The following is a 72,089-nucleotide window of genomic DNA, read 5'->3' on the forward strand; positions in this document are numbered from 1 at the left end:
AAGAAAGTTCTTCACATCTAGTGAGGTCCTGGGTACTAGTATAGCTGGCAGAGATGAAAGTCTTGCTCCAGCAGCAGCTCATCCCCAATGTGCCCTGGTGATAGGTAGAGAGCAGTGCCCTGGAACACTCCACCTCACTGATGGAGGACTCTGGAAAGGTCTGATCTCCCAAGAGTGGTCCAAATGAATTCTTCTTAAATTCCAGGAACAAAGAAAAGGGGGAAGACCCCTTCCTTGAAAAGATTACACGCCAAAGGTTAAAAGCTACCCTGCTTTAAGTTGTACGATCTTTGTTAAGGTAACAAGTAACTTGTGTCTTTTTTTATCATACATTAGATAAATGTTGGGTTAATTAATTGCCCACATTCCAATTTGATGCTAGGTCTATTGTTTGCCATTGTGAGCGTGGAATCACGGAAGTATATATATATATCTCAATAAAAAAAACTTTGTTAAAGGGACATTATGGTTAAATTGCACTAATAAAAACCTATGAAATTCAATGAAAAAACGTTGTTAAAGGGACGTTTTGGTTACAAGTAAACCCGAAAAACCTCAGAAATTCGCCAGTTTTGGTAAGCAAAGCAATCATAACTCGCGCCACCACCGTGCACTGCTAAGACTAACACCCAGGACATCAAAGATGACATCACAAATGTCATTGATGACATCACTGATGACATCACATATCTGGCCCACATGTTTTTAGTCACTAAAATATCTAGGCCAGGTGGTTTTGTTTACTGACAGTAAGAATATTAAAATTCAAAAGGTGCTGTATATCTTGACGTTAACCTTTCACAATTCAGAGCGGGCGATATATTTTTTTGGCAACGTTTGGTGAGGATTCATCCAGGGGGAACGAAAAGTGCTCTTCCTATGAGTTTAGCAACTTAACCATAACTACACGACTGCTACCACAGGCTGTGTAATTAAAGGAAAAATCTTTAGTTACAGGGATGTTAAGGTGAGAACTTAACGCAACAAAATCCCTGAACTACTGCTAAAGCCATGTTAACTTCACACCCCCTGCTATGCAGTATATGGCCACAATGATGACATCACAGATGATATCCCTGATGACACCACTGATAACATCACTGGTAACATCACTAATCACATCATCTATGACGTCACTGATGGAATCTCTGATTAGACTGCAAGACTAACCTGCTACGGCCAGTGTCCACGGCCTTTGGCCATGCCCACTGTATAGTTTAACACATTAAGGGACCAGTAGTCATTTGGTACAGCCTTCAGACGTGCCCATTGTATATTTTAACACATTATTACGGAAGCAATCTCTTTCGGAAACATGGTGGAAAAAAAGTTTGTCCACACTCCCAAATCAAATTGACTGCCTCAAAATCAGTAGCAGCTCCCCCACTCCTTACTGTCATCCTTTATTCCCCTGTTCTATCTCTCATTACCCCTATAACACTCGATCTGAATGAAACTGCCACACAGAAAGATTGAGTGTTGTAGGCGAAATGAAAGAGAAAGTAGGGGGTTAAAGGAGGACAGTAAGGAGTGGGCGAGCTGCTACTGATGTTGGGGCAGTCCATCCAAGTAACTTTTGTTTGCACTTTCTTGTGGCTACTTGTTTTTTTTTCAACCCACTGTGTTTTTCCCCAATATCCGAATGGTTCTCTTTTCATGATGAACTTATATTACCTGTCAGTCCCGTAGATCGGGTGCAGGCAGAATGGGATGAGATTGGGTGGTTTTGGATGAAACAGAAGAAGCAACAGTGGTGGCAGAAGTGGCAGTAAGTGGTGCAGAGGTGCTTTTGATTGAAAGATACCGGCATGAAAATTGTGGACCCTGGGCTGTCACCTTGTGATGGACATGATCCCTCCTATTGGGGTTCTCTACAACATCTATTGTGCATCTATGTATTTTTTTATTTTTGAATACATTTAATTGTTTTTTTCAATCCACCATGTTTTTTCCCAATATCCGAATGGTTCTTTTCTCATGTTGAGCTCACATTACCAAGAAGTCCTGCAGATCGGGTGCAGGCAGCATGGGGTGCGATTGGGAGGAAGCAACAGTGGTGTCAAAAATGGAAGTCAGTGGTGCAGAGGTGCTTTTGAGACTCTGGGGAAAAAACAAAATCGTAAAAAAACACAACACAAAAATGACACTGCCCCTAACCTACAACTGGCTGGTTCTCGTAACATCATCATTACTGCTGCCAGTCTCGTCCGACATGCCTCCCACATTATATCCTTACCTATGCATTGGACCCTTACCCTATGTACCGGTGAGTTCTCTACTGCCACTCTTTATTTCCAACCCATTATTTCCCTCTTTTTGAACCTCAGGCACCCTATCCTAGTTTTAGAACCCCAACCCATTGTATTTTCAGCCTTTGTGTTGTCACCCACCCTACTGCATATTGTGTACTTCTATCCACTCAATGTATCCCCACCCAGTCTACTCCCACCCATTTATTTTGTTGATTTATTAGTGCATGTTCTTTTAATGTTTTTTAATCGACCTTGATTTCCTTACCAATGACCCCATAATGACTATGTGTCAAGAGAACAACAGTGTTGTATGCACACATTTTTTATTTATTTATATATGTATTTATTTATTTATTTATGTATATTGCGCCGGTAGCTCTCGAGCTTCGGGGCGCAGAGACAAGAACACAAAGACAAATAGTAAGACAATAAGACATGTAGCACGAGACATTAGAGCTGCATAGGTAGGTGGGCAGGTTGTAGAATAAGATGTGGGTTTTCAGTTGTTTGCGAAAGCGTTGGTAATTGGCTTCCATGCTTAACTGGCCAGGGAGTTTGTTCCAAAGGCCTGCTGCGGTTATAGGGAAGGATTTACCTGCCCCGTTTTTAAGTCTGAAAGGAGCTACTGCAATCAGACCTTGTTCGGCTGATCTTCGCTCTCTCATGGGTTTGTAAGGAATGATTTTAGTTTTCAGGTATGCAGGTGCTTTGCCAAAAATACATCTATGCGTGAGCGTGAGGGAATTAAATTGGACTCTCTCTTCAATTTTTAGCCAGTGAAGTTCCTTCCTGGCTTCACTGATGTGCTGATTCCAGTTTTTATTAGATCCTAGAATTAGGGCATTGCTATAGTCTAGGCGAGATAAGATGGTAGCTCTTGCGACCGTGGCGCTATTTTCCCAGATAAGTAGGGTCTTATGGCTTTTAGTAGGCGAAGGTGGTATGAGCACAATTTTTTAAAGGAAAGGGTTTGAGCATCTGATCCCAGGGATGCTTCTAGCATCATCCCCAAGGTTTTAACCTTGTTTAGGACCTTAATTTGGGAATTTTTGATGGTGAAGGTGTTGTATGCAGGATGGCGCTTAGATCTGACAAGATTGGAGCCAAAGACCATAAACTCTGTTTTTTTGCCGTTTAGGCACATCCAATTTTGGTCCATCCATTGCTCTACTGCGTTGTAAACTAGGCTTAGCTTTTTGTTGTCCTTTTGATGTCTCCACTTAGTTCAATTACCAGCTGAGTGTTGTCAGCGTAATTGGTAAAGAACGCGTTGATGTTGTCAAGGACTATGCAGAGAAAGCTAAGGAAAAGGTTAAACAGGAGTGGGGACATGCTGGCATGTGGGACTCCACAGGTGATTTCTTTTTATATTGAGAATAGGTTTCCCCAATCAACTATAGATGTTCTGTTTTGTAGGAAAGACATGATCCAGCTTGTTGCTTCATCGGAGCTGTTTGTTGTTTTGTTAGCGCTGTCTTGAGTAGGTTGTGATCTAATAGGTCGAAAGCAGCGCTCAGGTCCAAGAGAACGAGCAATCCGGCTTTCCCCTGATCAATGATGTTGAGCATCTTGGTCTGTAGATCCAGCATAGCTGTTTCTGTGCTATGCGCTGGTCGAAAACCAGACTGTTGGTGGTGGAGGAGGTCTGAACTTTCTACGTGTTCTTGGAGCTGTGTGGTGGCAATCTTGTCCATTATTTTAAGTATACAGTTGCAATTGGTTATGAGCCCCTTTGGTCTAGATTCGTTTTTTAACAAGGGGGGTGACTGTTACCCTTTTTATACTTTTAGGCATGATTTGATCATGGAAATATGAGTTTATATAGCATATAGCATATGATGCACTACATATGAAATATAAGGGTCAAAATAAGGTGACTATTTAATTGTGTTACATAAAATGTGTTTTCCAACTAATGATGTTTTCTTTTTTTTACAGATGGACGGATGCTACTGTAGCTCATGTTTTCTACATCCATTGAACCTACCCGCAGCCTCTCTACCCCAGCCACTAACCATACTTCCCCGTGTTATCTTCATTCACTTTACATTACCCGACTAGCCCCACCCACTTACCCTCATGTTGTACCACCATTGTACCACCATTGCACTCTACTGTCTCTTCCCTCATTCATACACCTTGCCCATACCCTCTCTACCCTATTCACCCTATCTGTCATGATGCCTACCTCCAAGGTGCCAGACAAGACGCAGCTACCCCAGAGGCAGACATCATGTCTTCAAGGGAAGTCACAACAGCCTCAAGTAGGGGCTCTTTGGACTCAGTCCTGGCACCTTTGGCGCCAGGCTCATATCGGGCCACAGTCCTGGTGCCACAGGCGCCAGGCTCATAAAAGGGGACTTTGTGTTAAAGGTGCTTAGTGTTAACTTACCTGATGCAGACCATGATGCAACATCCAGGCCTTTTGAGGGCTGAATGGGACTACTTTATCTTTGGAACTACTTAACCACACAGGTGTGGTCAGGGGAGGAATACATACCTGAGAGGAAGGATACATACCTGGAACTCCTTTGAAGGCTATTTAAGCCACGCCCAAGCAGCAACTCACGCTTCGCGTTGTTCTGAATCTAGCAGCTGGACACTCACCGTGTTTGCTCCTGCATTCTGTCTTCTGCCACTCCTGCCAGCATCCTGGAACACCTGCAAAGAGAGAAGAGAAGAGAAAAGGGTAAAGAAGAGTCCTTACCTGCTAAATCCGCATTCCGGAGACATCTCGCCGACGGTCCTAAAAAGGAAGACATCCATTTAAAAGCACATTGCATCGATCGCTGCCGCGCCGCATCTCACTCACCTGTACAAGGTACCACCACGTTCTACGGTGACATCTGGACTCGCAGCCACATCACCGCGCCTAGGGAGAAAAAGACAAGAATAAAGGTGAGAGGGGAAAGAAAACAAGGAAACCTTAATTTCCATTACAAAGCTTACCTTTTGGGTTATTCCAACTTCATTTCGGGTCGGTGCCGCATCCTGGCATTTCCGGACCCCGGCCCCTAAGGGGAAAAAGAGACATCAGCGTTAGTGGGCGCATGAAAAGACGTTACCGAACGCCCATTAAAGACTTACCTGATTTCTTCTGGATTGATCTTTGTTTCGGGTCGGTGCCGCATCCAGACATTTCCGGACCCCGGCCCCTATGGGGAAAAAAGACATCAGCGTTAGTGAGCGCGTTGATACAAGGACGCTGAGAGAACTCTCATCAAGCTCACCAGAGTCTCATTCTTCGGTTCCACAGCTCTTCTCGGAATAGTTTCCCCACCTGAAAAAGAGACAACAAACAATTATTATTGCGGAATCATACTCATTAACAGAATCCTTACGGTACTATCCCGGGAAAACAAAACTTGAACCCTCTACAATTAAAATCCCAGTGAAGTAACTGGATACAACGTGCCCCTGCATGAGAAGCAGGATGGAGAGCTCAACCTTTCAAACCCTAAGGTGAGACTTCACGTGGGGGTCGCAGGAGGGTTTCGTAGAGGGGTAAGAAGGGAGCGGGAGGCTTATACTTTCTCCCGCAGATTGTTAATACTCCCTTTTCACATACAGAGAGATATTTCTGCGAGCCAGACAAGCCAGATTCGAAGGTCCGGTCCAGTCCATCTTCCGGGTCCTGCGCTTCACCATAGAAGAAGCAACAACACTCCAAACCAGACCTGCGCCTCCGTGGGAGTCAGGTGAGCGTAACACTATCCCTACCCTCTTGACATGTACATATGCACTCAAACGCTACAGAATCTAGTCATTCTTCTGCACCCTTTTCCCACCATCTTTTACACTGTATACGTGTCAAAATACAATTTACAAGGACTACTTAATGCACATATGTATGTATGTATATATATATATATATATATATATATATATATATATATAGAGAGAGAGAGAGAGAGAGAGAGAGAGATATGTAAATAATTTTGTTTGAAAACTTGAATTTATAACCGCAGCTACTACAACACCCAAATAGATTGTGAGCTTTTGAGGCAAGGTTAACTGAAGCAACAACTGGAGGTTGTATATGCGGCTATAATGGACCTTGTGAAGCTGCGGCTATTAAGGTGATGTAAAGTAATGGTTGATTGGTTGAATGAAGATAAAATTGGGGAATATTTTGAGAAGCATTGGCTAATTACGTTTTCTTTGGCTTGAGGATGGTGATGTGGGAAGTATACCATGATATATATTGATGAGAAATATTTTTGGTAGGGAGTAGAAGGTATTCTATATTTGGGAAAGGGGATTTAATTTGATTTGATTTTAGAAAGTATAAAAGCCACCATTTTGTGCAGTTTTATCCCTTTTATTGCAGAACTTACACTGTACACATGCTTAGAGTGTGGCTGGTGTGACGTAAAGTGTCAGTAAATATGTACGTATGTAAAGGTTTATTTTAAGTGTTGTGTGTGTTAGTCATATTAACCACTTCTGTCAGATATTATGTATTGCCACTTTTTTCCCAGCTACTCAGATTCAGTGGCAGATAATTATTGATGTATTTCTTAACTTTCATTAACATGCAGCAAAAAAATTAGATTTTTCAATCACTGGCTTTTACAAGCAGCTATTTCATTTCTTTGTAGGCATGGTAGTGAGGGCGAAGGTTTATTTGATCATATTTGTTGTAAACTTGAATGCCCTTTCACTATGAAGTACCTCTATCTATCTCCAGTTTGTAGCTGTGTTGAATAACCATGGCCATCACATATGGTAGATTTCTGTGTGCTTCATTGTTAGTTATTGGTTGTTCTTACTGTTGTACTTGTCTGTGATAGGTTGTAGTGAAAATGTGTCATCCATTTTATTAGTTTGCTTATTATGTAGTCCTCTTTTTGTGCTATTGCCACCATCTTGTGCATGTTTATCCTTTTCATTGCAAAATTAACACGGACGCATGCTGAGAGTATGGCTGATATGAAAGATAGTGTCAGTACATATTTACATATTTAAAGGTTTATTTGCTCTGTGTGTTAGTTACATTAACCACTGTAATCAGATGGTATACATTGTCACTATTTTCTACATCCTTGAATTAAGTGGCAGTTAATTATTGATGTATTTTTTAACTTTCACTAGCATGCTTAAAAAACATATGGTTAAATCAATAGCATTTATATGCATGTATTTCATATTTTGTGTGCAGGTTTCTGAGGGTAAAGTTATTCTTGTTTGATTTCGGCCTAAACTGCACTTTCTTGGGAGTGCACCCATGTACATTCTTTTTCTTGTGAGATATCAACATTCAAATAATCCAGGTAATGGAACATTCTGCAGATAAATCTATTTTAAATGAAAGAGGAAAAGTGTAGAAGTCTTCAGAGATGTTGTACGGTTAAGTCCAGTGAAATGTCAACCTATATTGAAAATGTAGGAGTGGATGGAGGTGTTGATGGAGGAGGTACTGTTTGTTGGCAATGTAATGAATGTGTTTTTCTGATGGAAAAAAGAAGCAAAAGAAGTGTAAGTAAGTGGCGTAGAGGTGGTTTTGGCTGGCAGATACCTTCGTACAGATTGTGGACGAAGGGGACTCACTTTGTGATGGAAATGATCCTTCCTAAAGGGTTTCTACACATTGTCACAATGGACATAAAAAGGGTGTTGAATGAAAGTAGTTCAGAAACTCTGTGATGGTTTATTTGAAAATCCCCTCCACATCATCTTTCAACCAGAAACATACTGCACTTTCTCAACTCCCTTACTGTGTTGCTGCTTTACATGAACATATCAACTATCAGCAAAAATCTCCTGAGCTCACTGGTTCGTGGTTAGAGGCAAAACAGAAGACACTCACACCACCTCGTCATAACTGCTGGTTCCAGGCATACTTTAATGTGAGACTGTGGGGAGAAAAACAAAACCTTAATAAAACACAACAGAAACCTACAAAGGCTTGTGTTTTTTTAATCTACCATGTTTTTCCCAACAACTGAATGGTTCTCATGACATCGTCATCACTGCTGCCATTTGGGTCAGACATGCCACCACCCACTATATTGTTACCTATGCATTGTACCTTTATGCACTCTGTACTGCTGTGCACTATACTGTCCTTTGGGTGTGGTGGATATTCTCGTCTATGGTATCTCGTGTGTCCTGATTGGTCATGGATAGTCATGGTTAGTGTTTCTACCTGTGTGACTGTTTTGTATCCCATGTTCTCTCAGTTATTTAACCTACCCCATCCTTTGTTGTTCTCCAAGTTAACTTGACCTACCCCATCCTCTGTACTGCAACCATCCAGTATAATCTCTCCTGCTTTTCCTCACCCAGTTATTATATTCCTGTGCATTCATTACCTTCATAACAGAGAAATTGCATGCCGGTAGTATAGCAAGAGGTGGAATTGAAGCAGCAGTCACAGAAGTTGAGGGTTGACTGTTGGAGTTGTGCCACGGGTGGATGGAGTTGCTGGAGGAGGTGCTGATCGGCGACGTAATGCATGAGGACCATGCATTTTTATTTGGTGGTGCTGATGTGCTTTTCAGTAGTCATCATCCGCATCGTCCCAGTGGACCCGCACCAGAAGGTTTATTAGAACCAATGTTCCCAAGCTTTGAGAAGGAACATTTGCCAAAATATTGTAAAAAAATGTCAAAAAAGGTAGCCGAAAGAACATGGCATGATAACCTGTTCTGTGGTTTTTTCCCACTTTGAGAGTTTGCAGTCAACGCTTTTTGCTCACTGTAATTTTCACAGATGGGAAAATATCCATTTGCATATCAGTCTTTGTCCTGCCCACATGGGCAGTCAAGCACCCAAATGCCATGGCAATTCCCTTCTGAACAAGAGTACCAACAACAACCCTGTACATGTGTTTCAGCCTTGTTGGGCCTCATCAGTGAGGTGGAGCTGTGCCTCTCTGAGCACAGTGAGCAGGGAGTCCACGTCTGGGTTTCCCCAAGTAACTCAGGGTGACCAACCCCAAGTTCCTTGCAAATAAATGTCTAAAAAGGTAGCAGGCGCCCCTCTCCAGAAAGAACATGGCATGATAACCTGTTCTGTGTTTTTTTTCCCATTTTGAGAGTTCGCAGCCATCGCTTTTTGCTCACTGTACCTTTCACAGATGGGAAATACCCATTTTCATATCCGTCTTTGTCCCACCCACATGGGCAGTCCAGCACCGAAATGCTATGGCAATTCCCTTCTGAACAAGAGTACCAACAGCAACCCCATACACGTGTTTCATCCTTGTTGGGCTCATCTGTGAGGTGGAGCTTTGCCTCTCTATAGTTACTTAGGACATCTGTTCACTATACAGTATGTTTTTTAATCGAACTTGGAATTCTTTTTTTTCAATGTCCCAATGTTTACTATTTGCAAAGCGAAACAGTGTAGTATGCACAAATGTTGTATAGAATATAGTGCATATGATACACTACATATGAGGATAAATAAAAATAACTATTCATTACATTTCATTAAGTATGTTCTCTAACTAATTATGTTTTCTTTTTTTACCGATAGAAGGATACACCTGTATATCACTTTTTCTACATCCACCCAACTTATCCCCATCCTCTCAGTCCTATCCACTTACTATACTGTGCCCCCTTTAGCCTCACCCACCTTACATAACCCTAGCAGTAGCGAGTTACCCTACTGACACCTTTTTTACTACTATTGTATTGTTACTGTCTCATCCTTCATTCATACACCCTACCTACATTTCAATTTCTTTTGTATTATAACCATGAGTATACATAAAGTGAAGCAATTGGTCTAATCATGAACGCGCCTATAAACAGCAATGGCTGGAGTGTTTATACCTGGCTACCCCACCACCTGTCCAGTGCACTCTCACATGGCTATATGTGGTACCCTGTGTAGCTGCACCTAAATAAGGGAAAATGGCACATTGTGCACTTGTGTACATGTTATAGCCGCGGCTACCCAACATTTTCAGCTGAGCAGCATCACAGCCACATGGAGTATTATATGGAGTGTTATAGGGGGAGAGAGCAGGGCAATAGAACAATAGAAGAGGACATTAGGGGAATGGGAGACCTGGCAGACACGCTAGAGACACTTGGTTAGAGTTTGGAGGAGGGGAAATACATTTTTGTTCTCCTGTTTTTCTGCATCACCGCGGCTAGCAACACACGTCCATCAAGGGGCACTGCTATAACTGTGTCTATGCGGCACATGTGCGTAGGCGCATTAATGGTTTTCATTATTTTATCGGTTGTTTTTCTATACGCAGTTATAGTAATAGCCGCGTTTATTGGACCATTTATTGGACCATACGTTTTTATGCAATAATCATATTGTAATGTGGATGTTACAGGACACAATTTAATTTGTGTTTGTTATTTTATATGCTTAGGTATTCTCTTTGTCTTATTTGAACTTTTGAAGGTTGGCACAGTTTGATTTTGTGTATGCAAAAAATGTACGTATATCCGGAGGTATTGTAGCCGCATTGAATAGCCACGGCTAATGAAGATGGTGGGTAAAAAAAAAAGATTTCTGTGTATTTCATTGTTTGTTATTGGTTGTTGTTACTGTTGTACGTGTGTACTTATCTGTGATAGGTTGCAGTGAAAATGTGTCAGTCATTTTAGTACTTTGCTTATTATATAATCTGCTATTTGTGGTTTTGATTTTGGGAAGTATAAAAAAAACCTTTTTGTGAAGTTTTATCCTTTTGACTACATAACTCACATGCTTAGAGTGTTGCTGATGTGAAAGTAAGTGTCAGTAAATATGAGTGTTGTTTGTGTTAGTTATAGTAGCCACTTCTATCAGACATTATTTATTGACATTTTTTTAATTTACTGAGATTCATTAGTAGTTAGTTATTGATGTATTTTGTAACTTTCACTAACATACAGGTAACAAATTTGATTTTTCAATCAATGGCATTTATATGCAGCTATTTCATTTTGTGTATGCATGTTAGTGAGGGTGAAGGCTTATTTGATTGTATTTGTTGTAAACTTTAATGCACTTCCACCATGAAGTTCCTCCAGCTGTCTCCATTTTTCTGTGTGGTGGTACAATTGATGGTGTCTTGGAAGTTCATCTTAGTCACTTTTTTATATTTGTACTTTCTTGTGGCTGCTTTTAGTATCTGTTGAAAGAAGGTTGGATTTGTTACATATATTTTCTGATTGGGTATTTATTGTTTCTGTGGTGGGCAAGTGCCGATAGGATGTCAACTACCTGAGGGGCTCTTTGGCTACTGAAGAAGTCATACAGTTAACTTCAGGGAAAGGCCAACCCATATTCAAAATGTAGGAGAGTATGGAGTTGCTAATGGAGGCCTTTTTATTTGTTGGCGATGTATTTTATGAGGTCCACGCATTTTGATTTTGTGGTGCAGATGTTCTATTCTATATTTATCATCCACATTGTCCTTGTGCACCCGTACTAGATAATTCAGCAGCACCGTTGTTCAAAAGCTTTAGGGGTGGCACATTGGAAGGGCCACGTCTCGCCATGTTTTGGCACAAGGTACATTACACGTCCTCTGTTTGTTTTCTGGAAAGTACATCCAAATGTCTGCTGTCGACTGCATTCACATAGCTCCCTTATGTGTTGTAGGTGGATTTGGTACCCAAAGCACATCGTCTACACTGTTACTATTTGTTAGACATTTTGTTAAAAGTCTGACAGGGGAGGAAAATGTAAAACAACACACATTACAATGCTACAAAAAATGTAAAATGTTTTAAAAAAAAGAAAAACTGAACAAATAACGTGTCAAGGGAAAAGAGGATTAGGCATATAGTGGATATGCTCCTATGCCAATCCTCTGTTGTCACACCTGCTCTGACATCCCATTTGAGGCATATGCAATACATTACCTTCATAACAGATACATTGGGTGCCAGTAGTATAGCAAGAGGTGGAATTGAAGTAGCTGAATTGAAGTAGCTGCTGCAGAAGTTGGGGGTTGACTGTTTATTGGTGGTGTCCCACTGGTGGATGGCGTTGCTGGAGGAGGTGCTGCGATGTAATGCATGAGGCCAATGCATTTTTATTTTATGGTACTGATGTGCTTTTCGGTAGTCATCATCGTCATTGTCTCAGTGGACCCGTACCAGATGGTTTATTAGAACCAATGTTTGGCAAATGTTATTGTAGTTAGTTAAGAAATCTGTTTGCTAAGAAGGACTGATAGTAATGATCAATATAAAGTGATTTCCTTTGGATGTGGTGAACATTTGCGGCTATGGAATCTCGTGTGGCCATGATTGGCCATGGGTAGTGTTTCTACCTGTTTGGCTGTTTTGTATCCCACGTTCTCCAAGTTTTCTTAACCTACTCCATCCTCTTTACTGCTACCAACCCGCATACTCTCCCCTGTTTGTCCTCAAACAGTTTACCTAACCCTGAGTATTGCTATTTATTCAGTATAGTGACCGTTTTTATACCTTTATAGTTCCCCTATTTTGTGTTTAATTATAGTTGTAGCATATCCACATCCTGTAAACCCCTATCTAGTCTATCCATATGTGCACAAGTTTTCATTCCTGTTCACCACTTCTATGGTGGGGATGAACTTGGATGTCAAACTATATCATCCTCAAAACACTTCTGCTGAATATGAATCATTGGTGGTGGTATGGCAAGAGGTGGATTTGAGCTACCACTAGAAGGATTTTTTATTTTTGGATATTTTTTTTCTACCCACCATGTTCTTTTCCCCCTTTAAACAAATAGTTTGCATACAACGTTCACCTAATTCTAGTGTACTGATACTATGTGGTCGATAAATACTGATGTGCCGAAGCTTTGTGATCGTACATTCAAAAGTCCTGATTGGTCATGGGTAGTGTTTTAACCTGTGTGACAGTTTTATATCCCATGTTCTCCAACTTTACCCACCCATTCCTCTCTAATGCAACCCCCCAGCACACTCGCCCCTGCTTATCCTTACCCAGTTTATATAACCCTGAGTATTCCTGTTCATTCATTATAGTGACAGTGTTTATACATTTATTGTACCCATATTGTGTGTTTCATTATAATTATGGCATATCTACACTCTGTATACCTTTATATCGTCTCTCTATATGTGTAGACGTTTTCATTCCAGTAGGCCTCTTCTGCGGTTGGGATGAACTTGGAAGTTAATCTACATTTTTCTCAAACCACTTTTGTTGAACATGAAACATTTCTAGTGGTATGACAGCAGATGGATTTCAGCTACCACTTGAAGGAGTTTTTGATCTTGAACATATTTCCTTGCTTTTTTTCAATCCACCATGTTTTTTCCCAATAACTGAATGGTTCTCATAAAATGCCTGCATAATCCCAGTGGATTTGTAGTAAATGGTTCATAAGACCTGCAATGTCCAAGTTTTGTGATGGTACATTCAACAGGCCCTGTTGTGGGTTCTTGTGGCAGAAAGTGTATTGGACATCCTCAGTTTCCTTTTTTGAACAGTGTTTCTTTATTTCAATGTACCTCCAACTGTCTGCTGTTATCTTCATTCATGTAAGCCTTTTACGTGGGATGGAATTGGAACGGACACTGCTTCGCCATGACTGATGTTATTTTGGTCAGACATGCCACCCGCCACTGTATCCTTAATTACGCATTGTACCCTTATCCTCTATACCGCTGTGCACTATACTGTCACTCTTCATATGCAACGCACCCTTTCCCTCTTTTTCACCCTCAGCTACCCTACTCTAGTTTTAGATCCTGTACGCACTGTTGTTTCAGCCTGTGTATTCTCACTCACCCAACTGTATCCTGTGTACGTGTACTCATTAAATGTCACATGCATTTACCTTACTGTAACAGTCTACTCCCGTGCATTTACCTTATTGATTAATTAGTGTATGTTTTTTTTTTATCCAACTTGGATTTTTCATTCCCAATGACCCAATGATTAGTATGTGTTAAGAGAAGAACTGTGTAGTATGCACAAAGGTTGTATCTTATATACAGACTATGGGACTCATTACGAGGTGGGCGGTAAGGGATATCTGGCACCGTTAAGGAGACCGGTGCCGGTAATCCCTTACCGTCCAATTTGGAGGTCCCTTAGCAGGAACCGTAAAGGACGTGTGGTCTGACCACACGTTCTTTACAGGATCCGTTAAGGGACGTTGGAGCTAATAACGGGCCCGCAATTAGCCGGCCCGTTATTAGCACCTTCCCCCTTCCCATTGAGCCCTATAGGGGTTCAAATGGGAATGGGGAATGGCATTTGGAATGGGGACTTACCGTGTCCGCCTAGGGCGGAATGTCCCGGTAAGTCCCCTCTCCACCAGACTGGACCCGGACATGATTTTGGAGGCAGCCATGGCGCTTATAGCACCATGGCTACCTCCAAAGTCGTAATGAGGCCCTATATAAGCTAATAGACTAGGACAATCAGATACCTTTCTCCCCCTTCTACCCTGCTCTGCGAACCAAGACTCTAAAACACCATAACATCCCTCCTACCCCATTGGGTTTGCGTTTGTTTCCTGTATTCTCTCTTTTCTGTATTTTTTGTATTGTTTTGTCTCCCCACTCTGCATTTCTCTGTATTACTCTATATTTCTATGTCTCAAAATGTAACTATGGCTAGCAACAAATGCAACAATAAATAAATATAGTGTATATATATATATATATATATATATATATATATCCAATTCTTTTCATCGACAAAGCACCCAAATATTAATCCCAGACTTCCCTTGTGCCCTCACAAGTTGTGAGTAGATGTATAGGGTCTGAACTACATTTTCCTTACAAAGGGTGCAAACTGCTGTTTTTTGTGAAAAATCGACTGAATCGCTGCTGTTCTAACTAGGTCTAATCTCACTCTGAGAAATTCAGAAGTATTTGTTGAGATGTGCAGAACGCTGAATTCTCCTCGTTTGTTTTCTACACAGAGCTGAAAGTCCACTTACTTCCCTCTTCAACCTACAAATACCATTGGCCACACGCCTTGTCCGTGCGTGCGATTTGCAAGTTGCTTTGGGAAGTGGCTGTCAAGCTGTGCAGAACGCTGAATGCTCCTTGTTTGTTTTCTACAGATCCTGCTACATACAGCTGGATCTCCACCCACTTCCCTCTTCAAACTTCAAAAATCACTGGCCTTGTGCTTTGTGCGCGCGTGCCTTTTGCATGTGGCTTTGGAAGTGTCCATTAAGCTGTGCAGATTGCTGAAAGCTCCTCGTTTGTTTTCTACAGATCCTGCAACACGGAGCTCAAATTTTGCCCACTTCCTTCTTCAATGTACCAATACCACTGACCACGTGTGTTATGCGTGCATGCCTTTTGCAAGTGGCCTTGGAAATGGATGTTAAACTGGGCAGAACCCTGAACGCACCTCGTTTGTTTTCTACAGCAATGGCCATGTGCCTTGTGCGCACGCGTCTTTGCATAGTGGCTTTGGAAGTGGTCATTATGCTGTTTAGCTGTTAGGCTGTGAGGTTGTGACGCTGCGTGGTAAGAGAAACAACAATATATTCAGAGAGTTGTCTCCTAAAATAAATAAATGGTCATTATCATGCCTTCCCAAAGTAAAACATTGTGCTCCCCAAGAGCCTCTAACCTATGCAGTAGTTTCATGATTGACAATCTCTGAACGCCAGAACTGGACAACAGGTTGTGGGTGGAAACCAGGACACCAATCAAACAGTTGAAGGCTACAACAAGAACAGATTCTTCAAATCAGGTCACAACAGTTCTCGTGCATGAATGCAGAAGCCCACACACTACCCTTGTGTCTAATGTCAGTCCAGGAGTCTTCTCTCCTTTAAGCACATCCTACCAGGTGCTTCCATCATGGGCCAGTGACCCTGAATTCACTGTCACAACCAAAAATTTCAAAAAAATAATGAATTAATACTTTCCAAAAACAAGATGGAGTGTTGGTGATATGGATAATATGGAGAGTGTTGTAGACAACGCTCTTTGTCATGCAAGAGGAAATCAACAATAGCAAGGAGATCATTCATAAGACAATGGATACTATCAATGCAGAGTGAATGCATTTCTTGCACGATCAGAACTTTGAAAAACACAATGATGCCATGAGTGTCTCCCTCTCACATGTTTCACCAGTCCTAAATATCTTAAATATTGAAAGTGCAGACACAGATTTAAATCAAAACTCTAAATGTCTTCCAGACATGACTCTATCAGCGCTCGGTTTTGTTCTGACTTCACTGGTAAGCGTTTTTGAGGTACTTAAAGTTGAAGTTCAGTCCAACTCAGGCACTCTTATGGAACTCACAAACAAGATTGGATGCAGTGAATCCACCCTGGTGGGACTAAGCTCGACAATGAATAATTAAATATCAAACTCCATCACAGATCTAAAAGAGTCAACGTGGAAGCTGGAAGACAATACCATTATGTCCCAAACAACCACAGAAAGCTCAATCAAATGGACTGAAGTGCTATTGAGCATACATTTTCACCAAAAACAATAAATCAAGACATACATGGCCATATGGCAGTGGTCATGAGCGCCCCAATCATCACTAGATTGGGTGATGCTTTTGAAGATACATCGCTTTCTGAATCAGTTCTTGAAGAGTTCCAATATGGAAGACGTCTTAGTAGGAAAAGATGTGATAACAATAGATTAGCCAGACACTAGTCCAATCTCGAGAAAAGAGAAAATGTTATCCAAATCAACCTACATGTAATAGCAGAAAGAAACACGAAAAGAATAGTAAGGCTGGTAAAGAAGACGTTCCCCAAAAAAAACAGAGCAGAAAACTAATAATAAAAGTGATAACAAAGTAAAAACCCTATAAAGTCTCTAAAGTCAAGTTTTGTACAAGTTATATCACTCCATAATAATGACTTAGCTAAACCCTCCACCCAATGCAAAAAAAGAGATTCAAGACCGCCAGTGTCGTATCAGGCTCTGGTGTCTCAGGGTCTCACACCACCCCTTCCATAGCAACAGCCATGGCTTCAGTTCAGACTATCGGTAGGTCTACAGTGGGCTCCCAAACCCCACCAGTATCTATGATTTATTAACCAATCTTCTACAAATGTAAAGAATACCAACAAAGTCAGACACAGCGACAACTGCCAAGATTATCAGTTCTTAGTTTAATAACATATCAAACAATAAGAATGACTCCTTAGCAATCAGAATTTCTGGTGTTTCTGACTATCAATCAAATAAAGAGTGAAAACTAGAACCAATATTTCAGTCCACCGAAAAGTATTCTCCTTCACTCTCTGCTACAAATATAAACGTTTTACAAATCAAGAACTGTTCTATCCCACTGCTGAATATTGTAAAAACTTTGTGTGTCCTTTAGTCCTCACTGAGTGCTGATGCCCACGTCAACCAGGTCAGCAGACATTGCAACTACTACCTCCATCTGCTAAAGAACATTCATTCATCAATGAAAAGAACTGTGCCACAATTGCTTGAAGAACTATACTGTTGAGACTTGACTATTGCAATACTCTGCTGACTGGTGCAAATAACATTTACTTGCTGAAATGCCAAGTCATAGAGAATGATGCTGTATGCATCATTAGGCTACCAGTGCGTGACCACACCCACTTTCAAGTAAGCAATATGGTGCATTTCTGCCTCTTTGGGACTGCTTCTCCCTACTTTAAGTCTTTCATCTGCCTGTAAATCCCCACCAGAACATTGCGCTCTTCCAACCTGGCACAGCTCAACTGCCCTGGATATAAATGCTCAAATGGCCTAGGAAATCATTTCCAGTTAGCGCTGTGAAGTTCTGGAACATTCTCCCACTAAAATTAAGACTTGAAGAGAATGTAAGGACTTTTTCCAGAGCATTAAAAACCCTTCTCTTCAAGTAATTGATTGGTCACTTTTCCGCTGGGCCTCCTAGGAGCTTGATTGTCATGTTAATCTGTATGTTTCAGCTCATGTAATTATGTGCCTGATGCCTACAGACTGCCGGTATGTTATAAATAAATAAATAAAATAAAATAAAAACAGGGGATCCATAGGTTTTATTGGAGCAATATTTACTCAAATTTATCAGGTACTGATTATGGGTTAATTTGGTGTGGCTTTCTTATGTAGAGCAGATAATACATTTCTTAAAATAGAAAACAGGTTTTTGAGGTACATTGGTAAAAGAAAACTTTTATTCATAATGTTTTTTCAGTGTAGGTTTTAGAAATGGAAGCATTTGTGATATAAAGGTAATCTTGAATTATGTTTTTTTATTTAACCAGACTAGTTGTGTATAGAGTAACTATATTTGTTTCTTTAAAACATGTGTTAGTCATGTCTACAAAGAAGAATGAAGAATGTGCTAGAAGAAAGGATTGTTTCCAGGGAAGTCAAGTTTTACAATATAGGATTTTAAAAAGTGGTGTTTCAAAGTATGTACATATAAACAGTAATGATAATACATCTACAGCTGTTTTTGAAATTACTTTTGAAAATGTCCAATCTCAGATAGATGTGCCCAATGAACAAATTAATGGAACCCAGTATATGTTAAGTGAAAGTGATAAAAGAAAAAAATGATCAAATCCGTTAGTAGTTAGTAAAAAACAAAAGATACAAGAAAAGAAAGGAAAGATGACCCACTGTTCCATAGAAATATACAAACTGTTCATGTACTACACATGACAACTTTGTCAGATTTTTTGACGGAGAGTTACATTCAAGAAAATAATGTGCTCCTTGCTGTTGATGAGAGTGGACGAAGCTATGAAGTCCAATACGGTGTGATTTTTAAAAAAGAAGACATCCTAAGGACTGTCAGTTCAGAAATTGAAAGTTTAGGTCAGTTTGGAATAAAAACTAGAAAGCAAAGTGAGGTGTGGACATATAAATATTTGTGCAATTTTTATACATTTTATTGTAAAGCCTTAAAGAGATTTTTGGAAGTTTTGCACAAAAATATTAATGTTCAAAGACAGATCAAGATTCTGTAGCGAATAGATGACTGTGAAGTGTGTAGAAAAAGAGGACTTCTGGGTCACTCTCTAGCTTGTCTTGTTAAAAGTAGATGTAAGAGTCAATTTAAATTCATATACAGATGCTGGCTGCGCATTATACTAAAATGAGATACCTTCTAGTTAAACTGTATCAGTGCAAAACACAAAGTATGTTTCTTGCACTTTTACATCAAACACTTGTGACTGGAACTGTAGAAAGCTATGTTTCTATACTTCAAATGTTAAATGTAATGCATTTAAAAGATTATGGGCCTCATTATAAGTTTGCCGGTCTGGAAACAAGGGTTCTCACCGGCATCCTTGATTCCAGACCGACAAACTATGAGTTTGCCTGCTGGAGCCACTGTGCCCGAAATGTCTGCCCTGCCGGGTGCAGTGGCCATGGTAGGCAGACTGCTCATGGAAGCACCGGCACCATTAGCAACGGTGCCATTTCTTCCGTGTCCCCACTCGCATAGAGTTCTATGGGGCTCTGTGGGAATGGGGATTAACAAATATACAGGCACCTGACTTCCCGGATGCTGGACTCGTAATGAGCTGGTGGCACCGGGAGGTCAGGTGCCGGTAAATTATTCAGAGTACGGCAGCAACCCACTGGTAGCACCGGCAGGGTTACCGCCAGACTCAGAATGAAGCCCTATGTGTATGTGGATGAAACCCTTACAGGCAGTGGAAATGATGTTCCTATGCTTTCAACAGTATAAAAAAAGTATTGCAAAGTTTGAGATGTCTTCTAGTGGAAGACCTGACATTGTTTGTATGTCTTGGCGACACACGTTTAATAAGTCTCAAGTGCAACTAGTGTACATTGAGGAGAAAATTAAACACAGTGTAGAAGATGTTTGGGAACAACTTTACCTGTATTTGTTTGTAGAAGAACGATTTGACACAAGTGAGGCATTACATGTTTGTAGACATATCGGGTTTCATAATCCAAAAAGTATTCCTCCAAGAAGTGTTTTGAATGACACAGTAGTGCCTGATATTACTGTTGTGCTTCAAAAATGTAACGTGTTTGAAGTGATTCCATTGCAACGTATTCATCCTTCCTTGTGCTTGTTTTTGGAGACTTGTTACAATTAACTCCTGTGAAAGGTCAACCAGGTTTCAAGATGCTGCAATCTAAGTATAGTCAAAAAACTATAGGGAGTATTGTAATCTTTTGAAATGTTTTGAACTCCAGGAACGTACCATTAATATGAGGCAATCTGCAGACTTAGATTATGCACAAATGTTTAGTAAGATTTGTATAGGTATTCTTGAGGAGAATGTGAAAGCAATCTTAAAAGGAAGACTCTTTTCTAACACGTGTCATGCAGATTGCACTGCATCTGATGTCATGTTTACACTTCAGGAAAAGGACAGGTCTAGTGTTACTTTGTTCTGCACACCTGCAGAGTGCAACAAGTTCAACTTTACACTGCTGCTCTCTAAGGAGCAATATATTTTGACAATAACATTGTATCATGATTTAGATGGCCATGTTATGCCATTAGAGTTAGATAGAAGAGCAAAACCTTGATTATTTCAACTAGAAAATTCCATTTCTAAAACAGCAGGTCTAGAAGCAGTTTTAAAACTGTGCATTAATGCACAAGAAATGTTAAAGAGGTACTTGAATGCAGAAATTGGTCTAGTCAATGAAGAAATGGGAAAAGTGATTGCATTTCATACTTTTCCTCACAGTACAAATATTGAACATATTGAAGTAAAGTGTGCCCATGTAGAAGAAACTCATTTGATTTCCCTGACCTCTGCACACTTCATGCTTTTTAAGGATACATTTATGAAAATAGCACAATTTCCATTGTGCTCTGCATGTGCAATTACTATTCATATCTCACAAGGGTGGCCTTTGGAAGCAGCACTTATTGGCATTGGTCATAAAGTGTCAAAGAAGGAATGCCGTATGTAGCTCTGACACATGTGAACATATTGAAGGTTTGTTTTTCATAAATTTTGATGAAAAAAAATGGCAGATGACATTTCTTGCATCAAGAGTATAGTATGTTACGTGTACTGTATACTCCACACCTTGACCTTATACCTGTACGTGCTAGGCACTTAGCAAGAAAAGATAAGGAACCAGTGAAACTACATTCAAATAAGTGATTCCTCTTAAGACTAAAAAAAGGGAAACTGCTGGAGTTGGAAAGTCATTCAAATGTGACATACTCCCATTATAGATTTAGTAATGAAACAAGAGTTGAATGCTATTGTAATGCTGCTTTGTGTAAGCTGTTTCAAATGACTCCATTCATGCAAGAAATAGCTACAAAGGTGGACAATCAGCTGTATGCAAAACTTTCATTTCTTCAAATATCTGTAGATGAATGACCACCCAGTACACATTTGGCAATGTTAATCCGAAATGTAGTAGCTGTTGCAAGTGGAAATCAGCAATTTTCCCAAAATACACAGATATATGAATTCAAAGGAGGTGACAGCTGGAAGGTGTAGAATAAATCATAACCTCTGGCATTGCTCTGGCAACCATTCAGACCATCATTATGTGTCTACCAAGAAAATACAGAAGGGGAAACACCATATGCAAATCTGGCTTGGTCCAGCCCTCAAAGGGGCAGTCCAGCCCAAACTGCTTGGTCACATCCCTTCTGCACGAAACCAAATGTAGCCCTAGAGATGTTTCAGTCTCATTGGGTGGCATCAGTGAGAAGAAGATTGTGTCTCTAGGCCCAGCAGGCACTGGACCTACGTCTGGGCATGCCCGTTCCATTCAGGGTGACTATAGCAAAAAACAAAGGTGGTGATCACTGTACGTTTTGGAATTAATATTAATCTCTAGCTTCACTCTGGGCAACCCTCCAGACGTTCGTTCTTCACCTGCCAAGCCATTACAGAAGGTGAAAGACCATATGCTTAGCCACATCCCTTCTGCACGAGACCACAAGCATCCCTAGACATTTTTCAGCCTCATTGAGCATCATTAATGAGGAGTCGCTTGGGTCTCATCAAATCTCCTGTTGCTTTTTACCTAAAGGGCTGCTCCCACTCCTTTGATTCACCTTTGGACCTGCAAGAACATCAGGAAAAAATCATGTGGACCTTGTTATGAGAGCAGTGCTTACCAAAACCAACTGGCAGAGCTAAAGACAGGTGTTCCTAGGAAAAGGACATCTCTGCTTCCTACCCATCCCCTGGTATATCGCTGAGAATCAAGGCATACACTTTGTTAGCAAACCTCCCTAGGCTGGGACTGCAGAGACTGAAAAGGGCTCACCTAGCCCTAGAGACCCTGAAGTGAGACTCAACAGCATTAAGAGCGCCAAAGTAGCCAGTACTCCTGTTTTCATAGCTTGAACCTCTTTGAATCTAAATTGAAGCGTTTGCCACTTTCAGACCACCAAAACCTACAATGCTACCTTTGCACTCACATTATTTTCCTCCAAGTACTGCATGCACCCATTGAACTAGTTTGACACTGCATCACCCCAGCAGAGCCTTGTTGCCTGTCTGGCTCGAGTACCAGTGCAGGGTGTAGATGACTTCGAATCAATGCATCATCAAATCTAGCGCCAAACCATCAGGAATTCATATTGCAGCTGAACTCTAACGGCTGCATCATTGCATCACTCAGTGACCCGAACCAGCAGTAATCATCATTTTGAACCATGTTTGATTGTTGAACCAGTCCTGTTGATCCATCGACCTGCATCACTCCTTGCTGCCATGCAACTGCATAGGGCACCACTCGGACCTGACTCAATGCAGATTCACCACATGGGGTCAACAAGACTCCAGCAATGGGATTAACCTGCTTGTATCCATCTCGAAACTTGGTTTGACCCTGCCAGTACTGGAATCAGGTACTTTTGAGAGTAAGGCTCGTACTGGTCTATAGAGCAATACCAAACCAAAAATGCAAAGTGAAAGTTTGGGCCATTTTCTTGGCCAAAGTGGGCCAGTTTGATGTTACTTCATTAAGTGGCTAGTACTTTTGCCCATTGTTGCTAAATAAATATCCTTTAAATTGCACAATTTGCATTACAGTTTATGAAATAAACTCCCCCTTGGGTACTATTAAAAAAGTCTGTCGCCAAAGTTATGAATTGGCATTTTCAACTGTGAGGCAATTTTTCATTAGCACCTAAGACTATTGTATGCCCAAGTCCGACCCTGTTGAGAGCCCCTTTCCTCATGGTACATTTTTGGGGCCCTAGAGACTGGTTAAGGCAGTTGTTCCATCGTTATTTTACTTAACATATCATTTTGAGTGACATTACAGCAATTCGTGCCTTTTTTTATTGCCTACACACATTTGTTCTGAATTGTCGGTATTCTTTCACACGGGTGGGTTTTTATAGTGTGTTTAATAGTTCTATAATTGAGTTGTTTAATTAAAGTATATGTACCGTTTTTATGAACCGTTAATTGGACATTCTTTTTTATTTTTTAACTTGTGTACTATTGCTGTTTGGGTTGCTACTGTCTCACATTGCATCTCTTGTCTGAGACTGATTTACCTCTATGATTGGGATTACTGTTGGTTTGCAGAAGTGTGGGGGTTTAGTAGGCAGTGTATCCACTACTAATCCATGTACTACAGCATAGCAGATGTCATTTTGTCACAGCAGCACACACACGTACACACACACACATACGCCCATATTTTATAGTAGCATCTGCACCACCAAAACAGATGGCATTGCACAGATGTAGAAACAGACACACACACAAGCACACACACCTACACACAAACTAGTAATGGATGGCAGCACACAGACAACAACCGACAGCAGCACACAAACTCCTCAAAAACAAGGGATGGCATCATAAACACACTCATAAAACAAAAATTACAATGGATGACACACACATGAACGCAACAATGGCCGACAGATACACACACACCTGAAGCATCATCGCCACTTAAGCCCCTACATCAAGCACCTTGTGCACTGCAGCAGCGGAATGGAAACCCGACAGAAGAACTCAATCATCTGTCAAAATCTTTGTTTGGCAGACTGCTGGCAGCTGGTAATTTGCATATAACACATATATAATTATCTGTGGACTGCAAATGTTGGAATAATAGGTGATTTTATACATGTTATGTGAGAAACAAGGAACCATGATTGTAGTGGCTGGCTGAACCAAAAGCAGATTACTGCCCACGAATATCCCCAACACTCGCTGCATAGCACATCAGAAATACAGGCACCCAATGTAAAGAAGTCTTGGTGGATTGCCTTTCTCGTGTTTTATGTACGCGTCTCTTCTCTTGAGGCCGTGTGGATTTTGATGTGGAGAGCATTGGTTAAGCTCATCAGCCCAGCGCTATGGAACGCTGGCAAGAGTGTGACTTTTCTGATGGCTTGAGACACTGAAGCCTCATCAATCTATTTCGTTGTTGACAGTGTTTCCTTTGGGCTTCAGGTTTTCTTTTTTCAATTATTTTTTTTAATGCAATCTTGTGAAAGAAAGCTTATTTACGGAATATTAACACTTTATTTGTGTTTTCTCAAGTTTTAAAAAAGCTCCAGGCTACAGAAATCCACCTCTGCATCTATATCTCTAAATGATACTGCCATATGTTTTAAATGTATTTAGAGAGTTAGAGTTCCTGCTCAGGGACGTCATTTCACCAAAATTCCAGGGGTAGCAGAATTGACATCACACAACCCTTGACCCCCTGACGACATCACAGTAAGTGATGTCATTTGACCCCACCCTGAAGTGATATCGCAGGAAGCGATGGAACACGACCTTTCACCCGTTGACAAAACAGGCAAACCTACGAAAGATATGGTTACGATATCACTATAATGTGATGTACATTTCATACAAGAATGGATTGCCATATGTATCCTTAAAATCAGTGTGTATAGGCCCATATTACCAAATTACTGTGATTGCAAGCAGACGTCCATGACCAAATGGTAATGATGTGTTACTATATAGCACTTATACGCTTAAGCGATTTATATAGAAAAAATATACACCCAACATCACCCAACCTGTGTTGGTACTCATTTATCGACCTCAGAACGATGAAAGGCTAAGTTGCGGCGTTTAAGAACAGACTAAATCAGTGACTCACCCTCTGAAGTGTGCCTGAAATAAACCTTTAATGAGTCTAGCAATTATTGTATAGAATTCCAGAAAGACACATTATTTGGTATTCCTATTCTTTCTTATTTAGGGCCAGTGCTGAAAGTGTTAGACTTGCGGCACTCCTGTTCTTATTTTTCTTCTTTTTTTAAGGGGCCTGCACAAGAAAGCCAGCCACTCCATAAGTAAAGAGACACATGAGTTTGCATTAAACAAATGTTTAAAAAACACTGTTAATTATTTTTTTTTCTTTTAGAGGTGGCAAGGGAGACCACAGAGGTCGCAAGGGAGACGTCGGAGGTTGCAGTTGCGACCTCTGGTGACCCCCGTCCCTGTTCATGCTAGTAATACCGGAATCAGATGCAGTGTTGTCAGATCGTTGACTTTTGCACACTCCTCAGTGGCAATGTGTTGTGTTTCTGTTTCTCCTGATGGAGAAGAAATGGTTTATTGTAAACTCGCAGTAAAGAAAAATACATCACAGAGTGAGCAGGTAATTTCGTCAGATTTTAAATTTCCCAAATATCCAATCAGTGATGTAAACTTAGACAACTACAACAATATGCCTATTTACCCAAAAATGCAATAATTACAGACAATCATTGGAAATGTATTCAGCTTTTACTCACGTGCGACAATGATGCCATCATATGGCTGGCATACTCACCATAAGGTACGGTATAACTCCACATGCGCAGCCGCTGCCTCCATATGTGATGTGCTTTTTAAAATCTCCAAATACATTAACAGGTACGTGTGTGGGCAGGCATCAAATCCGTCAGTAAGTTGTGAGTCTCGTGAGTGCTCTTTTCTGGGAAAATGTCCTGTCTATTTTAACTAAAAGCTACGACGAAACTCACTTTTTAAATCTGCTTTTTTAATATGCTTTTTTATAAATTAATATGGGCCTCATTACGGGTTTGGAGGCAGCCATGCCCTTCTTAAGGGCATGGCTGCCTCCAAACTCGGGTCCAGGTCCGTGGTCCCTGAATGGGGAAATACCAGGCCATTCCGACTTTGGAAGGCCCGGTATTGCCCCATTCAGGGAACCCGGACCATCCCCATTCCCATTTGCGCCCCCATAAGGCCCAATGGGAATGGGGAGCATGCTGACGAAAACGGGCCCGTTAATGACGGGCCCGTTGTTAGCATGCTGGTCCCCTCGCGGGACCCGCAAAGGCCGTCTGGTCTGACCAGACGTCCAGAGCGGGTCCCGCGAGGGAACCTCGTAATGAGGGTGTATGGGGTTAATGGCACCGGCACCTTTACCGGCGCCGTTAATCCCTTACCGCCTCACTTGTAATGAGGCCCCATGTTTTACCAAGCTAGTCAGAGGTAGAAACAAATCTCCATAGCACCTCCTAACCTGCCAACTAAATTGCCCTGGCTTGTGTGTTTCACAATCTTAGTTTTCATCATTAACTGCCTGGAAAATGGCATGGGAAGCTATCGTGTAAAATTTTTCCAGGATTTCAGGTCTGGTTCCTGAGTACCAGAACCGTATGACCATTCCTTTTGAAGATCCACATAGTAAGATACTGATTATCAGCCACGTTACCGCTTGTAAACATTTGGTGGTAGAAGTTTTGAGATTCATGCTTCTAGGGAATGGAATGTGCTTCCTCATAGCATAAGAGTGTCATCCTCCTTGATGATCTTCAAGTGGTCTGTGAACACTTTCCTCTTCAATTCAGCAGATTAACTTTCCTGTCTCTGTTCCCTCTCTATCTCTGGTTTCCTCTGCTCTCTTATGCGCTCTGAGGACCATGAGCCTGCAGCGCTTAACAAGAATTTAAATAAATAAATCTGGATGCACACCACTTAAATATAGAGAATGGAAATGAACTTAATGTCCAGTCCTCCACAAATGTTGTGGATAATGACATCAACTCTCTTGCTGACAACAATATGGCTATCCAGTTAAACGAAAAAAACTAATCTGGAGTATGAAAACCATCCCATAAATAAGAAGTGTAAATCACAGCAAATGCTTGTTTAAAATGGTCCTAGTAAATACACCATCCCTTGATGTGCATGACTTCATTTTGAAACATGACCTAGACATCATATGTTTTATGTACACCGGGTTACAAGATCCCTGTGGTCCCATCATGGAGGTAGCTGTACCCGCCAATTATATGTTTTTGGTAAAGAACCGCACTAGCACTAAAGGCAGGGAAGTGTCTATTATTAAGAGAAAATATCTACAATTTTATCAGATTCCTGTTATCTGTGATTTTACATTTAAACCGAAAATTGATTTAATTAACTGTCTTAATCTGTTGTTGGTATACCGGCAACCAAAAGATATGCCCTACTTTAACAAAGAGTTAATTCATATTTTACAACCCTTAAATGAAACCAAAGTGCTACATTACTTCTGGGGGATTTTAATTGTTGGTTCCCGGATAAAACTGATCAGGAAGCAACACAGTTGGAGCACAATGTTATGAGCACAGAATTTGTTACTTTAAACACTAAACCAACCGATTCAAAAGGTAACATTTTTGACTTGGTAGCTACTAGAAATTGTGAGGCAAAGATTAGGGAGACCAAGCCTTGTATTTCGTCAGACCACTGTACCATAACCTTCGAAACTTTCTGTGATAAAAAATTGGAAACTACTCATGCTCCAAACCAGAAATGTTAATGATTTTACTGTAACTGATGTGAACAAGGGGATTATGTTGGTAATGGAACTTACCTCTGATGAGGATAAACCTGAGTTCATAATCAACACTTTTGAGTCAACCATGAATACTAAGCTGGATCAGGTCACCCCATTAAAAACTTTACTGGTGATAGAAAAATCCATCATAATGATTGGTTTACCAAGGAATTAAAGTTAATTAAGAAATCCAAAAGGATGAAAACAGAGTTAGATAGCCATGAAACATCCTGGAGGGAACTCACAGAAATATACAAGAGTGCCACCTATAATGCTAAGAAACATTTATTTGAGATCCAAATTGTGAGAGCTAACAAGGGAGTCAAATAACCTTTCACCATATTGAAAAATATTGAAAATCCTAGGCAACAGCCTAATCCTTTTATACCGTCCAAATCTGACTGTATTAGAATCCAGAAAGTCTTTGCTGACAAAGACTTGGGGCTAGAGACAAGATTCAGACGTCTAACATCTCTAACATCGCTGTGCGAGCAAACAAGTCCACATCTGTCACTGATTGTAACATGATCAGTGATCCGACCAGGAACTCTTGGAAATCATGAAGGGTATGCATCCTACTTCTTGTTTAAGAGATATACTTCTTTGCAAGATTATCTTGACTAATGGAAATATTTGTGGCCCTTTGCTTACCTGCTTCATAAATTCTCTTTTAGAAACAAGGAGGTGCCTAGGAACATTAAGCAAGTTACGATTACCCCTCTTATTAAAGAAGTGGGCAAAGATTCTAATGACTTCTCCAATTTAAGACCTATCACTAATACCCCATATTTCCTGAAGGTCTTAGACAAATGGCCTCATTACGACCCTGGCTTAATGGGTTTGACGGTGCCGGTAAAGGTGCTGGTGCCATTAAACCCATTCCGCCATATTACGAGGTTCCCTCACGGGACCCGCTCTGGAGGTTTGTTCAGACCAGATGTCCTTTGCGGGTCCCGCGAGGGAACTAGCATGCTAACAACGGGCCTGTCATTAACGGGCCCGTTGTTAGCATGCTGCGCATTCCCATTGAGCCCTATGGGGGCTCAAATGGGAATGGGGATCATCTGGGTCCGGGTTCCCTCAATGTGGAAATACCGGGCCCTCCAAAGTCGGAATGGGCCGGTAATTCCCCATTCAGGGACAACAGACCCGGACCCGAGTTTGGAGACAGCCATGCCCTTAAGTTCAAACTCGTAATGAGGCCCAAAGTAACTACAACACAATTCCAGGACTTCCTTGAACCTTCACCACAAATAGTCAGGCTTGAGGCCTCACCATAGTACAGAGAGTGCACTTTTGGACTTGCAGTCAGATATGTTAGACATTATAGACTTTGGTGGATGTGGTCTGTTGCTCCTTTTGAACTTATCGGCAGCATTTGATTTAATGGATCATGACACACTTTTGTCTGCTTTGGGTTAAATGAGGAAGTGGTCACCCAATGCCATTAGGTGGTTTCATTCTTTCTTAACTGATAGGGTCTCGGCCCTACACTGGGGTGAAGCCCTCTCAGAATATGCCCCCATTACCTTTGGAGTTCCAGAGGGGGCTTGTCTGTCCCCAGCTTTATTTAATCGCTATACTTAACCTCTGTGTGACTTGCAGGTGGACATGAACATCCATTTGACCAACTACGCTGATGATACTCAGCTTTTGCTGAGATTGGAGGGTAATTATGACCAACATACAGTCAGATTAAATGACATTTTTAGAACAGTAAAACAATGGATGGTAAAGAACTGCATGTGCTTAAATGATTCTAAATCAGATTTGCTCCTTTTTGGTTCCCCCCACCAGAGATCAAAATTCGATCACAGATACAAAAAAGTCCTGTTGGATGGCTGTTTCATTAAAACAGAGACAAAGGTTAAAACCGTAGGCACTTTGCTGGGTTGTAATGTTAGCCCTGATGCACAAGTGAACGGCACCATACACAATACAAAATACCACTTGAAACTTCTGAAGAAAATGAGACCGTTGATCTCCGATAAGAACTGTGAAACTCTGGCATGAGCCAGAGTTCTATCTAGAATGGATTATTGTAATGTCCTGTTGGGCGGTGCATCTAAAAAGGATTTACACAATCTTCAGGTGGTTCAAAAAGATGGCGTCCACTTCATTAAACAAGTGCCACGAGGTGAGCATGTCACAACACACCTTAAGTTCCTCCGTTGGCTCCCCATAAGAGCTAGAAATCAATTTAAAATGTCTGTCTTTGTCCATAAGGCAGTTTATGGTGCAGCTCCAGAGTACCTAAGTAATATCTACTTATCAACCTGTAGAAATGCTGGCTCTTGTAACACTATGTTATTAAATCGTCTACGCCCACAACGGTGGAAAGAAACCAGAAAATCTGTACCATAAACTGCGTCCACTGCCTTGAATGCTCTCCCACCCAACTTGCGCCTTGAAAGTAACCTACTCTCATTCAGAAAAGGGCTGAAAACCTATCTGTTCGTTTAGCTATTTTCTTGCCTCCCTTGCCAACCTTACTAAACCCCTCTTTTGTGATATTTGTGTAATGTCCTGTGTGTTCTGTTTTGTAACCCACGCCCTGGTACTAGTACGGTTTTTCAGTCACCCCTACATTTTACTACACCACACCACCCTTCAGGCTACCCCACTGCACCACTCCACACACCACATCACACCACCAATCCACACCCTGACGTCAGATGAATGGTGAGTAGTCATAGAGGTGAGAAGGGAGGGAAAACAGTGGAGGGTGCAGTGCTGATTGAAGATGTACAGACAAGGAGAAGGAGGATACACACTGACAAGGAGGGATACAAATCAATACTGAAACTGGTGCAATGAACTGACTGTGTCTCTCCTTTGGTAGCTTGCAACTTAACCATACAATAAATACCCTTTCTTCATAACATTGCAGGAGCTGTACATAAAGACATATATCTCAACAGCAGAATTTCGATAGGAACTATATAGGAATGGTGTCTAGGGTGTCCAATTGCACACACATGTTTTTATTTGACAATGAGCAAACGTACACAAACACTAGAATACTTCAGGTTACTTTGTAATAACTTCGGATTACTTTGGCATTACTTGACTATACGTCATATAATTTTGGATTACTTCAAATCATTTTGGATTCCACCAGATTACTCAAGATTACTTTGTAATGCATATTTTAGATAACTTATTTCCTTGCATTATGTGGTCCTGTATTCGTATTGACAGGATTACACACTGGTAGTGCAGTGCAAGGCAAAGTATGTCAATATTAATTTTCTGATATCCTCTTCCTAACAAATATGAGAACTGAACATGCTTAATAGTTTTTTTTTATTTTACAAATATTTTCATCTCAGTTCCCTTTTCATAAGCTCCATGCCATAAGAATAGTGTATACATGTGCCCTGCTGGATCAGTACACTGACCGCGGTGCCTACTCTCCAATGGCGCGCAGCTGGTTCAGGTGTCACAGGTGCCCATTTGACAGCTCCTGTGGCAGCCAAGTCACTTCAGCACAGAGGCTGCATTTGAAGTCTACACATCTGCTCCAAATCAGCAGTCATGACAAATGGGATTTTTATGATCATCACAATTGGAGTACAGGGGTGCATATCTTAAATGTAGCTGCTGTGCTGCAGAGACTTGGCTGTCACTGCAGCTGACTAATGGACAACTGTAACCTCTGAACCTGCTCTGGCCACTGGCCACTGGTAGAGCAGGAGCTGCAAATCAGGATACTGATGCAGCAGGACACAGATACACACTATGCTTTCGGCATGGGGTTTATGGAGGAATATCTGAACAGCATATTGCTCTTTCAGAGATAGAATTAACTGCATCATGTTATTATTGATAATAAAAACCAAAAAGGCCAGGGCCAATTCATAACAGACACACATTATGGTCTTGTCACAAAGATACATGTTACATGTATAACACTTATCATACAACATACATGTAACACAGGCCATAATGTGTGTCTGTTATGAATTGGCATCTGGAAAGTGTGTGGAAGCCCTGGCCTTTTTGGTTATCCCTATGTATCGTCCACAACTATGACTGCCCATGATATTCACAAGGCACAAGGTGTTTCATATCACTACATGTTGGAAATTGCACATCAGGATCTGGATATATTCAAAAACTGCACCTTCAGAAACTTCTCCTATTATGCACCTTGCCAGAAAAGGAGAAGTTTCGTGTCCCTAAAGCACAAGGCTAGGATTAGAAAAAAGGAAATTGCAATGGCACTTTATTTCCCCCAAAGTATGCCCCTGTAACTTTGGTCCCTTTCTTCAGACATGCTAGCCAAATCAGACGAAATGCTTCACTTCAAATAGTTCCTGACACCCTGACAGGCATATCATTTAGTTGTAGAATAGGTGTACAGATGTATGTGGGAAATGTACACAAAGGTGTTCGTTTATACCAAGTTACAACTGTGTGCATGCTCATTAACATTGTCATAACTTAACACACACCTCTCCTCATAAATGCACGCACATAGCAAGCGTTTCTATGCGTGCTCTACACATGTGTCAGATGCATATGCACACGTGGCAGTGATTTTTAGAAACGTATAATTAGTAGTAGTAGTAATGCATGCTTACTTAATTGCCACGTGTTCCATGTGTAAGCGAGTCCTACAGATACTCCGATGAGAACCAGTGTAATTAACCAGAGGATACAGACTGCTCTAGAAATGTAACAAAACAAATATAAAAAATAATTAAAGCGGTGCTGTCCAACAATATCCAGAGCCCATCACTGGGAAAGAAATCCAGCAAACATCTGGGAATGTGCTACTCGGTGCCAAAACTACACGTTTCACCAACACAACGAATATGAATTTCGGATTAACTTTAGGTTGCTTTTTTATAAAATTTGATATGTGATTTAACAAATACATTTTGATGCAGCGATCAATACCCAATCGAGGATTACCGGAACAGAATAGTCCATGGTGGCATCACATAGTGAACTTTAAACAGAAAAAAGTGAAAGAAAGAGAAACTTGTCTTTTGGTTTCTAATACTGTTTGGAAGATACTCGCTTGCCACAAAGAAATCATTCTGCACTTTGCAGACTATACTTTGTGTTACGTGTTTTTCTATATGTAATGTAATTGTCATTTGTATAGCACCTATTCTCATTGGTGTAGTCTCATAGCTCTGAAGATGAACTCCCTCGAGGGACCGAAGTCTAAGGTATAGGGAAATCGTCAGAGGAGTTTAGAATGCGTGTGTGCAATTAATTTAGCCAATACAAAGGAGGATAGGTGTGGTCACATCCCTATTAGCTACCCATATCGAACTGGCATGTACATGTGTGCTAAGCATTCGTCCAGAGAGTGTGCGAGTGCAGAAGACTCATTATGTGTCCAGCTAGACCACATTTTTGTCATGGGTATAGCTGCTTCTAATGTTGAGGTGTTGTGTGATGTGTCTTTAAATGGTGTATGAAAGCAGATATGTGCAGGTGGGCGGCCTTGCCTTCGGCTGACTTCCATAAGCATGGAGTGTGATACCTACCGTCTGGCTGGTTTTCTGGTTTCATAGATGTGGTATGGAATCTGTCCAGTGGGCTGCTGGAGTTTATTCTCTCTGTCTCTGTAAATGTCATGGAGGGTTTCTTTGCTCAACTGGAAGGAGGTTATCTTAAACAAACTGGATGCAAAGGTTTGTCAGAGAGCTAGGGGGAACAGAACAGCCAAGTCTTGAGGGCCTCCCGGAAGGCATGGTGGTCCTCGATGCAAAAGATGCTAGGGGGAAATTAGTTCCAGATTGAGGGGGCTTGGACACAGAAGGAGGACCCCCTTAATCCTGATGATTTGAAAGAAGGGATCACCATGCATAGTGCAGTGCCTGAGCGCCTGTTTCTGTTGGGTCGGTAAAGCGTGAGTTTCTGTTGGAGATATTCTGGGCCTGCTCTGTATAGAGCATGGTGGGTGATGCACACAGCTTTGAAAGTGGTCCTACAAATGACAGGGAGCCAGTGGAGTACACAAAGGCCAGGCAAGATGTGCTGTCTGGGGACGAGTTACATGAGGAGTCTAGCTGCAGTGTTTTGGGCCCGCTTTCTGAGTTGATAGGCGGAGGTCCCCATGCACAGCGAGTTTGTGTAATCTAGATGGGAGAGGATCATGGCAATGATTGAGGAAAGGTGTGAGTGTCAGGTCAGCATCGATGATGCATCCTAGGTTCCTTACTGAGTTGAATGCAGTGAGTGGATGCCTAGGGCGAATGGCCAAAGGGTGGGTTGGTGAAGGGAGATGTCATCCCGCAGATCATGATTTCTGTTTTACCAGGGTTGAGGAGGAGGTGGTTGGCTGTCATCTAAAGGTCAATGTCTGTGAGGCAGGAGGCGAGTTGAGGGTGGGGGTGGGACACGCACCTAGGGATTTAAAGATGATCTTGGTTTCATCAGCCTAGTTGTAGCAGGTACAGTTATGTGAACGGATAAGGGAAGGTAGGGGGCTCAAGTAGAGGTTGAAGAGAAGTGGAGATAGTGAGGTGCTCTGTGGGTCTGCATTGGAGACAGGACAGAGGGCTGAGGAGATGTGGGGAGGAGGGTGATTTGTGATCTATTAGCCAGTAAAGAGTAAAATCCACCTAAGTGCTTGATTTGATTTTGATTTTTTTGCATTTGTAGAGCACACATAACAAACTAAATCGTATATTGGCGCAGATGGTATCAGCAGAGGTAGATGATGTAACAAAATATAGGTTCCCCAAAAAAAGGGGGCCATCTACCTGAAGAGAACATTGCAGGAGAGAACTCATGGTCCTAAGCTGTAGCAGTAAAGAGTTATACAGCCTGGGGCCAAAGACAGCAAATCTTCTATCACCTTGAGATGCATAGGTTGAGTGAGGGATGATCAAAAGATGACTGTCGCTGGAGCGTAGTTGTCTCAAAGGATGATATGGCTGAATTAGCTCTCTTAAATATAGAGGAGCGATGCCATTTAAGCATTTGAAGATAATACAGGCTGTCTTAAATTTAATGCAGTCAACAATTGAGAGCCAGTGTAGCTCCCTACGGTATGGGGATGCTGTTGGTACTCTTGTTCAGAGGAGAATTGCCTAGCATTTCGGTGCTGGACTGCCCCAGGGCAGGACAAAGACTGATATGTTTGAGATATTTCTTCTCTGTGAAAGATAGTGAGCTAAAGACTCTGGTTAAGTCTCTCGTAACCAGGACTAATGTCTGGCAGAGGGACTCCCAGGACCCCCTTGTTAATTTGCATATTTAAGTAACTTTGGGTCTCACCCTAAGTTACTAGTGGAATCCAGACGTGGACCCCTTGCTCACTATTCTTAGAGAGGCACAGCTCCTCCCTACTGATGAGGTCCAACCAGACCGAAACACGTGTCTGGGGATGCTGTTGGTACTCTTGTTCAGAGGAGAATTGCCTACCATTTCGGTGCTGGACTGCCCCGGTGCAGGACAAAGACTGATATGTTTAGGATATTTCTTCTCTGTGAAAAATAGTGAGCTAAAGACTCTGGGTAAGGGTATGGAGACATGTAATTTAAAAATCAATCTAACAGCCGCGTTCTGAGCTCTCTGAAGCCGCTGAAGTTGTTTGGAAGGGATGCCCAGTGCAGTGTACCTTATGCCCAGCGAGAGGAGTCTGTCAGTGAGAGTGCTGTGGTCAACGGCATCGAAGGCCACTGAGAGATCACTGAGAGGTCAAGGAGGATAAGTTCAGCACATCTGTCAGAATCTGCAGTGTTTTTAAGGTCATCCAAGATGGAGAGTATGCCAACTGCACATGTTAAGGAGAAGATTTCTTTGAGGAGGACGGGAGGGCATGGATCATTTAGGGATCTTGTAGGGTGGCTGTAAGCAAGTAGCTTTAGGAATTTGGGTTGAACAATGGGAGTGAAAGAGGAGAAGCTAGGGATAGAGGAGGGTGGGTTGGAGGAGTCAGGCGGTGGCGCTGGTGGTCGGGGTGAGCTAACTGCTAGTTTAGCAACTATGGTAAGGTATCTTTCCAAGTAAATTTTATAGAATAGGTCTGAAGTGCTTTGGAGATGTGTGAGGTGGGCAGTGCAAAGGCAAGCCTTGAATTCTGAGATGATTGTGTAGAGTTCTTTGGTGCAGTTGCAGGCGTTGGAGATTCTGTTCTGGTAGAAGGATTTTTTGGCCTTCTGGATTTCTGACTGGTAGACATAGATCTGACTTGCATAGGCCGCTCTGTTAGGAAGGAAATGATTGGGCTGCCATCTGCGTGAGGTTGAGTGTTTTGAGTGTTTTGACTGAGGGGTGAACCATCTTGGTGAGGGACCTTGTTTGTGGTTGGCAGATCAGGTACGACTGAGAAGTTGCAGGGCGTTGGAGAGTCATTGGTCAAAATGTCTGATGGAAGGTAGACCTCCCTCAACTGGCAGATTTGGAAGGGAGGACATTTGCTACAAGACTTGTTATTGCATCACATTTTGTTTGAAATTCTCCCGTGCAATAAAATACAAGTCTAATTTTGTTTTAAATCACAAATCTGGAAAGTAAATTGCAATCAAATTGTCACTGTATGCGGGGTACTAGGAAAATCAATCAAACGCACTCCTGGCAATATATATTGTTCTTAAAGCAAACTTGGCAAAGCCAGTAATTTTGGTATTTGTAATTTTGTATTGCATTTTACATTTGTGGGTAAGACTGCAGTAAATACTTGGGCTCTATTTAGCCAGTAATTCCAAAATGTCTGAAAATTATTACTTTCAGAAAAATAACATTAGTAATAGACACAGTAGACTATGTTCACAGCTGGTGTACAGGAGTCCTTTAACTGTGTTTACTACTAATGCTACTTAACAGCAACACTACATTTAGACATTTTAAAGTAGGCATGTGATTTTAAGGGTGAGTTAGGGTGGCAGAGGTACAGATGAGAAAGGGGGGAGGTAGTAAGCAGTGATAAGCATGGTAGGAATGTATGAGCTAGGATTAGAGGGGTAGGCAGAGGTGAGCTGGTGTGTGTTGGTGGAGATAAACATGTGAGAGGTAGGATTGATGGGTGAACACAGAATATGGAAGGTAGGGGAGACAAGGGATGAGGTAGGGAAGGAGGGGGTAGAGTGCAGTGGGGTAGAATTTGAATGGGCTAGGATGAATGAAGATAGGCAGAGGGTAACTAGGGTGGGTGTTTTTTAAATTTAGGCAGGTTTGGGGTGGGATGGGTATGGTTGGGTGGTTTGGCAGGGGTGAGACAGTGAAGGTATGGGTAGAGTGGGGTGTGGTGGTATATAGAGGGGTATGGTAAAGAGGAGTGAGTTAGGGTTTAAGTAGAGAGGGTTGAGGAAGGGTGAGTGGGGTTATACAGTGGCAAGGAAGGCTGAGTGGGGGTAGAGTTGTGTGAGGCAGATGGACAGGTGCAAGTGGGGATGAGGACCAGGTGAGTGAGAGGAGTAGAGTGGGGCAGACTACTAGAGCGTGGTCCTGGCGTTAGAGTGAAGCGAGTTAGAGTGGGTATTTAAGTGGCTGGTGGAGAATGGCAAGGGGGTATGGTGGTGTGGAGTGGTTATGTGTGTTACAACCAAGTTATCACTTGAATGTGTAGGTAGCTAAAAGAGAATGCCATGGAGGTAGTATTCTTAGAAGGTAGAGACAGAGCTAGGAATGTTGAAAAGAGGGCGTTTAGAGATGAAGAGAAAGGATGAGGAGGTTACTGCAGCTACATGTTATCATCGCCAAATGGTCAGAAGTAGGGGTTGTGAGAAATGCCATGTCTAAATGCATAATAATAGGGTGTGTTTTGGAGAGAGGGGTGAGGATAGTACATTGCAGAACTGCACTGTATCATCTCCAAAGCAATTGGTGTGTCAAGAGATTTAACATGACGATCATGGATGGAATAGGAATTTCAGTCAGTAGTACTGAAAACTGACTGGAGGAGTTGAGGAGGAGAGTTTTCAATATAGGATTGCCCTTCATAGAGTAACTGATGTGTTGCTTTTGGAGATTTTGAGAGGTTGCAAGCCAAATACTTTGATGATATCTGGATAGTTGCAGAGATCATAGATGGTGGGCTGTGATGTTGAGGATGTTACAGATAGGATCAGGAGAGTAGGGAGATGTCCTTAGTGATGTATGATCATATGTTTGGGTGCAGGAGTGTGACATTGAAGCAAGAGGATATCGTAAAAATGAGGCTGCCAAGGAAAGGGAAGACGTGTGAGTTTAGATATTCACCTGAAAAGATATTAAGGATTATGGGAATGCTGTGAGATTAAATAGTGGTGAAGTGTGGAATAAGGAGAGAGTAGTAAGGGTGAGATGAGTATCGCTTGTTGAGTTTTTAGTTTAGGTCAACTTGCTAAATTATATTGCTGAATGAGTCAGGCTAACTGGGAAACCATTTTTTTTTTCATTTCACTGTGGGAGGATCTTTTGTCATGTGATGGCCAAAATATATAAACAAATTGGTTATTATTTTCCTATATTGGAGTGGTTGATTGCCAAGTTATTTCTTGAGAGAAAATCTCTGATGTCAGCTATGGTTCAGCATTTCTTCTTTTTGGTTTGTTATGGCAGAAAGTCTGCAGTTCTAATGATGGCCAAAATTTGTCCTGGTAATAAATCTCATGAACGCACAGCAGGGAACTCATACTTCCCTGACCAACCAATGATAAGTGAAGTGCCATTGGCAGAGTGCAGAGATTATTTTAATATACTTTGATATTTTCACTAAACTGCCATCACTAATTTAACACTCCCTGGTATAGAGACTGAGCCTGCAATCTGGAACAAAGGAGAAGATGTTTGATTAAAACTTGAATTTATTTAAATAAATTCAATTGAATGTTGTCCCCTTACTTTATGCACTTGAAGTACCCAAAAACATCATACACATATACATGTAACCTTCCCATGACAATCTTACTAAATATATGTATTTGTATTTATAAAATTTATGAAAAATTTCGATCAGTAACACATTTACCATAAGCAGTAGCATTCCCATGGAGGGTGTGTATACAATAGTACAAAATATTTGAACAAGTGGTGAGCCAGTTTATGAGGGTGGGAAAGTAGGATGTGTAGAAGGGACTAAACAAACAGGGGAAAAATATAAATATATATATATATATACATATATATATATAATAAATCATGGACTGCCATTGGCACCACATTTGCACCGCCATACGCACATTTAACAATGGGACACTGGGAAAAATGGATGGTTTGAACAGAAGAGGGGGCTTATACAGAGAGCATCGTATTGTGGTTACGATACATTGATGGCCTCTTTATTATTTGGAATGGCAGCGAAAAGGATTGGCTTGAGTTTGTGAAAGATCTGAATAGTAATAATTGTAATTTGAAATTTACTTATCGTCATAGTTCACATTCTGTAGTATTCCTAGATGTCAATGTCAAAATAATAGCTCAAAAAGTTGTTTGTGAACTTCACAGCTAATGTTCCATTACATGGTAGGCACGGAGATCCAACAAATCTCATATGGAGCATTCCATATGGGGAATTTATTAGAATATGCAGAAATTGCCCCAATATTACAGACTTTGGCTCAGCCAGCAAAGGGGATTCTTGCAACAGCAATACCCCAAAAAAATGATCGAGAGATCCTATCTGAAAGCATGGGCTCTGGATGAACATAAGCTGCTAACCAAACAAATGTCAGATGCAGTCGGTGAAATAGAGGACAATGTCATTAGATTAATTTTGACATTTGGAAGTCATGCACAAACAATAAGATGAATTGTGAATAAGTATTAGAAAGTGTTACAATCAGGCAAAGATCTGGGTATAACTTTGAAGGAATGTCCAAATATCAATTTTCGAAAAAGTACTTAAATCAAGGATACATTAGTAAACAGCTTTATGAAAAATGACAACATGGTGGAAAGCAGGAATTGCTTTACAAAAAGTGGAGACGGTTTCTTCAAATGCATGCGATGGAAAATGTGCAAACATGCCCGGAACTGTAATATCTACATCCATCCAACACTGGGCCATCCTTTGCATATATAAAAGGAAAAATCACTTGTGAGTCCGCACATGTAGTATATGTTCTGTCATGTCTGTGTTTCAAATGGTACATGGGAAGCACAAAGTGTAAACTGAAAACATGTATCCTACAACAATTAAGAGCAATAAAAAATACGGATAGTGCATATCCCATGGCTAAACACTTCTCAGTATTCCATGGTGGAGACCCAAAAGAGCTGAACTTCTTTGGTATATACAAGGTAGATGTTGGACCAAGAGGAGGGGACAGCGAACGATTGTTAAGACAAGAAAAAAACAGATTCATCATAGACTTTGAAAGCAAGAGTTCCTGTGGCCACAATGTGGATGAAGAACTGTATACGTTCTCAGCGGTTGAATAGGTAGCAATAGCATAACCCCTGCCTGGCAGAAGGAATTCATCTCCTCTAAAGTAAATCACCCTGCAAGGGATCAGGTGAAGAGGATAACATGAACATCCATATAACTAGACAAGGAATCAATCGCCCTTGGGTCTAAAACGGGCTCATTATAATATATTATATATATGAATGGAAGATTATAGGTCTATACAGGGTCTGGGTTACTGGCTGGCAACTGTGTATTGCCAATGTCTGCAATCATTAGTACGATCAGTCTTTGAATCATTGCTTTTTTAGTATTCTTTTGATCTTTAAAGTCTTCTCACCTCAGTTTATATCTCTCTTTTTTGTTCTTTGAATTTCAATGCCTTTCCAAACTTTTTCTCAACTGTTGTCTGATTTCTCTGTCTCTTGGTTTCCTTTGTATTCTTGATCTGTTCCTACACCTGATGGGGTTAGGACAGTATTTTTTTCTCACCTTAGTGTCACTAAGCCAAGATATATAATTGTGTTTAATCAATTTGGCTGAAAACACGGCCTGAATGCATCATGCACCATTGTAATTCAAATTAAATTGTAGTACTGTATTAATAACAAGTTGGAATATACCATGCACCTTATAACAGAAACTACACACTTTGCTTGTTGAATGAATTCAAATTTGCACTTTACTTGTTGAATACATTCAAATACATTCTACATTTGCACAAAGCATTATACACTTTACTTGCTTGCTAATACGTCACATGAACGATCTAAATTTGAGACGCTCCAGTTGGATGGCAATTTAGTGTGAATGTATCGCTTCATTTTAAATCATCAAAGATTAAAAGATGTGTAGCCTACATGACTGTGCACGATGCACTTTAGGGGTTTGTAAAGATGGTATATGAAGGACTAAAATGTTTTGTACTACGCATGATTAGCACCTTAATTTGTATGCAACATATGTAAATATCAGCCATGCCATGTCAAAAGGTTTATTCCCATGTGATTGAAAAATCAATGCAATCTGCATCCGAAATTACGCATTATGTATTGTATATATGTCGCAGATTTGGCATGGGCTTAGATCTCGTTGGTTACTATACAACGAAATAAATTAGCCCAAGCAAAAATGGCCTAATTGTTTTGGCAAAAGTGAAAGCCACCTTGTTAATGTTTGTGTTTTAAAATCACGTTTGTGGAAAGGTGGAGTCACGGTGATCAAGCCACACGGCAGTGGCAAAACGTGTTAGACTGCCGGTACTCTGCTGACATGAATAACACTGGGAGGATGAATTTTTTAATGCAGATTATTTTTGCAATAAAGTTGGAAACATTTAAGCAAACCTTTGCAGTGTTCTTGGCTTTCTAATCTGTGGAAGCTATATCACGGGAGTGCTACTCACTAAAGCAGAGATTGTTTTGCCGTTTTCCTTTTGATATAATAAAGCATGTTACTTATAAAGGTAATATTTACCGAAGGGGGCAAGTATTTCAAATTACAGAGGAGCACTATATAAATATACAAATTGCATTATTACACGTCGCTGGAGGGAGTGGTGGAGTCATATAGACAGAAAAGGACAAGACAAGTTTTAAAGGGAATCAACAATGTGGCTGCTTTTCATTGTTATGGGCAGCAGGTTCCAGTGGAGCGGGGTGAGTAAAGAGAAACAATGGACGCAAGAGGAGGCAGAAGGAGGGTATAGGATAGTGAGATTGTGTGCAGAGAAGGATCAGAGGAAGCTAAATGGTAACTGAACTGAGATATAATCAGACAGATACTGTGAACCAAGACCACTGGTAGCTTTGTAGAGAGTGAGGGTAGCAGAAAAGGCAGTGGTTGTGCATGGAGAGCCAAACAGCATGCTGCTGGTAGGTAGAAGTGGGGGAGGATCTGGGTAGTTTGTAGAGAGTGAGGGTAGCAAAAATGAGGACGGTTCTATGTCAAAATTTTGAATGCATAGGATCGAATGACCAAAGGGTCGAACGAAAGGACCGAAAACCAAAGGGTCGATTTTTTTTAAAAAAATGTTGTGGTAAAAACCACTTTTTTTTCAAAAACGGAAACCCCAAAAAATATATATTTTTTAAAAAAAATCGACCCTTTTGTTTTAGGTCAAATTGACTCGACCCTTTGGCATTCGATCCTTTTGTATTCGGTACTTTAACTGGACACCGATGAGGACTCTGTCTAGAAGGAGGAATGGTAGGCTTGAGCAGTGGTTAAGCTTGCTGAGCATGAGGGTGGAGATTAGAGTTTATTTTAGAGTGGTTAGTTAAAAAAGGATGCATTTTCCAAATGTTAAGGAGGTTAAGACGAGCAGCAGAAGCTGTGGTAGTGATGAATTGTTGCAGTCATAGGTTGCTATCGTAGAGGATCTCAAGATTGTGATCTTGGGCAAGGAGCAAGAAGATCAGGCAGGAAGAAGATAGGAGAGGTGGGGGGGGGGGGTTGGTATAGAAGGCCAGAGAAAGATGACTTCTGTTTTTGAAGAGTTCAGCATGAAGCAACAAAGGGCTATCCAATGATGAATTGCAGTGAGCCAGTTCGTAATCACTTCTGAGATGGCTGAGGTGAAAGAGGTAAAGGAGAAAATATTTGAGTGTCATCAGAAAAAAAGGTGAAAGTGAAAGCCGAAGAATGAGACTCGTTATCCTAGGGCATAAGTATAGATGATGAAGAGATGAGGTCCAAGGACTGATCGTTAGGCCACCGACACAGAGATGGGAAGGTTCAGAGGTATACGAGCTCTGAGAGATTTTAATTGCTTCCCTTTCAAGTAAGAGGGGATCCAGGAAACAGGTAGGTTTGTGAAACTCAAAGTCCTGGATAGTGAGGTGAAGAGCGGCCTGATCTACATTGCCGGAAGTGGCACAGATTTCCAAATGGCTGAGTATAGAAGAGAGTTTGGAGCCATGAGTCTCAGAGAAAAACTTGGAGACATGCATGAGTACAGTCTCAGTGGAGTGTTTACTACTGAAACCAGATTGAAGTGGATTTTGAAGGACATTATCCTCAAGGTACTTAGTGATCCAATTGAAGACCACCCACTCAGCAACCTTTCAATAATGGGGAAGGAGAGAAACTAGGTGATAGATTGCCTGGATGTTTGGATCAGAGGGGATTTCTACAATAGGGTAAGGCCGTTGCAGGCTTGAAGGAGGCAGGGAAGAGTCCAGTGGAAAGAGAGAGGTTAATGAGCTCAGATAGATAAAGGCATGTGATTGAGACTTGATCACTTGGGGAGCAAAATATTTGAGTAGTGCAACGTGGTTGGCACTGCGAATGATGGGTGCTGGTTCAATAAGAGAGGTATGGAAGAAGTAGTGGAGCGTGGAAGATGTAGGTGGAAGAGGTGCTGGCAGAAAGAAGGTTGAGGAGGGCGAGAGATGAGGGATGTGAGAGTGTCACACAGATTGAAAAGTAGTGAGCAAAGTCATTGGAAGAAAAGGATGCGGTATGGGTACTGGTTGTTGTAGGCAGAGGAACCTTTGTTTTGCAGGTAGGAATCTCAGATGGTAATACATACATTCCGAACACAATAGAACTATTAATAATATGTTTACTAATTCTAATCTTAAACAATACAAGGCAATCTCTAAGCAGTACTTCATTCTTTGACCATAAGGCTGTTTATTGGCCTGTATATTAAATCTCTGTTCACAAAATCAACTTCAACTAACAAATAACAAATCTAGCACATTTTATTTTCTCCTGTATCAAAAACATGTATTGGTACCAGTAAATGCAGGAATACATGAATTCCATGTGAATTCTGTGGGTTTAGGGCTGAAAAGCAGGCAGTGCCCTCAGTTTTGAACAAAGATGATGTCTTTGTCCACCCACCTAAGATAGGAACATGGTTTTGTGATTTTCTAGTGCAAGCTTGAGAACCACTCCCACTTCACTTTGTGAATCGGGCCACACTGTATTTCCAAGAGTAAGGGTTGAGGTACATATACATTAGTGTCATTTTCTAAGGAAGTGTAAGTGACACAACCTCACACTTCCAAATTATTTTTTAATTATCTATGGCTTTTGCAGATAACACTTTATCAAGCAATTCTTCATTAGGTTATGGTGTAGGGTGCCTTCGAGTGTTTCTCTGAATGCCACAGGAAACCCCACTCTCTGGAAGAGGGTATTAGCATCAAAACTAATCTCAGAAAGAGCATCCAGAGGATACAGTTCGAAACTCTCGTATTAAGGATTTTATTAAACCTAATACATTTATTATTGTGTGAGTTTAATCACAATTTAATTTGCACTCAAGCAATTATTTATTTAACATAGCAGGAAAATTGTTTAAAAAACACATAATGACTCCATAAAATTCATGCTCTTGAACCATTCACACATTTATCCTCAACCATACAACATACATCAACCCATTTGTACACAACATCAATAAGTACAAGATAAAAACACATAAGAAATATCACAATTCATTAACAATCCAATTGTATGCAGAGAATATTTTGTATAAAACAAACAGCATGGCCACAGTGATTCTTGTGGGTGGTCAGCAAGATCTTCACAAATAGCCTTATCCACAATTTCTCAGGAGAAATTGTGGATAAGGCTATTTGTGAAGATCTTCCATTCTTTGCCTATCCTAAATTGCTGACCACCCACAAGAATCACTGTGGCCATGCTTTGCTGGATTTCTAGGATTTGGTTTTTTACCTTGGAAGAGTGTGCGCCTTTTTTTCCCACTCTTCCATGTATTTTGTGCGTGTTTTACTTTTGTGTTCTCTGGTTATGGAGTTTTAAAACAGCTGCATAGGCATCATCCTTTTCTGTGGATCACACAGCACCTTCTTTCTGACTCCCCAAGGTTAAAATACCTTATCTGTCTCCCAGAGCACATAAAGTTTGATTGGCTTTACTATTCTTTTTATTTGTACTGACCCAGCAAACACTATCTTCCTATAGAGTGCTGGAGGGGTGGCCTAGCTTCCCCTGAGTCAAAACACTCATGTAACAGTCAAATGTTACCCTTTCCTGCTTTACATGGCTGGTGGCAGTAGTTTAGATCAACTACTGTGATTTTTCCCGACCGCTAACAATGGTAGCTAAAAATCGGGTCAGCCATGTTTTTCAATATGACGGCCTAGACCTATCTGTAAAATGTTTTTTCGACATTTCTTTTAGGAAAGGTCCTTCTTGTGTTTGTCTCTGCACAACAAACCAGGTTTGGTCCCTTTGTTTGGTGGCCTTTGGCGGGCTTCAGTGCTGAAGCCCTCCTCTGGCGCCTGGGTGAGGTGGGCAGGATGTGAGGGAGGAGCCCCAAACTCCCTGTGCTTAGTCTTCTAGGAGACCTGAATGCACTCTGGCGTGTTTGGCCGGCTGACTGTCCGGCAAGGACAGCCACCCTGCTGTGTGAGTGACAGTCAGGCTTGAATGATTGGGGAAAACTGTTTAAAATCAGGTCTCTGGGACTTGGAAAGCAGATTTGATCACTGGAACGAAAGAACCGAAGACGAGCTGATGGAAGAGGACTGCTGCAACTCCTGTACCACCGGTGAAGCCCTGCTGCAGGTCCAAATTGCCTGAAACTTCATCGACAGAGAAGCCCTTCAAGGTTAACTTCGTCCCTTGAGTTTGGTGGGAAAAACCAAATCGCAAGCCACCCGGACACCGTCCCCGTCTGATTGAGTGCTGTTGAAAACCGGATAGCCAAAGGGAAGGAAATCAACTCATGGACTTTAAGGCACTCACACCTTAAACCGACGTCTTGCAAAAGCTTTTGGCCTCATCCCTGGGCAGTGCAGGAACCTCCCGACATCCTCCTTCTTGTCCCTACAATTGAAGCTCAGGAACAGCGAGATCTGCTCGAACAGCCTGGAACAACTGCCTCAGCTATAGCTCTTCTTCACTTTCAAAGTACTGTGTAAACGCGGTCCGGATATCTTTTTGGCCATTGCAAAAGTTCGGGGAAACTTTCTCAACTTTGAAGGCTAGTCCTTCCCTAAACATTTGTCTAACCTTTCGTCTAGCCAAATACTTCTAAACTCTGTGGCAAAGACTTATCTGTTTACTACCAGAACTGTGCTATCCAATACAAAAGACTCTGAACCATTGACTTTGGCCCAGGCCTATGAGATGAATTGCTAGTTGTAGTTTACTGAAACCCTTTGCCCTGCTTATGAATGTATGTGTGCTGTTGATTCTCATAAACTTGTATTTTTACCCGTTTAAAAGTATATGAAGTGCCATTTTGCTCCCACTTCAGGAGAGTTAAACTTTTTCATTTACTTACTGGTTGTGTATTTATGGATTATTAGTGTGTGATATTCAGCTGCTTGTGCTAGTGTAATGTTTTCAAACTGACTGAGTAAATAAATGTATATTCTTTTACCAAGAAACCTTGAGTGTTTGTTTGAATCACTGTATTAGTGTTCCTTTGAGTAACTTGTTCTACTGCTCACTTAAACTGAGATAGGTCTGGCTGCTCAGCCATCACTATCACTTTACTGTGTAGTACAGGCCTGTACCAAAGGTGAAATTGTGCTAACACTTCTAGTCTTCATTGCATGTAGTGTTCCCATAGGGTACTGCATGTGATTCTGCCTAACACCCACAATCGCGATAACCAGCACTGGTGCGTCATAAAGCTGCTCGGACACTCCATAATAACGTGATTTTCAGCCAGGAGCTCTTTCTCTCAGCAGTGTGGCGACAAGTGATCTTGCCTGTTATGGGGACTGGGAGGGGTGTACAAGTCAGGCATGCACATTGGTGTGCCAAACAGAATTTCATATGGTGATTTATTGTGATTAGGGTGGTACATTATTTCTACTTCTCATTACTAAAGACAACTGATCCACCCAGTCACTCCAGAGGAAAGAATGCATTTCTTCAGGACCTGTTTTAAAGTACCAACCGCTCTCTCAACAATCCTATTGGCTTGAGTCCGAAATGGGTTTAAGAATTGCAAGATATTTCACCAGTATGACAGGACCTCTCTTAAGACTTTGCCTGAAAAGGCTGGCTCATTGTCAATTTTAGGTTATTTCATAGGTACTAGAGATTGCATATCATTTATGACCCCCTTACAATCAGCTTTCCTGTGTGGAATGTTCCAAGTAAATTAAAACACAAGTCTACTACAATCAAAAAGGATTTGATATTGTAAATTTTTTGCAATAGCTGTTTAGATTCAAATCTTTAAAATCATTTGCGCATTCACCATTGTAGGTAATAGCTCCAGTCACGCCAGTAAGCTAGCTCACTGGGTTGAGCACTTGCTGCTGCAATCTGTGTGTGATCTGCAGCTTGCAGGTTTGAATCTTGGCAAGGCCAACTCATTCTTTCATCCTTCCGGAGGTCGATAAATGAGTAACAACTTCAGTTGGATGATATAGTATATAAATAAGTTCTGTGTAAAGCACTTTGGCAAAAGTGCTATATAAATCACACGTCATTATCATAGTTGTATCCCCTGTCTACAGATTCTAATGAAAGAATATATAGAGCAACATTAGAATACTTTGTAACTCAGCTATCTGAGCTTATGTGTCTCCGAAGTGCTTTGTTTTGTTTTGTTGTCTAGAGATTCAACAACATATGCAATTCTGGCCCCTCATCCATCAAGTCCTACCCGGAGAACCCCCACCCGAATGGCCCTCAAACGTTCCAAGAATATCCGCGAATGGCTTACGCATGCCAGACTTCCAAAAAAGACCCAGAGAACAGGACTTTGGAATCTTAGAGAAATTATGGGTCACTACCCGTGTGGAAACTGCACGGTCTGCCGCTTCACTGACAAGATAAAGACTTTTAGAATTCAAGGCAAAGATTGGACATTACGCCAGCACACTAATTGTAAAACCCCAATGTAATCTGTGATCGAATGCCCCTGTGGCCTCCGCTATGTAGGCCAGACCAGCAGACCAATACACAAACGTATTGTGGAACATGGATCCAGGATCAGATGCCGGACGCTTACAGCACCACTGGTCCCACACTTCCTGGAACAACAGCATAACCAGGACCAGCTCAAGTGGCGGGTTCTTGAAAAGATACAAAATTCGGGAAATGTGACCAGTGCACTAAACTATAAAGAAGCATGGTGGGTGTTCAAGCTGCGCTCCATTGAAACAGGCCTCAATGAGGCAGCACCACTGGATAACTGGCACTACTAGGGGGCTGCCCTTTACCTCCTAGACTTCCAACCTCCTGGTAATGTGCCCATTCCGGCGATTCCATACATGCCACACCTTACACCCGACCAGCTATCCTGTCTTTCTTCACCAGAGTTAGTAAGGTCCCAGGTTGAAAAATACGTTCCTTTGACTCTCCAGCGAAATTATTTGTATGTTTATGCTGTACGTGGTTAGAAGTCTGTTTCATTTATCCAAACAATGTATGCTTCTTTTGGTCAGAAATGTATTTAATCTACCCAAACTGTACTTCAACTGCTTTTGTATTATACACTTTTGACCATCCATGATTTATTTATAAGTGCACCATTGTCTGGTTTTAATGCTTGCACCTTCCAGAGCTTGGTCTCACTCTCTTCCTCCCTCCCCCCCTTTTTTTTCCAATTCACCCAAACCCCCCTTTTCCCTTCCCCCTCCTCCCCCCCACCCCTTTCTCCCACCCGCTCCCTTGGCAGACAATCCTTGCCTTCCATAGGCTCTTTGACCTCTGTAAGGAGCTCCATTGAAGGTGCCGACAGACTCGGGTTAGCTGGGCCCCTCCTTTTCCCCTTCGTTGCGCCCGGGGAAGGCAAGGCAGCTTTCCCTTGATTTTTTTCACATCCAGCTGCTACCCACGCATGCGCTTGGGAGCTGCGTTCCTTGCAGCTCCTTCTCCTTCACACTACGCATGTGCATGGGAGTAGTGGCATCTCCCGTAGCTATGCCAATACGCATGCACGGGGGAGCAGTGTTCTTCCTCTTGCTCTCCACCGCGCATGTGCACTCGAGAAGTGGCTCAGTACACGGCTGCTACGTGCATCTGCAGCCCTTATAGGCAGCTTTCTGCCGCCCGTTAACCCCACAGCCTTACTTTGGATTGCTGTCCAGAACGCATAAGGTAAGCAGCAGAGGGCTCCTGCTATCCCTACCTGTATGCTACTTTTTAGGGTTTGGTTCCCTCATTTTTCACCAGTATAGTCTTTAGGCTTGTCCAATTCTAATGGCATTTTCTTTGTTTTTGCCTCCCCTGTGTTGCCCTCCATTTTAGAAATTCTGACTGCCCACTGCTACAAGGGCTCCCCTCTGAAACTGCGGCCTCCCAACTTATCTGTGTTGGGCCCCAGCTTTACAGCCACCTGCCTGCCCAGGGTTCCATTTGGGCCTCCATTTGTCCTGGCCCAGACTGGAAGGTGTCCAGTCCACACAGTTTCAGGTAGGAAATTCTTTTTTCTTCTACCATTTCCCCTTGCCTTGTCCCGCTCCTTTTTCATAGTTTTGGTGGGATTTGCTCCCTCCCGTGGGTCTCACCACTCTTTATTTACACACTGGTACTTTTTTTGTTACTAGGTGGGGACCCTCCTTAGGATCTCCGGACCCTACCGCCTTGCAGCCGCTTAATCACCACGGCCTTCGAGACGGGACTGCTGCACGTTTCCCTCCCCCCGTCCACATCTTCTCACTTACTCCCTGTCCGGATCCATGCTTCAGGTTGGCTACCCACTTTTTCCTTGTTTTTAATGAGAGCTTCCCTCTCTTTTAGCCGTACAGGTTACTCTTCTGTATGTAGCAGACTGTTACCAATTTAAGGTACAGTTTTTCTTTGTGAGTCTCTAATACCTCCCCTGCTTTTGTTCTTGTTTATCACCTATAGGGAGATACAATCCTCTTTTGACCCAGATGAAGGCACCCACACTGGAAGCCGAAACGTCCAAGGGTCCAGAAACATCACTGTAGACCCAACCTACATCTTTGGGAATTTTTTCATTTCCTGACGTAAAAAAAGACCGACTGAGGATTGGTCACTTATAGATCTGCACAATAGTGTACAACTATAGAGGTTTCACCATTAATACTGTGAGGCAAACTGTTGCCCTCCTATATGTAAATGTACACAACCTTACTAACACTCACCTCTCTGTCTTGCTCAATTTGGTGCTACAGAGTTTCCCAATCGGGAAAATATTTTGCTGAATAATTTGTCAAACTGTATTTGTAACCAAAACAAGTGTTACCCTGTTGTTGCTGGTAAAAGAACCTTACCATGCAAACGATGATGTTATAAGTAATTTTTCTTTCTTGTTTGAGACTGATGCTCTAATATTACCTTGAAAAATTCTTTGTTTTTTTTATATCAGAACACTGCATTTCTGTTTTGTTAACATACTGAGTGCATCAAAAATAAATTGCACCGTATATAACTGGTTGTTTGTAATAGAACTTGCCTATACAATACAAAGTACATTGTCTTGTTTTCAACCCCCAGGGGATGTTAGATTACATCACTAGGATGAATCATAGGTTTACTTCTGCATAGACCACCATTTTTCTCCATAATGTTCACCACATACATAAATTAGAGTATGGTGCAATTTAGTTAGGCGGCTACCCCCTCATGTGACACGTCGACCAGTCTCTGGCAGGGGTTGCACTGTCCTTTTCCGTCTCCGACTCCTCGGCGTCTCCTTGGTATGGTTCCTCTGATGGGCCATTCTCGTCACTGTCTCTGTCCCATTCCCACCGCTCTCCATGATGGGGCCTTACCCGCTTGAACTGTGAACTATTTTGGGTTATGGACGTGCAGTCACTTCTTTGTGCTGTGACCATCGTTCCTTTCTTATGGGTGATGACGAGGGGGTCGGGTGCAAATGTCGCTTCTTCCTTTCTGTGCTTGGATTGTCTGACCCATACCTCATCGCCTGGCTGCATGAGGTTTTCTCTCGCCCTTCTCTTTCTGTCCGTTGCTTCCTTCATTTGCGCTTTGTTCCTCTCGTCATTGACTCTTGCTTCTCGTTCAAGACTTGTCGCGCCCTTGGGTCTTGGGTCCTCTGGTAGCCTTGTGGTGATCGGCCTCCGGAATAGCAGGTCTGCCGGGCATATGCCTGTGGTGCTGTGTGGCGTATGACGGTACTCCCTGAGCAGTTGATTGAGAGCCTGCTCGAAGGGTTTGTTTTGGATGTGGGCGATCTGTAGTGTTCTCTTGGCGTTGGTCATGAATCTTTCGACCATGCCATTTGCCTGAGGCCATCGGGGTGTTATCCTTTGATGTTGGAACCCCATGTATCGTGCAAACTTTTGAAACTCGTGACTTATGAAGGTGGGGCCGTTGTCTGACTTTATGACTTTGGGGATCCCGTACGCTGACAGCATCCGGTCGAGGGCGGGGATAACGCTCGATGTTGCACTGCTTTCCACGATCTGGGCGTCGGGGTATCTCGAATGTTCATCCATGAGTACCACGACGTGCGTGCCGTCATTCAATGGTCCGAACAGGTCCACTGCTAGCTCCTCCCACACTTTAGTGGGAAGCGGTGACATTTGTAGCGGATTCGGGTGTGGCGGCGGAGCTACCTGTGCGCAGATGTGGCATCCTCCTATGATGGTTTCTACTAGGCTGTCTAGCTGTGGGAACCACACCTTCTGCCGTAGAAGCCGTTTCGTGGCCACTATCCCGTCATGTCCTTCTTGGGCCAAGTGTATCGTCCTCTCCCGGAGTGTCCTCGGAATGACGACCTTGCACCCTTTTAGCAGCACCATGCCCTCCACCACTGTCAATTCGTCACGGACCCGATGTTGTCCCTTAACTTCTTCCTTGACTTCGTCCGCTTCCGCCTTCGCCTGCTGCCTCATGAGGACCCTTTTGTCTGTTAGAAGGCAATGTCTGACGATGTGTAGTGCGGGATCTGATTCTGACTGAGCTGCTATCTCTGCCCATCCTATGGGCAGCGGCTGTAGGTGATGAATGACATAGTTAATGTACGCATCCGCGATGGAGGGTTGAGACACCGTGGATGCTGTGGGGTGATTGGAGAGATAGTCGGCTGGGTTGTCCTCCTTTCCGGGCTGATGTTTTACCGTGAACTGGTAGTCTTGTAGCCTCAGGCCCCATCTGGCTATCCTTGGTGGCATGACGGCTTTGGGGTTTCCGTAGATGGTCAGGAGGGCTTGGTGATCCGTGACTATTGTGAATCTCTTGCCGAAAAGGAACAGGTGAAAGTACTCGCAGGCCCATACTACCGCCAAGCTCTCCTTTTCCGCCTGGGAGTATGCCTGTTCTGTGGTTGTCAGACTCCTGCTGGCGTATGCGACTATGTAGACATTTCGCGGTTCTTCCGGATCCTTTTGTGTCAGGATGGCACCAAGGCCTACTGGGCTGGCGTCTACAATCACCTCGGTGTCTCGTCGGGCATCGTAGTACACCATGTCCTTTGCATGTGAAATGGCGCTGCTGATGGCTTTGAACGCCTCCTGACACTCCTTTGACCATACGAACGGTGTGTCCTTTTGCGTGAGCAGTCGAAGGGGGTTGCTGACCGTGGCATAGTCCTTTAGGTATCTAGAGCAATAGCTGGCTAGGCCCAGGAACGAGCGCAGATCCGTTGTGTTCACGGGGGGGGTGGCAGAGTTCAGCGCTTCTACTTTTTCCGGGTCCGGCCTCATGCCTTTCCCTGAAGATGTGACCAAAGAATCTCAGCGATCCCTTGGAGAATTCACACTTCGCCTTGTTTAGTGTGAGGCCGGCCTCTTCCATCGCCTGACATACTTTGTGGAGCGCCCTGTCGTGTTCTTCCTGCATTTTGCCGTACACCAGGACGTCATCCGAATAGTTCAGACAGTTTGGTATGTGTCAAATTACTTTCTGAATCTCTTCTTGGAATATTTCAGCCGCCGAAGAGATGCCGAAACTGAGTCTTTTGTATTGAAATAATCCAAGGTGGGTGACGAACGTGGTGATATATCTAGATTCGGCTGCAATTTCGATGTGGTGATATCCTTTTGTCAGGTCCAATTTTGAGAAAACCCTTGATCCGTGTAGGAGGTGGATCATATCTGTGATCCTGGGCGCCTGGTGTCTCTCTCTCTCGATGGCGGTGTTTGCCCTGCGCCTGTCAACGCACAGGCGAATGGACCCGTCCGGTGACTTTTTGGGGACTGGGACGATGGGTGAAACCCAGGGGGTAGGCCCCGAAACAGGTTCAATAACGTCCATCTTGATCAGTTTATCAAGTTCTTCTTCCACTTGTCTTTGAATGTTAAATGGAATACCGCGGTAGTGTTGGGCTACTGGTTTAATGAGTGGGTCTATGTGCAGGTGTACTTTCCGGTGTTTTAGTTTTCCTAGGCCGTGGAATAATTTAGGGAAGGTCTGTTCAATTATATCCGGTTTGGCAAAGTACTTGTGGGCCATCAGCTGATAGAGAATGTGTACCAGGCCCATCTCCACGGCTGTCCTGAAGCTTAGGATGCAGCCACTGTCGGCTTCCGTTTTGAGGATGTGCAGTGGGATTCTCGCGGAGTGGTCTTTGTGAGTGCACCACGCTGTTATGGTGCCTTTGCACGGTAGAGGCGTCGTGGATCCATACGAGTAAATGTCTATGTCGGCCTTCTTGATTTTGGGAGGTGGAGTCAGTGCTTCATAGGTTTGTTCATTTATAATATTCACCGTGGCCCCGGTGTCTATGAGAAACTTCACCGGCGTGTTGTTTACATGTAATGTGAGTATGGGACTGTGCTGTGTGGCTGTCGTGTTAGTCTTGATGGCCCACACATAGCCCTTTTTCCTCTGGTCATCCCCTGAGGATGGGGTGTCGCTGCTGGTGGGGATCGCGTTTCTATGTAGCGGACATAGCGTCTTCTGTGGGAGCGTCGCGTGTCCTCTGACGAGAGCCTGTCGTCCCTGGAGTAGTGGCTGGATCTGCTGCTGTCCTCTCTTTTTGTCAGCTTCCTGTCGCTCTCTCCTCTGGGTTTGGGCGGGCTCTGCCGGCTATATCGGCGTCTGTCTTGTGTTCGGGGCCTGCCCTGTGTCGTCACTGGGGCGTTCTTGCACGTGGCCCTGAAGTGGTCCATGCCTCCGCATGCAGCGCATTGTTGTCCCAGGGCCGGGCAGTCCCCGGCGTGCAGATATTCGTAACCGCATTTGTAGCAGGTGGCCTCTGTGCGCCTCCCTCCCTGGCTGGGGCTTGTGTAGAGCTTGTTGACAGATTCTGCGGGTTCTCCTGGCTGTTGTTGGAGACTTTCCCCAGGTTGTCCAGTTGTGAATCAACAGCGGCCTCCATGCGAGCCAGTGCTAGGATCTCTTCGAGTGACCTTTGTTTTTGCAGGAGTTGTTTACGGAAAGGTTGCGAGAGGCACCCTGCGATCACCTGCGATCTGAGCGCTTCTATTTTCGAATATCTGTGGAATTCGCAGTGTTTTAGTTTTATGTGCAGGCGCATCACAAAATTGTCAATGGATTTGCCCTTTTCTTGCCTGGTCGTGTGGAATACGTGACGTTCATAGTCAACGTTTGTGTGTGGAGCGAAGTATTCAGATAGTTTGGCATGGAGTCCACCGTATGTTACTGTGTCGACGTCGAGTAGCTCTCCGGCTAAGTCCCTCAGGGCTGGCCCAACCGCCATGAACAGCGTGTTCTTCAATCTTGCGTCATCGGTTAGCCCTATCGCTCCCGTGTAGAATTTGAAGTCCCTGAGCCATATCGTCCACCGGGGCCCCAGATTTGATGTGTCTCTAATTTCGAAGGGGTTTGGCATGTGCATCACCTGGGCGGTCCTCCTTCCGTGTGAGGGGGCAGATTGTTGCCTTGAGTACCATCGCCACCTCCTGGCGAGGCTGCTGCGGTGCTTGCCCCTCCTGTGGATGAGGCAGGCGTGCTTGCGGTGTCCGACATCTTGATCTGCTTTCCACCGACCGGCGTGCCTCTGACGGTGGGGTTGTTCCTGCTCCCCTGCTGTGGGCTGTGCCTGCCCGTGTGGTGCGCAGATCCTCAGTGCGGGGTACGGCGTGGTCCGACGCCGCAATCGGACACTGGCGGCTCCCCGCCGTCACGCGTTGTGGAGGTGCGCCGGTGCGCTGAGCCGCGCGATTGCGGACCTCACCACGGCACTTGTGGGCCGTACTTCCTCGTCGCCATTGTCAGGCTTTTGGCCTGTGTAATGCGCAGCGCGCGCGCGGGCCTCGCGGCAATGATACGCGGGAGCCGGGGGTGCATACAACCTTCCTTTATTGAACATAGACGGCAACTCCCGAACTCCCCTCCCGCCCCTCCCCTTCCCCTGACGTCACGTCCGGGACGTCATTACGTTACGGCCGCAACGGCGGCCGGCCCCCCACACAACGATGCGGGTGGGCTGACAGTGGCAGCCAAAACAAGTGAAAATCTCCCAGCATACCCCCTTGAATATGCGTACCTCGCTCGCGCCTTCAAAATCCTTTGAAAAAGGCCTATCGTAACCCTGCGAATATGCATACAGTGCTGAGGCAGTCAAATCGCGTGAAAATCTCTTCACACCACTTGCAACACGCATACCCCACCTGCGCCAGGCAAATCATGTGGAAAAAGTCCCCCCTGTGGTGCGGGCTGCCTGCGGGGCATGGTCATGGGTGATGGGCTGCCTGCGGTGCATGGTCAGGGGTGTTGGGTGGTCCCCTGTGGTGTCAGCTGCCTGCAGGGCATGGTCACAAGTGTAGGGGGGTGCCTTGTGTTGTGGGCTGCATGCGGTGCATGGTCAGCGATGATGGGTTGTCCCCTGTGGTGTGGGCTGCCTGCGGGGCATGGTCAGGGGTGTAGGGGTTCCCCTGTGTTGTGGGCTGCTTGTGGGGCACGGTCAGGGGTGATGGGCTGCCTACGGGGCATGGTCAGGGGTTTTGGGTTGGCCCCGGTGGTGTGGGCTACCTGCGGGGCATGGTCAGGTGTGTTGGGTGGTCTCCTGTGGTGTGGGCTGGCTGCAGGGCATGGCCAGGAGTGATGGGCTGCCTGCGGGGCATGGGGAGGGGGAAGACTCACCCGGGAGGCCCAACCCACAGCCAAATATTGAAAAGTGCACTAGCGTACCCCGGAATACACGTACCCCGCTCACGCCAGCCTAATCGTGTGAAAAGCGCACTTGCATACCCCAGAATATACGTACCCCGCTCGCACCAGCCTGGCAACCATGCCAAGGAAGAATAAATTAATGTGAACATAACTGAAATGCAAAATCCATAAAAAGTGAGATCCCAAAAAAAAGCAAATATTCAAAGTGGTCCATGTCCAGAAACAAACATTCTGAATCCAAAGGGTAAATAAAAGAAAACCATTCCATCATGGGTGTGAAAAACATAAAAGATAAAGATCTGCAGTTCCAGTACTATTGATAATGAAAGTTCTTAGGGTCCATGATCCCAAAACCAAATGAAACCTAGTAAAAACCCTACGTACAAAACGTGGAGCAATGTTCATCAACTCTGAAATAAAAATAAACCGAAAGTAAACCTAAGCTCAAAAAACTATAATACAATGGTGTCGGGCTAGTCCTACGGCTCACCATTCTTCCCAAAAGTTTTGGCCAGGGCATCATTAAACTCCGAGTCTATGGCCCGGAGGCAGGACTGCCTCTATCCTCGAGGTTTCGCAGGGACGCCCCAATGCTCTTATCCAGCTCCCTGCGAGTCTCCACGAGGAACTGTATCTGCCTCATGGCTCGCTGCATGGAGTTCTCCACCCTGACCATGGTGAGCCTTGCCCTCTCTGCCCGCCGCCACTCTGCACCTATCTGCTGGCCCAACCGCTGCCACATGGAAGACACACTTTGCCCAGAGTATTCCTGTCCTTCGGCCGATGCCTGCCCCCGGGATGTAGTCAGCCCCGAGTCATGACACCTCCCGCGTCGAGCCTACTGCCATCTTGATGGCATCTGCCTGTGCCACCACGACTGCCTCCAGGAAGATGGCAACACCCAGGGCCGTTGTGCACGTGCCCTGCTTGATGGTGCCTGCACAACCTCCATTGCCAGGGGACCAGTTGCTTGTGTGACCACCTCTCTTGGACCTCCGATTCCCAACTGTGGCAGGGATGGGATCTCCACCAGCCTGGCTGTGATGGCTTGGGCAGGTCCACAGGGGCCCTGGTGGCATGTGGGCCAGAGGACAGCATGGAGTATGACTGGCGCATAGTGTGTAAAGAGGAGGAGAGGGTCCCAATAGCACCCAGCACATGGTGCAAACTCCCGACAATGAACCCTCCTCACCGGTTCATGTTGGCACACACCAGTTCATGATGACATGTGTGGTCCCCCAGGAAGCACACACATCATCACGAATCGTGCGTGTGCGTAACGTGTCCGCAGGTAGAGGAGTGTCAGTTGACGTGCACTTCCCCCTTACCTGCGTACAGGCCTGGGACGGGTTATCCCTGCTGGTGCATGGTGATGCAGTCTCAGTATCAGAGATGGGATTAGGCACAGGCTCCTACACGGCAACCTGTGCTGCCTCCTGCCCCTGCCCCTGGACTGCAACACTTGCACCAGTGGAATGACCCCCACCAGGCCCCATGTGTGGGTCTAATGTGGCCTCCTCGTCCTCCTCACCCACCACCAACCTGGATGGCTCCACACCATCTTCTGCTCCGGACAGCCCCTGTGTGGGCCCACCAGCCCGTATCGCTGCAGAGGAGCCGACTTCCAGCCTCTGCCTCTTGGGCATCCCCTTGACAGGCCGGCCTTGGACGCGGCACCAGTCCCTTCGCTCCCGGAAGATGACATGTCCTGGGAGGGTGACTGGGCCATGCGTTCCCGCCTGTGGGAGGCATCCCCGCCGCTCTGCTCCGCAGCGCCGTCTCCGCCTTTCTCCTCAGTCGCCGTTGTATAGGGAGAGATTGAACACAAGCATCAAGGTACTAAACAATAGTCTGCTAGACACAAAGCAATTGCACATGAGTGGCACTGTCAAACATCACTTCCATCATCATCCTCCACAACACATGGGCCAGTGCAAGCGAAACACATGCAGAAACAGTCATTGCATGTGCAACAGACATTTGCATCCATGTCCAAGGCACCGTTGGAACATCCGATGGGGGGCTGAACGTGATATGCATCATGGGAAATGCTGATCACATGCACACACACCACCGGACAGTCATGCATCTGGCCATGTCTACCTCCTGTCACAGTGGTTTCGTGGAGTACTAGGCAGCATTAGTGAATTCACGCATTGTGATGGTCATGTGTCATGCATCCATGGCATTTTCCAGTCACACACACACGACTCAGTCGCACGCAGGTGTACACCATGCATGACCATGATGGTGAAATCAGCATCCATGTCTCACACCCAAAACATGGCCAAGTTCGGACACAGGCATGTAAACATGTCTGCGTTGTCACATGCTGGTGCACATCATGCATTGCAACACAGACACCATTGATGTTGAACAGGCTTCAGTGGGCTCACATGCAGCACTGTCATGGCCCTGCACACAGAAATACACACATGGGGCATGATAGACATGAGGCTAAGGTGCACACTCCTGCCACACCTCAACATGCAGTACACTGGACAAGTACACATGGACACTTACCACTCGACTCCAGATGGGTCTGCAACTCGAGGACCTGGTAGTGAAGCGCTGGGCGTGTGCGCTCGAGGACACGCATCTGGATGTTGGTCAACTGGTCCTGGCGCCCACTTCTCCATGAGATGCAACGAGGCGCCGGGCCTTGCTGTGGGTCCTGGACCTGAAGAACTCCCAGTGCTTCAGGATGTGCTTGTAGTCACGGAATGCCACCCCTCCACATTGATGGCATCCATAATGTCCAACCAAATCCTCCTCTGTCCTTCCTTGTTGATGCGTGATGTTGTTGAGAATAGAGCATCATAATGCCCCAGGACTTGCTCCAGCAGGATGCCAAATTAATTTGCAGTGAAGCTGACAGCCCTGGCCCCGGATGGTGTTTGGTCCAACATGGCAACCCCTGAGGCAGGTGTGGGTGTGCAACTGGGTCCTGGGGCTGGGCTGTGGAGTGATGGTACACCAGACGGGAGTCTTCTGGGTCAGCAGAGGTGGTCTCAGGAACAGGGTCCCTGGCAATGGCTTCTGTGCAGGCACCAAATAGCAGGGCATGTTGGCAGTAGGTGGGCTGGCAGCAGCAGATGGCTCGTAGGAGGCTGCTTGGGGCTCTGGGGGGCAGGTAAATGGCCTTCTGGGCAGGAGCATGGTCTTCTGTGTGTTGTTGCGTGGCCAGCTTGATGCAGAGTGAGTCTGCATGTGAAAAAACAGCACGTGAGCGTGTCATCTGAGGAAAGGCCCTTAGCGCGTAATCGTGTAAGTGACATGATGCACACGGGCGTTGCCTTCTGCAGGGGTTAAAGGTCAGCACAGGTAAGCAGTTCGCTTTTCATGGAGACAGACCGCATGTGTTTTTTCTTGTGGGTTCACACGCAATTACTTCACAGTACTTCTTGTTTTGGCGGGGGAGTTGCCTATGAGCACACGTGCATCTGTTTTTCTTTTCCACGCAAGGCAGACAGTGATTCGCCCACGCTTATTTTTCCCACTGTGGTTGCCCCTGTGTGTCGCGCACCTATTTCTGAGGTCAGAGAATTTGCCTGTGTGTTCCACGCGTATGTATTTTTTGTGTCCCTAGGTGTCACAGCATACAGCAGGAGGTTTATTCCATGCACCTGGGCTACCGGGGGTTGCATGCATGTTTATTTTGGGGTGCCTGGGCGATGCGTGACCCGTATTTTATCAGCAGAGGTCACAGACAGCCTTGCAGGAGCACAGGGGTGTGTCTAACATCACGTGCCCTGCCCCCTTCACCCCAATTGCCCAGGACAATTGTTGTGTGCACCTCCCATTGGCAACATACCATCTGTGCCATAGTTGGGTGGACACCAAAAGGGAAGGATGGCAACGTTGGGTGACCTCCCAAGGCTGGGCGTGGCAAGGGATTCTAGGGAGTCCAGGGAGGCCAAGGTGGACATGGAGGGGGACGTGGCCAGGGTGTACCACTGGGGCAGGATGTCCAGCAACTTGCTGGGACAGCCATGCCACCACCCCCAGCGCCTCAGGAGATGCTGCTGTGACCCCACAGGCATTGCCATCTACTGGCACAGGGATGGAAGCTACAGGTGCAGCTGTGGTAACCACCACCCAGGCTCGGGGTCAGCCAGCACAGGCTGCTTTGCCACAGGACTCCCAGGCAGATTTCAGGGCAGGAAGGCCAAGCCACGTGTGTCCAAGGTCACTGTGACCAAGGCACATGTTCCTGGGGTAGTTTTGACATCTGCTGCCCAAAGAAGCCAGGTGGTGGGAGCTGCATGGGCAGATCCACCCGACACCACCCCGGCAGTGAGTGTGCCAGCCAGGACTGTGTCGGTCACAGCCCTTGGCACTGAGGCAGTTGTGCTGCTGGGTCCTGGCAACAGCACCAAGCAGCCAATCACACGATCCAGGCCTTCCATCCTCATGCCAATTCCATCTCCCAATGGCCAGTCCACCATCACCATTGCACCAACTGACCAGAGCGGCATTTGTCTCTCAGGGTCTGCACAACTGGTCAAGAGGAGGAAGTGTGCTTCTACGCATGAGGCTGGGACCCCAGATATGGCATCGGCCTCCGGCATGGCAAGGGAGAGGCCTTTCAATAAAGAGAAGCTGGACTTCCTTGTGGATTAAGTGTCAGCACACAACCACAATATGCTGGTGGTGCAGGGTTCCATAGTATGCCTGCCCAGCATCAGGTCCACTGGCAGTTCATTGAGGATGGTGTGAATGCATTGGGATATGAGAGGTGCACAGCTCAGGATTTCCACAAGTGTTGGACTGACCTCCGATGCTGTGCAAAACAAAAGTGGGCCTCTAATTACTCCCTGACTCTGGTGACTGGCAGTGGGCCACCACCAGAGGAGGATGAACTCACTCCACACGAGGGAATCACTGCGGAGTTCATCGATCATAACTTATCCAGGGAGTGGGAGAGATGCAGGATTATGACCGGTGAGTCTTGATACGTGTCTGACCAGCCCATGCGCATTTTGCTTGTGTGATGTGTAGTGATTGTATGCCAGTTCAGGCTATGTATTGAAGAGTGACATGTGTGACGCATGCAATGCTTTGCTGATATGTGATTGTCGTCTTGCAGTCTGAATGCAGGACATGTGCTGCACACAGGGGCAGTCCCCATCACCACACATGCACCCTACTTACATGCAAGTCACTCGGCGGCCTCTCCTGTTCATGTTCAAGCTCACTGGAATGTTTGCATATAGCCTGTGCTGTAGTTCCACCCAACACTCAGCCTATGTCCTGACATGACTGACAGCTATGAGAGGTCACCCTGCAAGCTGCTCCTCCTCACGGCACGCTTCCTTGCCTCTCCACCACCCTGCAGTCTCCATGGTACTAGCCGTTTCCGTGTTGGACTACTGCTGTGGCCTGTTCCCCTTTCCTGCGTACAGTCACACTTCCCTGTGAAACCCTGCCTTACCTGTTTTGTGGGGTACATCCTTTGTCCTTGATGCAGGGTGTCTCACTTGAACCGTGTAGATGGCACAGGATCAGAGTGCACATGAGTGATCATTCATGGACCATTGCATTCCCTGCAAGCCCCTAAGTTCCGTTGGAGGCTACTCATTGTAACACATCTCCAGTATGTTATTCATCTCATGGTATTTGCTCATCCATGTCATGCTCACTCAGGGTCACTTCATCATCATGCACGTGTTTATGATGCCCTTGTCTGTGTCGGGCATAGGCCTCCCTCTGTAACAGCCACCCTGCTTACAGGTGACTGGTGTTGTGGCTTCTGCTTGCATAGATGTACTTGTGATGGTTCCTCATGTGTCCTGCTTTCTGTCCCCCTCTCTTCTGCTGTAGTCTCAGTTGTCTCAGATGATGCAATTGACACCTGCATACACTGTCTGCAACTTCACAGTACTGTGGTCAGCCATTCAGAGCCATGCACTGGCTCCCTGCCATTCCCCGGTTGAGAGTGGGGGGTGCAGTGCATCCCTACAATGCAGTGCCAACACTTTACACATGATGACTGCACTTGCCCTTACAGTGCCGTCATGTCACAAAATTGAAATCACTACATTTCTGGTTCTGTTGATAGTTGAGGATGTACACATGTGCTACACTGCACCTACGCACTTCTGAGCAATGTTTCAACCTTCAACATGCCTATTCACTTGTGTGTTGTCAAAGTGACGCTGCCATGTATATATCTATTTGCCTCCCTTCACTGTATTTCATGGCACTTGTGTTGTTGCATCCTGTGACACGTGTGCTTTTATTGATATTAATGTTCTTGTAGTGCATTTTGACATTTATTTTGCATGTGTCATGGACACTTCTATTTGACTTACTGCTGTGGCCATGCTATCCACCATCTCTTAGTTGACATCTGTAAATTGTGGCAAAGATATATGCCTGCCAGAAGGTTGTGTGTGATGCAGTTGATATGCAACATGCAGTACATATGTGGGTTTTGCATTTGACACACATACATGTCTGCTTTCAGGGTCCCCTTCCATTTCATTGCCACGGCATGCATGCCAGAGTTTGTGTTGTGTGTGACATGGTTGCCTCATGTGTTGGCCCTCAATATAGTGTTGTATATGTGTGTGGTATGTGCTGCTGACATGTGTACTAATGTTTATTTACATTTTTTTACAGGTGGTGATGCACCAGAAGCAGTGGAGGAGGAGATGGAAGGGAGGGTGGAGGGTTTGGTCACCAACCCAGCACCAGTGGTGGTCGTGGGGTGGTAGTCCATGAACATCCCGGGGTGTTCCAGGCCATCCTGTCCAGGCCTGCCTCTGGGTACGGCTCTGGCATCTCTCTGACTCTGATCTTGAATTGGATGCTCATGAATCCATGCCATCAACGGTGGGTGATTCTGCTATGGATTCTGTTCTGCCCGCCACACCTGCAGTGGGGGTAGACCCATCAAGGGGCCAGTCAGTGTTGGTCTATGGTGGTTACGGGTGCAGAGTCACACTCCACACCAGTTGCTCCTGTTCCTGGGGCAGCAGATGGACAGAGGAATGCTGTCCTGCAGCCGCAGACTCTGCCGGCACAGCAAACTCCACATCTCCTTGGGCACTGCAGGTGTGGTGCCCAGCAACACGGTGGCCGTGCACCACCGGGGAACACTGGGTCTGAGCAATCCATGTATGCCATTGCACAGCAACAGGGGGGAGCAATTGAGCTGTTGGCTCAAGACATGGAACGGGTGGCTGATTCCATCCTCCCTCCTGATAGGCAGGTGGAGCTCCAGCAGCAGGCAACACAGTCCACATGCCACTCACTCAGGCTGGGCATGGTGGTGGCCAACAGGGCCTACCGGGCTGAACTGGTGGCTCTGCGCTTAACTATTGCTGCTGCTGCACAGGCCCACAGGGAAGCCCTGAGGGAAGATTACTCCTCCCTCAGAAGTACTCTGGGTGCTCTCATCTTGACCTAGGATACAATGGAAGACCAGAGGATGGTGCAGCTGGAGCGCACACTCTCGGCTGAACAACGACCTATCTCTCACTCACTAAGCCCATGGAGGATTTTTTTTTTTAGTCTCAACATCGACACATGTGGGTGTTGAAGTGCACCCTGCACCTTCGCTCTCCTGGGTGGCCCCCCACCCACGGGTCCACTATGGCCATTTTTATTTTTTGTCTATTGTGCGTTTATGTTGCAGTGTGGTGCTATGTGGCATCCAATGGCATCCACTTTGTGTTCCGGCTGGGCCCATACAGGTTTGTCTTGTGTTTGTGTTCGTGGCTTGGGGTCCGGACACATATGCCACTCCTGCTTCCCCTTTCCATAGGCTCGCAAGGATGGCACCGTGTGACAGTAACTTACACAGAGGCATTAGACTTTGTCATATCTGTGGCCAGTCTGAAGTCCAACTTGTGTACACACCCCTAATGCGGATTTATGCTGGTTTCTCCAGTGCATGGTTGGACAGCATTTTGGTGAGTGTATTATTGACTGTGAATTATTTCATTCTGCTCATTCATGTATTGCCTTGACTGTATTCATTATTGATGCACTTCATGCTGTATTCGGTCCCATGCCCCCTCTAGCTGTTGAGGCCACTCTCATGATGGTAGGGGGACGTGTGGTGGCAATGTCACATTGAGGCACTTGTGCTATGGTGTTTACTCACTTTCTGACATTGTCACTGTTGGGTCCTGTGTTCATGATGTGTGATGCTGGTGAATTGGTAGTCCTGTGTTGGCTTTACTTATGATGTGTCACAAGATCAGCAATATGTTTCCATTGTAGATGTGTGCACTACAGAGTGGTTAACATGGCAAATGTATGCTACACTGTGTGTTCATGCATTTCCCATGCTAACATGCATTGAATCGCACTGCAATCACCCCCCACAACACACACAACACACCCCCAACCCCACCCCCATCCAAACATCCACCCACCCACACACTACTTGCTTTCTGAGACATGCTGTGTCCCTGCTGCACATGTTCTCATTGACTTTTGTGATCGTGAAGTGGCGCAGCAGGCTCATTTCTTTTCCTTAATTTTTTTATGCAGCTGCAGGGGTTTCCAGGCCACTGACACCACTCACTGTACTGTGTGGTGTAGTGAGGGGGGTGTTGCGGGGGACAACCCCGCAGCACCCCGATGTTCTTTTCTTTTTTGAGATTCCCTTAAATGCATGCCACCAAAGGTTCTAGGTTTTGGTGTTCAGGCCTTTGGTGGCATGCATTTACGTACTTTTAGTATAGGTTGGATTTTTTTGCTCACTCTTTTCTTCAGAGTGCGTGACTGAGGGGATTGTCTGTGGCCTGTTTCCATTTGTAACAGTGCACTTTTTGACAGCTGTGTCATGTGTGTTGATATTTTTATTGAGGTTTTCACATTGCATGCCATGGCATGGTGTGTAGGGTGGGTGACCCGGTGTTGAGGAAGGTTTAGGTGACATACCAGCATTTGGATGTGCTATTTTGCATGGGGGGTTTGGAATCTGTGACTTGCATGTGTGCCTTTTGGTCACACAGGATTGTGTTTGTTTAAGTGACTAGGTATGCACACAATGCTGCAATTCCAAGGACACATTGTGAGGGTGTTAAGGTTGTGACAGTTGACTGTCCATTTGTCATCATCGATTGTGCCAGGCATGTGTGCACTCTGCAGGGGGGGAGTTTAGGTGAAAAATGTAGCCACAAGCTGGGTACGGGCTGCCTCACCACATGCCCTTTCCCATCCCATGCGCAGCGGCCGTGCATATGGTTGGGGATGTGGGGGCACCACCATGTCCACCGGTACCCCCCGTTGGGTTGCAACATTGTGCAGGACACATGCTGCCACAAGGATCCTGCACACTACTGGGGGCGCATATAGTAGCTGGCCACCAAAGCGGTCAAGGGAGCGGAAACGTGACTTCAGCACTCTGAATGTGCACTCCACTCTGCCCCGGGTTGCAATATGGACTGTGTTGTATCTTATTTGGGGTGGTGTGGTGGGGTTCCATATTGGCGTCATCATGTGGGTGCTCAGAGGGTAGACACTGTCCCCTGGGGAGTTGATAATGGTTGTTATTAGTTGGGTTTGTTTATTTGTCTGTGTGTCACAATGCATGCATGTGCACAGGCATCTGTACTCACCAATGAACCATGTGTTGCCATGCCGTCCAGCTTCCAGGTCCCGGTGTAGGGCTGACATTCTGTATATGAAATTGTCATGGGTGGGACCGGGATAATTTGCATAGACAGAGGTGATGATTCCCTTGGCATCGCATACAACCTGCACATTGATGGAATGCCAGTGCTTGCAGTTGTGATAGATGTGCTCAGTGGCCCTAGGTGAACATAGGGCCACGTGGGTGCAATCAATGACACCAAGCACTCTGGGGAAGTGTGCCACACCGTAAAAGTCCTGGACCAGGGCCTGCCTTTCTGCAGGTGTTCTGGGCATGTACATGTGCATGCGGACTGAGGGGCGTGTAGTCATGATTTCCACCACCTGGTGTAGGCAGCGTGACTGCGTGGCCTGTGAGACGCCACCAGCTATGGCAGTTGTCTGCTGAAATGACCCAGTGGGCAAAAAATGCAGGACATTGAGCACCTTTTCCAAGGGGCTCAGTGCTTGGGAGCAGAAGGTAGGTGATGTGAGGTCATCCTCCCACTTAGTGACCAGGTCTAGGATGATATCAGGTGGAAACCTATACCTGCAGGTTGTTAGCGCCCGTGTGGGCGTTGCGAGGGTTTCACTACTGTACATTCCCCATTACACCCACATTTCTGTGTGTTGTACCCCATTGCACATGTTCCGCCCCCTTTCTAGGTGCGTGCGCTGGAAGTTGTGCGCCTTCACTGGACGACTCACGCACAACTTTCGGGATGTCACTGTGACGTGTGCGCCATGCGTGGATTCAGCGCAGGTCCCAGGTAAGCCACGTGCAGTGCCTTCCATGAATCGGTAAACGGGTGCACGCGTGCGTTTCGCACGCATTCACTATAGATTCCAGCGCACAATGATTCCATGAATTACCCTGATTATGGTTAAAGTGGTCCTTAACAGAAGCACACCAAGCTGAGTAAGTAGGTACTGTTCCAATGCCATAACAATAAAAAACGTCCCCAAACATCCAAAGTGGAATGTTTGATACCACTACTTCTGCTTCTATTTGTAAGGACTGCTCAAGATCACACATTTGCTTCAACTCCTTATTGTAATTATACAGCACATCAAGCATAGCCTAAGGAGCAGCCAATTGAATCGATTTAGTGTGCAGTGCTTTAGCGTTCAAGATGCATGAACGTGTTGCTTCTTCCAACTGAACTAGTGGAAATTCAGGTGTATTACTTTGTAGCTGCTAGAGCCTTTTCTATCCGTACTACTGGTAAGATCTTCTCTTCTGGACTGAACTTTGTCTGGCATTGTGTAAACATATGAACGATACACTATTGGGTTGGTTCACCATAATTAGAAATTGTCTATACACAGTATTTTCACCAGGAAGTAATGCAACTTCTAAATTTGTATCAGTTCCCCCTGTCTTGAAGGGGAGGACTTTGAGTCATTTGATTGTAAATGTCTTTCTTTGACGTTTTCTGATCTGATGGACGGAAATTTAGTTTCACTAATGCATGAAGTGGTTTTATCAATAAGGCATAGTGAGGCCTGTAAGTGAGTACGGCCATTTTTGAGCACACTAAGTAATGCTTGAAGCTGTCTCAATGTGTGAGAGCGTTGTAAGTGTGCACGTTTTTTGAGAAACTGTGAGGGAAGAACCCTACCCTCAGCTGAAAACGAGCATCTCAAAGATGTAACCTCTCTTTGTGCAATTTCTGATTTTTTTAAATTGCATATATACGCTTTTGAAACCAATTTCTTTTTGATGAAGCCCATTTTTTCTTGGTGGGTGTTTAAATTCGTATTAACACAATTTATGTCGGCTAAATACTGGCAACAATTTGTATGCCTTCTAGCAGGCTACTTATGAATATTCATGGGCTATTTGTGTAGCCCTAAGAAATTATTTTGCAGCAGTTGTGCTTCTATTTGAAAGATGAATGCAGTGCAGTTGAACCTCTCCGGGTCTACGGGTTATGTGAAGAATCCATTATCTAACATAGTTTTGCATTTGCACCTCTGGATGCTACTCAACAGTCCAGACATGATCAGAGTTTGTACTGTCTCAGTGTGTGTATTGCACTGTCCAAAACCAAAAGATTTGAACCATCCGGTTTGGCCACTGGAATAATTGGTGTATTGTATGGGCTTGCCTGATGTATTATGACTCCTTGTTCTAACAATTGGTCTACTACCGCTTTTATGTAATTGTGATTCAGTGGGGTATAACTTCTGAGGACTAGATGTTTTACACAACAGTGCTTTGTCTGTTGGACATTCCATGTCATGACCAACATGGTTTTTGAATAGTTGAACTGCTCCCAGAGAAGCTCAAGATTCTGCATATGCATGTATTAAGTATTCTTCAACTTCTTTTGAAAAATCTTGTTTAAAAATGTCTTCTCCCTTGGGACTTTCAAGGTCTAATGTATAGACGGGACAGTCTTTATCTGTCAAGACACCACATTTTTTAACTATAGAGTGGGCCAAAATAGGAGCTAAATCATTTTCATTGTTATTCTTCTATGTGAATTGAAACTACATGAATTTCATTGATTCTACCACTTGTCTTGTGGGGGTCATTATTCTTTACTTGCTCTTCTATTGGTGTATTAATTAAAATGTCTTTTTCCCCAAATATGGAAATGTCGCAAACACAATCTGAAAGGCTTTTACCCAGTAACTGGCATCTTCAGTTACTGGAATTATACTATTGATCAGGAGCTTTTAATTTATGCTTTCCCTTGGATGCTGACCCCTGCCTCTTGTCTTCTCTGTCATTCCAGGAGATTTGTTTGATCACAGAGAACAGAGTCTATGTATATTATAATCCATTTCTACCCCCTTAACCTTTTCCCAATAGGATCCTTGTGTATTGCTAAAAGAAATCTTTAGCAGAGAAGATTGCTTGGTCATGGTTGGTGCCAGGTGTCATATAACCTTCCTCTGCTGTAAATGGCAGGCTTGCATTGCACTGGCTTTCATTAGTAAATGCCTCTGTGAATGACTGACATCTGTCACCCCACTGCATCCGTTCCTGGTCTGTAACACCCGCTCTGTAGTAGCGCAGAGCAGGTTCAGAGGTCACAGGTACCCTGTCTGACAGCTGGAGTGACCACAAAGTCACTTCAGCATGGAAGCTATATTTTAAATCTGCACCTATGTCCCAAAACCACATAATTATGATAAATTGCTATACCTGCATTGGGGTATGGTGGCTGTTGATGCACAAAATTATGAAAGCCACATCTGATAGGTAGTATACATATGTCACCACTGTGAGCCCAGACCAGCCATGGACAGGCTGTGTGTATTCTCCCTTGGCTGTCTGTCTCCTGCAACCAACAGAACAATAGCCAGTGGGAGCCACCCCTCTTTTGATCCTTTTTGAGGTTGGGTAACATCTTCCTCCAGCAGGACAGCCCTCAGCAGAAGCTGTCCTGGAAACAGGAATCAAAGGGCACACCCCAAACAAAAGAACAAGCCCGTACCAGGGTGTTGCATACTGAAGGCTCTTTGATGCTATAGGTCTGAGAAGGAGGTGGGTTAGGGGGCTCATCATAGTGGGGAAAGGGTTCCATCATCATGATCTCCCTGTACCTCTCTGTCCTTCCTGTCTCCTACACTCTAGAAGAAAACACTTTGATTATGATGCAACCAGCCAAATACCACTTGTCACCAGAACAGGGAACGGACCTCTTACAGATGGATTGCTCCCATCCAATCCCATGTGGCCCTTTTCCTATAAAAAAAAGGGGGTCTCCCGTCCTTTCTTTCATTCACTTTTGGACCATCCAGGACTTAAGAAAGAATTCATTTGAACCTATTTTGATCTTTATGGCACAGAGAAGCCCTGCTCCCTACCCACTCCCACTACACATTGGAGGTAACTCTTGTTGAGAATCAGGAACTGGCAATCTGCTTGGAAACCTCCATATGGTGGGATAGCAAAATCTGAAAGGATTCACCCTGTCCCTGTCCAAGAGATCCTGCAGGAATCTCACAGCATCCTAAGGGCCATAACAGCCAGTATCCCTGCTTTCACGCCTCCAACCAATCAAACCCTATTTGAGTCGTGTTCAATGCATACGAATAAGGATCCTCCGGTACAGCTTTTCACATTCAGTTGAGCTCAATGGAGACTGCCAGTCTCCTGGTTTAGAGCTCACTGCTTTGGCACCTCAAATTGGTTAGGCATTGCATCATACAAGGTTAAGCACATCACGTGTTTGGATCAAACAACCAGCTCACCACTGCGTACAAGCCGCTGCTCGAACATCGCATCAGACCATCAAGGTAACAGCTTCAGACTGCCAGACTTCTACTTGAACCGCTGGAGCATTGCATCACACGTTGCACAGAAACCAGCATTTATGGATCCTTGATTGAACATTCTTTTATTTTTACAACTGTCTACTATTGCTCTTTGGGTTGCTATAGGCTCACATTCACACCCCTTCTGAGAGTATATAGTCTTCCCTCACCCTACGTTACCACAAAAGGCGAAGGATGTTTATCTCTTAACTCTGCCTCTATTAACTTTATGATTTGGATCACTGTTGTTTGTAGGAGCGTGGGGGCTGAGTAGATAGTCTGGCTATTGCTTGTCCTTGTACTCCTGCATAGAAGAAGTCATTTTGTCACAGCATCCCTTTTCTCCTGCTTTACATTGTTGTCTGGATCCTTCTCCTGGGTGTCTACCCAGGTGATTTCTACCTAGAGACCTATATGTGGCTGATACTATGTCTCCAATTTGGAGTTTTCTTTCTTGTTCATTAGGACCTAAAGACAGTCTCCTTGCAATATCTAATATAGCAAGTTTTCCTTTAAGGAGTGGCATTATTGTCCCTTCAACCATGGGATAGTTCTCCCCAGCTGTGGCTAATCCTAAACTAATTTCTGTAATTCCCCTTTGCGTGTTTATTATTTCTCCTGTGATAATGGTTACTTTTGTAATTGATGGGGTGCCTATAGGCTCCAGAAATAACCAACTAAAAATGGAAACCAAGCTAGCAAACCTGAGGAAATAATGCCTCAAGTTGCAGCAGGTGTTTTCATGATTGTGAAAGGTTTCACCCTAGACAGACCTCCGTGTGCCACTGGCATAGTCAAAATATTGTTAGGATTTATAAAACCTCCGACCATCAACTATTTATTGACTGCTTTTCGGAATTGCATTCAGAGGGTACTCGAACATCAGTATGCTGTAGTGAGTTAGCCATTCTAGTATCACTTTTACTATGTGTATTCTCTTGTATTGTCAAGCTTGTATACCCTACTAGCCCTTCTTTAATTACTAAATAGGTCAATGGATTTTTTACAAAGGAAAGTAAGTTCAGAGATTCTAGATTTTAACTAGAGAGATATTTTTCCAAATACTTGGAGAAAATTGTCATGGCTACCCAGATTCCATGAAATGTTAAGGGTGGCAAATGGTATGGTGACCGAGATCTAAATTGCAATTGGTGGCAGCTGTCCCGGCTGCATAGAGATTCTATTTAAGATAATGAAGGTCATCTGTTATGGCTTACCAAGACATGATCACGGTATGGGCAGAAACTATTATATTTTTTATCATATCCTGCAAGCCAGAGGCTGGCTTCCACCCTAAAGGTGGCCTTAAAAGGCTACCCAGGGCTGCGGCAGATTTTTCAGTAGAGAATAATGCTGCCCCCAAAGTAAGCATCTGGAAAGTTGTGTCTCTGTGATAAGTGTAGGAGAAACTACTATCCATGAACATCTGACAGGCTTACTAGTGGACAGCAATATTGTTGTGGGTATACCTCTATAGTGTCTATGTAGACATGCTTAATACCCTTACATATATGATAAACCTTAGATGCACATAATATTTTCCCTACAGTTATATCTCTAAACCAACACATATTTGCACTTGCAATTTAGTGTCTTTAATACTCATACGTAGAAACACACTGAGAATGCTCATACTTGTTATATTTATTCTCTTGTAGAGATAATATATCAGCATTAAAAATAGTATAATCCAACAATGTACAGTTCCTAATATTAGCAATATTGTATTTGCATAGATACCTAGCATCCTACTCTTCCAATTACTTCTAAAATCCTCAACCTACCTGCAACCAATGAACAATATGTGTGTAGTCATTGTGGCAGTAAAACCTGAAATACAACTCGTAAAAGTAATGCTATGGATTGTTGAGCCAGGGCAGAGGTGAGGTTATACACAACAATCTCTGAACAACTGATCAGGTGAAAGGGTTTAAAACTGTCAGAAGTCCAATCTACTACAGGCATTGACTTGCTGAGGCTGAACGGTGATAACACGGATGTGTTGGTGGTCCCCCCTGTGCTGGCACAACTATGTGGACCCCCCCAGTTCTGGCCTCCCTCCCTTTGTCCTTTTCCTATCCGTGT

This window comes from Ambystoma mexicanum, chromosome 3q (genome assembly GCF_040938575.1).
Source record: "Ambystoma mexicanum isolate Mex_15411 chromosome 3q, UKY_AmexF1_1, whole genome shotgun sequence".
Lineage (NCBI taxonomy): Eukaryota > Metazoa > Chordata > Amphibia > Caudata > Ambystomatidae > Ambystoma > Ambystoma mexicanum.